Source organism: Eubalaena glacialis, chromosome 13 (assembly GCF_028564815.1).
Source record: "Eubalaena glacialis isolate mEubGla1 chromosome 13, mEubGla1.1.hap2.+ XY, whole genome shotgun sequence".
NCBI classification, from domain to species: Eukaryota; Metazoa; Chordata; class Mammalia; order Artiodactyla; family Balaenidae; genus Eubalaena; species Eubalaena glacialis.
Window position 1 is genome coordinate 44,854,752 of NC_083728.1, and position 72,089 is coordinate 44,926,840.

Sequence of the window (72,089 nt, forward strand, 5' to 3'; positions counted from 1 at the left end):
TAAATATGTATTATGTAAATATAAGTAATATTGATAATATACCTAGCATATTTATTATATTTAAGCATTGTATAACATATAAAATATATAATAAACAAGTTCATATGAATACTTATATATTTATTGTATTTTCATTATAAAATATTTTCCACATCTTTATAATAGATGTTTAATATTCTGTCATGTGGATATACCAGAACCATCCTTTAAATTTGGAATTATACTTTTATTAGTCTCACAGTTTGTTTTATAAAGAATGTTATAATAAATATCTTTGGGCAAACTTTTTGTCAGAATTTTTATTAAATGAGGCAAGGCCTATTTTCAACAAGGCATTCAAATTTCATGTTTTCTAATTTTCTTACCATGACTTTTCCTATAAATTGTTAAATATGCAATTTTTAAAAGGTTTCTCCTAGTCAGAGTAATCAGATAATCTCTGTATGGTAATCATCACATTTTAACAGAATTTTGATTCTGATCAGAGATTTCAAAGCCTATTTAAGGAGCAAACCAAAACGAATTAAACTGTTTCTAAGACACCTGTTAAATGCCCAAAAGTGTCAGGTGCTGAGCACACCAAGATGGCACTAGAGAAATCAAATGAACGAAGCAGGGTCCTTGCCTGTGGAAGTCTCCTGGTTCTTCATCTAATCTGTGTGGTGGACTGACTGCAAAAATGGGCACAGTTCTCCCCTTCCCTGTATTCACAGCAGTGGCAGTAGTATGCCAAAGCATTTTGTGTCTATTCCCTAACCCTTGGGTCTGGGCTGGCCATGTGACTTTGGCCAATGGAATGCACTATAAGTGACTATGTGCTGGTTCCAGTCTGGGACGCAGGGACTTCACATACTTTGCTTGCGCTCTTGGAACCCTACTACTGACATATGAACAAGCCCGGGCTAGCCTGCTGGAGGATGAGAGACCACACGAGGCATAAACGAAGTGGCCTACAGAGGTCACCTTGAACAGCCAGCCCCCTGCCAAGCCAGCAGTTGACCACAAACACATGCCAACTAAGGCCAGAAGAATTGCCCAAATAAGTCCAGAATCCTGAGCTAAATAAATGTGGTTTGGTATGGTGTGTAACAAAGGAGATGCTATTTATACTGCCTGTAAGCCAATCTCAGCAACGTGCCTAGTATCATAATAGAGGAAGAGGCAAGGAGCTGTAAGCAGCTGGCATCTTTCTTCCTCAGCTGCTTTTGATCTTGACACTACAGTTTAAAGTAATGCGTGTTATGTCCTTAAAGAGGTAGCTTTCTACAAAGGAGTGAAAGCACCCTGAAGGAGGAGAAAGATCACTGTGTTTTGTTTTGTTTTGTTTTCCTTAAACAATGTTAACTCCCCATATGTACCTTCCCTGGGCTGGGATGCAAGGTTATCCAAGTGACAGAGGTGACTGCTGTTGGACTGAGCTACAAATCCTCATTTCTGGATCTGATAATAGGTGGTCATTGATGCTGCCAGGAAAGTAACTGCGTAGGCATTATGGCCCTGAGAGGCAATACTCTGTGCATTGCTTGATGTGTCCAAGTTAATAGTGTTATCCAAAGAGCTCTTTTCTGCTCCGAGCAGTAGCTTTAGATTTGCAGCTCTGGTTTAGTGAAGCCAGCACCCTTGTGTCCTCTAAGCTTCCTCTCTTTGGTAAGCCCATAAGTAAAAGTCAGTTTTCTTTCCCACATTCCTCAGTGTTATCATCAAAATCTAGCAGCCAATCCAACCTTTCTCCTAGACTCCTGCTTTTTGCTATATCAGTGCATCTCAGACTTTAAAGTACATAGGAATCACTTGGGGATCTTGCTAATCTGCAGATTCTGATACAGTAGGTCTGGGATGGGGACCAAGAATTAGCTTTTCTAACAAGTTCTGAAGTGAAGCTGCTGCTTCCAGTATAACGTTTTGAATATTAAGCTACTACATGACAAATGAACTAATCCCTACTAACCAAAGTCTGGTTGATGGATAACCAGAGTTAGAGAGTGCCTGATCTCAGCATCTTCCTGCTCTCATTCATTGTCAGGTGAGCAAATCATAGCCTCTGCCCTCCAGGAGACAAAGAATCAGACTAGTCTTGAGAGTCCTGTGTGATAAGCGCTCCAATTAAGGTGTATTCTCAGGTGCAGAATCTTTTATTTTTAAGAACTCATTTACCAGAGGCCACTCATAACAGGGTGTGAAGGTGGTTCCCCATAACTTCTACTTGTCTCTTCCTTATTTCATCCCTGACTGTCCTATTTCTGACCATCTCTTATTCCTTTGCTCCTGCCTTACATAAGCTCGCCAAACTAAAATACCTTTGGACACGTTTCCCACATCTCCCAACTCCTATTTAATTTTGTGAGTTCCAGGAGCCTGTACACCTAGAATACTGTTTGTTGGCAGCTCTATAGGATATGGTTGATTCCTGACACCTCTTTTCCTCAAAGCGGTTGTCCCATTTCAAAGAGCAGTCATTAACTCTCTACCTGACCATGCATTTAATTGTGTAGACCTTTGACATTCCAGATGGGATCCATGGGTCAGCAGCATCACCTGCGAGCTTGTTAGAAATGCAGAACCTCTACTTCCATCCCAAGAAACTGAATTAGAATCAGCATTTTAGCAAGATTCCCAGGTGACTTTTATCAAAATCTGAGACATACTAGTGTAGAAATTTTCAAAACATCTAGTTATTCCTGCAGTACGCATTTCAGGGCAATTCTTATACTCTGAAAGAGAAAAGACTTGGCTCCAGTCACTAGGTGTATATCTGAGGACAGACAATGGGGATTATAGATACTTATAGGGTTGTGACAATGTTATAAGATATACAAAAACATTTTGCTCAGTATCCAGTACACTGGTGGTATGGAATAAATAAATTTTGTTTAATGAAAGATAGATATGAAAAAATTTGAAAGATGCTGATTTGATATTAATGCATTTAAGACTAAAATGTGATAATAAAGTTGGACTTCGGTAAGTAGTACTTTATAAGCACAAAGCAATATATGTATAATTCTTAATAGTTTGCTTATTAGCTTGGAATGAAATGTTTTATTACTCAGAAAGTATATAAATACATATACTCTGAAAATGAATACTACCAAATTTGAATAGCTTTAGAGATGTAAAATCAGAGACACATTTGCTTTACCATTGTCCAAAAATTCACATGGCTACTTTGCGCTCACAAATACAGCATATCATTCCAATACAGAATATAGATGTTTAAAGATCCAAATTACTGTTGACAATGGCAAGATTTTTGAGTGGAAGTTACTTTCTAAACATTCAAATTCAATGGCAAGTTATATTGAATAAAATCACTTGGAGTTTGATACTTCCATAGAACCCCCATTTATGTGGCTACAGAAAGGTCAGTCTCCTTTCAAACTGGGAGGGTACTTGAGCAATATTAACTGCCCACAGAACTGGTTCTGTGTATCTTGAAATCAACAATAACCTGAAAAGCTCAGCACGATTGCCCACTTTAGTGCACAAAAAAACAACACAAGATTTAAACAAACTCTGTATATCTTCAAATCAATACAAAGATTTATAAACAGATATTTTTATATCTTGAAATCAACACTAAGAAGTTCCTCAAATGATCATCCACTTTAATGTATCTCTCTCAAATATTCTGAATGCCAAGAAAAGGAAACACATTGCTTTCAATGGCCACACCTAGAGCTCATTAAACCACTTCACTCACTATCCCTGGATGTCCTTCTCGACACTAACAGGATGTGACAGCTAAATCTGTTTCTTGTTTCTTCTTTTTTATAAGCAAATCCATTTTAATTTCAAAATATTATGCAAGACTCTATGGCAAATCTCAGGCCATCTACCAAAAGTATCCAAGTTGCTCTTTTTAGAATCATTTCAGACTCAAACCTTAAAAACAGTCTAAAAACACATGCCACATCATCTGTTAGGGTGGACCACATGAAATTGCCAATACTTGACAATTCCTGACCCACAATAACAGCAATTTCATATGGTTCGAACTAATAGTTTCCCCTCCAAGCTTTAAAAGGACATCTTCTATTTATTGTAATGTCAGTTAGGAAAATATATTTCTTAAATGACCAAGAACCTAAGTTGCTTTATGGCAATTCCCTGGGTCCCATAAATTAGAAGTCCCTAATTTGCCTATATAAACCACCTGGTGAGTAGACCAGTTCTGCTCTGATTAATTCTTGGTATTGTATCAACAGCCATGAGGTTGGACGCTCCCTTATAATTAGAAGAGGAGAAAAAAAATTAGGAAGGTTTTTCTAAAAGCTTCCTTTGGAAAACTTTAACAATAAAATGGCTTAAAAAAAATGTCCCCTCCGGGTAAATGCTTTGACCAAAAAGCCTTACACACGGATCAGTAATAATAGAAAAGCTTGAATAACCACTCTTGCCCCTAACTCTACAACTGTAGTTTTAATGGTTAACAATGGACAAAATTATCAGAGTTTTGCTCAGTAAATAGCTAGAGTATGTCACAGAATAAAAGAGAATCAGTCTGTGCATCCATTCTTTTATGTTTGCTGCCCAGCATTGTGAGAAGTGTTGTTTTTAATGATTACACAGAGGAATGCGAAAATCCTGACTGCCTTCAAAGCCATTAAGGAGATTTAGTCATGTTCAGCAGAGCATCAGACATTGATGTATTTCATTGCTTCTCAATATCCTGAAAACTTGTAAATTGCTGATTCTCACAGAATGATGGTATACAGAATTAACTTTGATGTGGGCTAAGCAGAAGTCTGTATATGCTAACATTCTGAGTAATAAAAATGCTTTTGAAAAGAGGCTTGTAATAGCCCACCTTTTTCAGATGGTAAATTAAATCCTTGGCCTTCAGAACATGTGTCTGTGATCCAATGTCTCACAAATTAGGATGCACCACCAGAAAGTACAGTGACTCACCTGCCAGCCCCACAGGTAGCCTGTGAAGCTCCTTGCTCTGATTAATTAGACGGCATCTTAGCCTACTCTGCAGTGGGAGGGAGTTTTCTTATATTCAGTGACCACTGTTATCCTAAGCAAAGACTTTCCACTAAGTGTCCCAGAGAGAGGTTCAATTTCCAGGGGAACACACAACCAGGCAAGGCCCAACCAGCTACGGGAAACTAGTCCCAAGCTGGCTACTTCAGCTAAACACAGCGTATTGGTTGGGGGGGGGGGGGAACGGAATTTATCAAAGGTTCATCTGCCCCAAGTCCAACGTATTCAAACTGAACACAAACGCAAGCAATGTACCTATTAGCACCTATTATTCTTTTAGGGAGCAGTAAATCGTATCTCTGAAGCAATAAAGTATTCTTGGAAGAATACCTAAATATGTCAGAGGGGTAAGTGGATCTGACCTGAAAAAACGTTTTACGAATTTATGGACATTTCAAATCTCCATAATGAAGAGGGAAGATATATTATAAAACAATTATTAAGCAACAACCAACTGGAGAAAGTGCAGACTGATGTTAAGTTGGCTTACCTGGTCCGGCTGTATTCTAAGCGGGGTTCATAGAGCAGCATTCCTTTTTTTTCAAAGAGGGCGCAGTTGGACCCCACTGGGTGTGTTCCGGTGTGTGGTCCTGACAGATGGACAGCGAGAGGATGGGCTGGAGCGAGCTGAGCATCAGGGCAGGCGCAGAGCGTGGCGGAGTCAAGCCCAGGCGCTGCAGCCCCGACCACTCTTCCCAGAAGAAGCCCGAGCTCACCGGCTCTCAGCAGTTCTACAGGTGCGGAAGGCGGGTCCTGGGATGAGAACCACCTGGGTACCTGGGGTGTTGTAGGCCCCTCCTCCCAGCCTCCTCGTAAGGAGTCTGGTTCACACCACCCGTCGCGTAAACCCCAATGCTCATGGACTCTTACCTCCCCTGCGACTCCCTAGCCCTTCAGAGTCACAGTGCGAGGGAGCCTCGGCCAAAGGCCGGGCAGGGTCACAGGAATTGCTCTGCTTCAAAGGCCGTGAGGGGAAAGACCTCCACAGGCCAGAACGCGGGAGTGGACTGCGCATGCTCCAGCGACAGAGCTGGACCCACCCCCACCCCCACCCCCACCCCCACCCCCACCCCCACCCCCACCCCCACCCCCACCCCCACCCCCACCCCCACCCCCACCCCCACCCCCATACCCCGATGGGCGGGGCAGCCACGCGGGTGTCTGGTGCACGGAACCCTGGGGCCGTGATCCCAGCTACTTCTCAGGGCTCTGCGCACGGATTAGCACAGAAATTGAAAAGAAATACTTATCAGCTTATATAACAACTGTATATAGAATACTGAATCATTTTATGTCTGTTGAATCTGATGTTAATATATTTGGACCTGAGCTTTATGTCTTTTTTAATTTATTTAGTAACTCATTTATATTGTATTTTACTAAAATACTGGTGCACGATGGATTGGAAATTAAAAAACAAGCCACAAACGAAAACAAGGAAAAACAGCGCCTTCCTCACGGAAGTTCTAGTCAATCTCTAGCTTCCAAATAACTTCTTACTTTTTTTTTTGGGGGGGGGGCACGGCAGTTTAAGTCTCTTTGCCATGTCCATAATAGTTTCTCGCTTTGAGCTCCTGAATCTTTAAAATATACCAATAATTTTCTTTCACTGAATTGTTTTGCGTGAAGTAGAAAATGTAGACTGATTTCTTTTTGCAGTGCGAGATTGAAAGTCAAGTGAGGGGAGAAAGGAGATTTTTCTTTTTCATGTTGCTATCTCATTTTCATTTACTATCTATGTTGTTTACCAAATAAGTTCTTAATAAAGCCAGCCATTGCTAGATGCTTTCATCTTGTTTTAAAAAGATACCAGGGAAAATAATTTTATAACCTACCTTTGAGTTCTTTTCGTGTTTGCATTCTTTCTGGTTCATTCTCCAATATTGAGAAGAATTTTGCCTCTATTCTCTGTGTCCATCTTCCTACCCACCCCATTGCCCCCTTTATACAAGGGGAAAGGTAAGGACCCAGAGAGAGTGGAGTTGATTGATTGTTACCTGAGCTAAATATTAACGTAGTTTAGAATAAGCAGCACCAATACATTTATTTTTCTTTGTTTTTTCTAACTAACATGAGGCTGGAATCAGACTTGCTCTATCCAAAGCTCACAAGGGGTTCCCAAACATGTGGATTAAGACGTGGTCTTCTAAACAGGTCAAACCAAGGGTGTGGCCCCTACGGTGGAGACAGAGTGTGTCTTGAAATTTGGCTTATTGTGATTGCTTTCTCCTTCTGTCTAGACATTAAGGGTTCTCATCACTTTATCACTAGTGGAATCTTTTAAGTCAGCAGCGGCCCTAATTATGCACCAATTAACCTTAATTAAGGCAGTTCTTGTGTAACAGCACACCCAGAGAGTTCACTACACAAACAGCTTGACAAACGCTGTCATTTAAAATCCTTTCCAAACATGTCAGTTTCCTAATTAGGAAATCAGGTTGTGAAGACTCTATATTCACAAACATTATTTGGGAAATTAGAGTAGAGAAGATGGGGGCCAGTTCCTCTTCACGGTCCTTAAATGCATTGGTTACGCAGAACATGCTGCCTTGGATGGACCCATAGGGCAGCACCGTGAAGATCACCACTTTCTGTATGCATTTGCTCCAGGTGGGCAATAAAATGATATCCAATTACTGGTTTCATTTTTCAAGGAAAGATTAGAAAATGAAAGGAGGCATTTCATGGAAATAATAAAAGAACTTAAGATTGATCCTTTTTCGGACTTCCCTGGTGGCACAGTGGTTAAGAATCCACCTGCCAATGCAGGGGACATGGGTTCGAGCCCTGGTCCGGGAAGATCCCACATACCATGGAGCAACTAAGACCGTGTGCTACAACTACTGAGCCTGCACTCTAGAGCCTGTGAGCCACAACTACTGAGCCTGCGTGCCACAAATACTGAAACCCGCGTGCCTAGATCCAGTGCTATGCAGCGAGAAGCTACCACAATGAGAGGCCTGTGCACCGCAATGAAGATTAGCCCCTGCTTGCCGCAACTAGAAAAAGCCCGTGTGCAACAACGAAGACCAAATGCAGCCAAATAAATGAATAAATACATTAAAAAAAAAAAAAGATTGATCCTTTTTCTATTTGTATTAATGTGGAAGATATACAGACACTATAAATTGAGTTAGAAAATGCTGACAAATTTGGTCTTTAAACTATATCTTTAACATCTTTATAATATTGGTTCTTATTTTTTTGTTCGGTTTTTTAAAAATTTTTGAATTTTATTTTACTTATTTTTTTATACAGCAGGTTCTTATTAGTCATCAATTTTATACACATCAGTGTATACATGTCAATCCCAATCACCCAATTCATCACACCACCATCCCCACCCCCCCCACGGCTTTCCCCCATTGGTGTCCATACGTTTGTTCTCTACATCTGTGTCTCAAACACAGGTCTGCCCTGCAAACCGCTTCATCTGTACCATTTTTCTAGGTTCCACATACATGCGTTAATATATGCTATTTGTTTTTCTCTTTCTGACTTACTTCACTCTGTATGACAGTCTCTAGATCCATCCACGTCTCAACAAATGACCCAATTTCGTTCCTTTTTATGGCTGAGTAATATTCCATTGTATATATGTACCACATCTTCTTTATCCATTCGTCTGTTGATGGGCATTTAGGTTGCTTCCATGACCTGGCTATTGTAAATAATGCTGCAATGAACATTGGGGTGCATGCATCTTTTTGAATTATGGCTTTCTCTGGGTATATGCCCAGTAGTGGGATTGCTGGATCATATGGTAATTCTATTTTTAGTTTTTTAAGGAACCTCCATACTGTTCTCCATAGTGGCTGTATCAATTTACATTCCCACCAACAGTGCAAGAGGGTTCCCTTTTCTCCACACCCTCTCTACCATTTGTTGTTTGTAGATTTTCTGATGTGCCCATTCTACCTGGTGTGAGGTGATACCTCATTGTAGTTTTGATTTGCATCTCTCTAATAATTAGTGATGTTGAGCAGCTTTTCATGTACTTCTTGGCCATCTGTATGTCTTCTTTGGAGAAATGTCTATTTAGGTCTTCTGCCCATTTTTGGATTGGGTTGTTTGTTTAATATTGAGCTGCATGAGCTGTTTATATATTTTGGAGATTAATCCTTTGTCCGTTGATTCGTTTGCAAATATTTTCTCCCATTCTGAGGGTTGTCTTTTCGTCTTGTTTATGGTTTCCTTTGCTGTGCAAAAGCTTTGAAGTTTCACTATGTCCCATTTGTTTATTTTTGTTTTTATTTCCATTCCTCTAGGAGGTGGGTCAAAAAAGATCTTGCTGTGATTTATATCAAAGAGTGTTCTTCCTATGTTTTCCTCTAAGAGTTTTATAGAGCCCAGTCTTACATTTAGGTCTCTAATCCATTTTGAGTTTATTTTTGTGAATGGTGTTAGGTAGTGTTCTAATTTCATTCTTCTACATGTAGCTGTCCAGTTTTCCCAGCACCACTTATTGAAGAGACTGTCTTTTCTCCATTGTATATCCTTGCCTCCTTTGTCATAGATTAGTTGACCATAGGTGCGTGGGTTTATCTCTGGGCTTTCTATCTTGTTCCATTGATCTATATATCTGTTTTTGTGCCAGTACCATATTGTCTTGATTACTGTAGCTTTGTAGTATAGTATGAAGTCAGGGAGTCTGATTCCTCCCGCTCCATTTTTTTCCCTCAAGACTGCTTTGACTATTTGGGGTCTTTTGTGTCTCCATACAAATTTTAAGATTTTTTGTTCTAGTTCCGTAAAAAATGCCATTGGTAATTTGATAGGGATTGCATTGAATCTGTAGATTGCTTTGGGTAGTATACTCATTTTCACAATATTGATTCTTCCAATCCAAGAATATGGTATATGTCTCCATCTGTTGGTATCATCTTTAATTTCTTTCATCAGTGTCTTATAGTTTTCTGCATACAGGTCTTTTGTCTCCCTAAGTAGGTTTATTCCTAGGTATTTTTTTCTTTTTGTTGCAGTGGTAAATGGCAGTGTTTCCTTAATTTCTCTTTCATATTTTTCATCATTAGTGTATAGGAATGCAAGAGATTTCTGTGCATTAATTTTGTATCCTGCAACTTTACCAAATTCATTGATTAGCTCTAGTAGTTTTCTGGTGGCATTTTTAGGATTCTCTATGTATAGTATCATGTCATCTGCAAACAGTGACAGTTTTACTTCTTCTTTTCCAATTTGTATTCCTTTTATTTCTTTTTCTTCTCTGACTGCCATGGCTAAGACTTCCAAAACTATGTTGAATAATAGTGGTGAGAGTGGACCTCATTGTCTTGTTCCTGATCTTAGAGGAAATGGTTTCAGTTTTTCACCATTGAGAATGATGTTTGCTGTGGGTTTGTCATATATGGCCTTTATTATGTTGAGGTAGGTTCCCTCTATGCCCACTTTCTGGAGAGTTTTTATCATAAATGGGTGTTGAATTTTGTCAAAAGCTTTTTCTGCATCTATTGAGATGATCGTATGGTTTTTATTCTTCAATTTGTTAATATGGTGTATCACATGGATTGATTTGCATATATTGAAGAATCCTTGCATCCCTGGGATAAATCCCACTTGATCATGGTGTATGATCTTTTTAATATGTTGTTGGATTCTGTTTGCTAGTATTTTGTTGAGGATTTTTGCATCTATATTCATCAGTGATATTGGTCTGTAATTTTCTTTTTTTGTAGTATCTTTGTCTGGTTTTGGCATCAGGGTGATGGTGGCCTCATAGAATGAGTTTGGGAGTGTTCCTTCCTCTGCAATGTTTTGGAAGAGTTTGAGAAGGATGTGTGTTAGCTCTTCTCTAAATGTTTGATAGAATTCACCTGTGAAGCCATCTGGTCCTGGACTTTTATTTGTTGGAAGATTTTTAATCACAGTTTCAATTTCATTACTTGTGATTGGTCTGTTCATATTTTCTGTTTCTTCCTGGTTCAGTCTTGGAAGGTTATACCTTTCTAAGAATTTGTCCATTTCTTCCGGGTTGTCCATTTTATTGGTATAGAGTTGCTTGTAGTAGTCTCTTAGGATGCTTTGTATTTCTGCGGTGTCTGTTGTAACTTCTCCTTTTTCATTTCTAATTTTATTGATTTGAGTCCTCTCCCTCTTTTTCTTGATGAGTCTGGCTAATGGTTTGTCAATGTTGTTTATCTTCTCAAAGAACCAGCTTTTCGTTTTATTGATCTTTGCTATTGTTTTCTTTGTTTCTATTTCATTTATTTCTGCTCTGATATTTATGATTTATTTCCTTCTGCTAACTTTGGGTTTTGTTTGTTCTTCTTTCTCTACTTCCTTTAGGTGTAAGGTTAGATTGTTTATTTGAGATTTTTCTTGTTTCTTGAGGTAGGCTTGTATAGCTATAAACTTCCCTCTTAGAACTGCTTTTGCTGCATCCCACAGGTTTTGGATAGTCGTGTTTTCATTGTCATTTGTCTCTAGGTATTTTTTGATTTCTTCAGTGATCTCTTGGTTATTTAGTAACGTATTGTTTAGCCTCCATGTGTTTGTGTTTTTTACGTTTTTTTCCCTGTAATTCATTTCTAATCTCATAGCGTTGTGGTCAGAAAAGATGTTTGATATGATTTCAATTTTCTTAAATTTACTGAGGCTTGATTTGTGACCCAAGATGTGATCTATCCTGGAGAATGTTCCATGTGCACTTGAGAAGAAAGTGTAATCTGCTGTTTTTGGATGGAATGTCCTATAAGTATCAATTAAATATATCTGGTCTAGGTGTATGTGAGGTGTTATAACACTATTATTGTGTTACCATCGATTTCCTGTTTTATAGCTGTTAGCAGTTGCCTTATGTATTGAGGTGCTGCCATGTTGGGTGCATATATATTTATAATTGTTATATCTTCTTCTTGGATTGATCCCTTGATCATTATGTAGTGTCCTTCCTTGCCTCTTGTAACATTCTCTATTTTAAAGCCTATTTCATCTGATATGAGTATTGCTACTCCAGCTTTATTTGATTTCCATTTGCATGGAATATCTTTTTCCATCCCCTCACTTTCAGTCTGTATGTGTCCCTAGGTCTGAAGTGGGTCTCTTGTAGACAGCATATATATGGGTCTTGTTTTTGTATCCATTCAGCAAGCCTGTGTCTTTTGATTGGAGCATTTAATCCATTCACGTTTAAGGTAATTATCGATATGTATGTTCCTATAACCATTTTCTTTATTGTTTTGGGCTTGTTTTTGTAGGTCCTTTTCTTCTCTTGTGTTTCCCACTTAGAGAAGTTTCTTTAGCATTTGTTGTAGAGCTGGTTTGGTGGTGCTGAATTCTCTTAGCTTTTGCTTGTCTGTAAAGCTTTTGATTTCTCCATCAAACATGAATGAGATCCTTGCCGGGTAATCCTGGTTGTAGGTTCTTCCCTTTCATTACTTTAAGTATATCATGCCACTTCCTTCTGGCTTGTAGAGTTTCTGCTGAGAAATCAGCTGTTAACCTTATGGGAGTTCCCTTGTATGTTATTTGTCATTTTTCCCTTGCTGCTTTCAATAATTTTTCTTTGTCTTTAATTTTTGCCAATTTGATTACTATGTGTCTTGGCGTGTTTCTCCTTGGGTTTATCCTGTATGGGACTCGCTGTGCTTCCTGGACTTGGGTGGCTATTTCCTTTCCCATGTTAGGGAAGTTTTTGACTATAATCTCTTCAAAGATTTTCTCGGGTCCTTTCTCTCTCTCTTCTCCTTCTGGGACCCCTATAATGTGAATGTTGTTGCGTTTAATGTTGTCCCAGAGGTCTCTTAGGCTGTCTTCATTTCTTTTCATTCTTTTTTCTTTATTCTGTTCTGCAGCAGTGAATTCCACCATTCTGTCTTCCAGGTCACTTATCCGTTCTTCTGCCTCAGTTATTCTACTATTGATTCCTTCTAGTGTAGTTTTCATTTCAGTTATGGTATTGTTCATCTCTGTTTGTTTGTTCTTTAATTCTTCTAGGTCTTTGTTAAACATTTCTTGCATCTTCTCGATCTTTGCCTCCATTCTTTTTCCGAGGTCCTGGATCATCTTCACTATCATTATTCTGAATTCTTTTTCTGGAAGGTTGCCTATCTCCACTTCATTTTGTTGTTTTTCTGGGGTTTTACCTTGTTCCTTCATCTGGTACATAGCCCTCTGCCTTTTCATCTTGTCTATCTTTCTGTGAATGTGGTTTTTGTTCCACAGGCTGCAGGATTGTAGTTTTTCTTGCTTCTGCTGTCTGCCCTCTGGATCTTATTTTTTTAAAGACATATTTCTATTCAAGTCAAGACATGCTATGCAACAGATTTTTTATACTAAACTTGCACATTTCCTATTATGTATTTCATACTTCTGTTGCTTTTGTAAATGGAATCTTTCAACATATTTAATTTTATCTTAAAATATTTTAGTGTGCAATCTACCTTACAAAAAAGTACAGATCATGTGTATGTAGTGTTTTAAGAAAACTTATAATAGTTACCAGCTTAAGAAATAGAACATTAATAGTAGTTTTAAATCCTTGTGTTCCCCTCCCTAATTATACTCCCTTCCTCCCCCCACTCCAGAAATATCTTCTCCTAAATTTGTGCTAACAAATTCCTTTATTATGTTTAGAGTTCCACCACCTATGTATAGTATAAACCTAAACTGTGTGTAATTTTGCACATTTTTAGCAGTTATATAAGTGGAATCATACTATGATATTCTATGATTTAATTTTTTCTATGACATATGTTTGACATTTATTCAAGTATAAGTGTGTAATTCTCAACTTCATTTGTTTTCACTGTTGTAAGTTATTCTGTCATATGACTCTATCATTAAAAAAAAAAACAGTGACATACTCTAGTGATGTTTTTGTGAAGAGGTTTTCTTTTTCTTTTTGTCTGATTTTGTCATGAATGGTAAAATTTTATCAAAATTTTTCTTGATCTATTACAATTATAAAGTTGTTATATTTTTCTGTTTTCAATGTCCTAATATGGAGAGTTATATGACATAATAATTTTAAATATGAGTAATAAGTCCAACTTGGTCATGATGTATTGATATGTATTGTGTTTTGTTTTACAGTGCTGAATGAATTTTCTTATTGATTTTGAGAGGGACTTTGAAGAAATCAAAGCCATGTCAATGACTGATTGAATTATAATTTCCATTTATCTTATTGTCCTACACTGATTTTGGTATCAAGATTTTATTAGCTTTAGGACATACATTTCAAAGTACCCTCTCTTTCCAGTCTCTGAAAGAATTTTCTTAAATTTGGAATGATCTATTCTTTGGATATTTAGTATAATTTTTCTTTAAATGTAAGTAGGATGAGAGTAAGACAGCTGAAATTTTCTATTTTCTGGAATTATTCACATTCCTAGGAATTTTCCTCAATTTCACTAAATTTTCCAATATGTTGGTGCACATTTCTCCATAGTTATCTCTATTATCATTTTATTATCTACTCTACATATGCCCTTTATTCTTCATATATCCTGTTAGAGGCTTAGTGGTTGTTAGAGGATTATTTATAAGGTGTTGTCTACAGTACATTTATTTTCTTTTTAAGAATTCCTGTGTTTTATTACTTACCTCCTATTTTTTTAGGTTTATAATGCTTTATTTTAGTTTAATTAGTTTTATTTTTTTGTTGTTGTTGTTTTTGCTTTTTCTTAAGTTGAAATCTTAGCTCATTAATTTTCAGTCTTCTTTTCTGGCATAGGCCTTTGAATATTCTTTGTCCTTTAAGAACTATACTTGTGTCACACAAATTTTACTGAGTGGTAGTTTTATTATTATTTAATATTACTAATAAATTGTTAAATAAAAATAAACTCTTTTGCTTCTTCTTTTGGTCTGTGTAAACACACGAACTCACAAAATGGGGATTATCCTGTGTTCTAGTTTTTTTTTTTATGCTGTGCTTTACTTCTGTTTCAAGACTTTGCCTCCGTACACAACTAATGATGAGTCTCAAGGCTCCCAGTTCCCTAAAGACATCTCTGATTTGTCTTTTGGCCACACAAGCAAGATTTATCTTTTTTTCATATTCCTTTCTAGCGGAATGATTACTTGAACTTCGGTAGATACACTTCACAGCTACCAATTACTGGACTAAGAAAGTGCTGATCTTACCTTAACCATTCTATATCACTTTATTCTACTCTCAGTATGCTTTGATCTGAAAGTCTTTGGATTATGTCTCCACACAATAAAGAAAACATTTATTTTATTCCTGAACTTCTGATAAAAAGTCGTGTCTTCTGGACCAAGTGGAAATGACCATTGCTTTGGGAAACAACAAACCTCCTCCTGCTTTGCTCTGTCTGCCTGACAGGGATTTAACAGGCTTCATGAACATCAAAGGCAATAAGGAGCTGAAGGAAAGTCTCCTAATGCCTTTTAAATCGGTTATCTTTCTTTTTCAAACCCACAATGTGTAAGTATTCATTATATGCAACTGGCATTCAAATTTCTGCTGTTCAAGCAGAAAAATGTCTTTCATCAATTTTAAATTCTTTAAATATTTCCTAATCCTCTACATGTAGGTTAGAGTGAGCAGCTATTCAGAGGACTGAAATAATTCCTCCTGATACCTGGACTTAGGCAAACTATTTTGACCGCAAGTTACAAAAACACAATTGTACAAATGTAAACATAAAAAGAGAATTTAATAGTAAGATACAGGTGATTTTGTGGACTCTGTGACCTGTTAGGTCTGAGAAGGGTCTAGAACCAAAAGTTGGAAACTATCTATAGGATGTTTAAACCCAAATATCATTCTAAATCCCAGTTATAAATTCTCAAGAGAAAGAAAACTCTATTGAGCCTGGCTTGGACAGATGCCCATTCATTGTCTAGTCCATCATGACCATAGGGTTAAGGACAGGATGAAAAGGAGTCTGGAGATCATTGCTCTATGTGGGGCCAACAATTCTTGGAGGGAAAATGGTAGCTATTCCATAAAGAGGAGAATTGATCCTGCATTAAACACTTGGGAATTTCTGCCAGCATTTCGAGGAAAAGGAGTCAAAGCTAAAAACAGTTGGAGAGAATATAGTGTAATTTTATAGCAGCAAATGGAGAGTGAAAATGTGAAAAATCAGTGTTTTTTTTAAAAAGAAGAAAGGAGAAAATAGTTGATATCAAGGCAAATTAATCAAACACAATGAAAAAATATCCTGAGATAAATGAATATCTGACCCAGGAAACAGTAATTAAAGATACGATTCTAACACACAGTGAAAATATTAAATGCAAAGAAACAATATATGGATACTAGAAGTACTCAACAGAAACAATATAAAGGCAAAAAAAATGATATGTAAACAAGAAAATTTGGCTGACCTTTGATTTCTTTTATAAAATCTAGATGCCAGAAACATTCTAAAGGTTTTGAGTAGCAAATTTGGGACTCCCATAATTTCAAATAAACCAAGTTTTCTTCCATGTGTATAAACTAAAAAAAGATATTCTCCTCCCTTCCTGTTGGGGAAAAAGTGCTCTGCTAACACCTCAGCCTGTAAAGCTCGCACACTTCTCCTTACCTGGCAACTCCTTTTTTGCTCATCAACCTTCAGAATCAGCTCCATGGCTGTTCCTTCCCTGGGCCCTCAAATCAAACCTGTTGCCATGCTATTCTCTCTTTTACAGAATAAAATCCTTTCCTTTTATAACACATTCCAGAATTCGCATTTACATATTCAGCTGTGTTCATTATTAACTATCAATCTTCCACATCAGGTTATAAGACTCATGAGGGCAGGCCCAGTCTCTATTTTGTTCACCACTGTACACACAGTGCATAGCAGTGTTGGGTAGGACATAGTAAATGTGGAGGGAAGGGCAGGGAAGGAGGAGAAGGTGGTTGTATACCTTACTTGAACTGGGAAGAGGGAAGGCATCAGGGGGCAACAGGAAAAGAGGAAAAAAGTCGGGGAGAGTCTTAGTCAGCTCAGGCTACTCTAACAACATGCTCAGAAACTAGGTGTCCTATAAACAACACATATTCATTTCTCACGGCTCTGGAGGTTGGAAGTCCGAGATGAGGGTGCCAGGGGGGTCGGGTTCTGGTGACAATCCTCTTCTGGGTTGCAGGCTGAGACTTCTCCCTGTTATCCTCACATGGTGGAGAATAGAGCAGTGGAAGCAAGCTCTCCAGTGACTCTCACAAAGGCACTAATTCCACTCAGGAGGGCCCCACCCCCACAAGCTCATCTAACCCTAATTACCTCCCAAAGGCCCTGCCTCCTAATACCGTGACATCGTGGGTAGAGTTTCAACACATAAATTTTGCAGGGATGCAACCTTTCAGTCCCTAAAAGGTAGGCAGCTGGGTACAGGGTATGAAGAGGGGTGTCAAAAGCTGCTAGAGAAGGCCTCATTCACATCTGAGTATGTGAGCTCAGTAGTTACATATGGCTGCGCAGAGTAGAGGGAGAGACAGATGAAGGAGTCTGTGAAAACATGGAGAGAGAATGGATGAAAGAGGAGACAAAAATATCTTTTCCTAGTTCTCAGTGAAAACCCCTCTCTTTTAGATGAATTTTTATTAAATAAGTAGTCATTGGTTGTGTGTCCCAAAAAAGACAGATTTCAGTTGATAACATCTCTCTAGGTAGGGTGTTCTCTTCAAAGAGTTGACAATGAAAGCTATTTTTTCTCTGAAAAAAAATTCTCCATATTGTCTGTTCCATTTACTTCAGCCTTAGGAGGAAAACTGTAACCAGTAAACAGTAGCATCTGAAAGTAGTAAATTCTCTTCAGTATCCTTTGTAATGGAGGAGTTTCCACTGCGCAAGTGACCAGTTCTGGGCTGTGCCCTTCAAGCCACAATTCCTCTGGCCATTAAGGATTCCATTGTTTGTTGAGGTCATAGGGTAGTGTGTCTGTGCTTACAGGTGTCACAGAATATTGGCACAGGGTATTGTGCACACCAGGCAATTCAAATAGGGTTAAGCAAAGTCCCAAAGCACAAGTGGCATTCCACTACTAGGATGTCTATGGGTGCTGTGCTGATGATCGCTGATGGAAGTTCCAATATCCATAGTGAGAGACGAGCAACTATTATAGCTCTTCCACCTGGGAGACACAGCATTAATACAAGATGGTGGCTTGAGTTAGCTCTCAGGGCTGGACACTAGCCGGGCATGGATCTCTCCTGGTGCTGATTCCAAGTATTTCCTGTGGTTCCCTTGGGAACTCTTACACCACACCTCCCACCCCAGGCAATGTTCCTCTAGCTTGGCTTTTCCTAAGTTTTTGTTCCTTCAGATCTTAAAAATCACCTCTCCCTTGCAGATTCCACCATATCATGATAATAAATTCAGTGTTTATAATTCTCATGAAAGTTTTTAACATTTCAGTACATGTTTTTTTTTTATCCAAAAACATGTGTAGAATGTGAAACAAAGAAAAATAGAACAAGGAAAACAGGCATATGTCAGAAGTCACATTACTAATCAGTGAGTAAACAATACTATATAATAGATCAATGTTATAAATTTTGTGGTTTAAATGTGTTATATGCATCTTATTTTTGTCATCTTAATTTATCCATTTTTGATAGAGTTTTGTTAAAATCTCCAATGTTACTGTGTTTGTTCATTTCTCCTAGTAATTCTGCAAGTTTTACTTTTATTAAGCTTAAAGGTTATGTTGTTGAGTGCCTACAAATTCATAATCAGCATAGATTCCTATTGGCTTTTTTTTTCATAATTATATGGTATCTTTTTTTATCCTAATAACGTCTTAAATTTTATTTTGTCAGGTATTACTTTTCTTACACTGGCTTTTTTTTACTAAGAATTTGTTTTGTTTTTCATGACTTTATTTTGAATCTTTCTATGTGGAATTGTTTTAGATTTTTTTTTTGTCTTATGGAAGCAGCCTATTTCAAATTCAATTTTACAAACTGTGATTTTTAATATGAAAGTCTAATCTATTTACATCTTCTGTGAATCTAGTGGGGTTTATTTCTGTCACCTTATTTTTGGTTTGAGATAACCATGCTTTTCCTTTATTGCTGTTTTCTCTTCCTCTGCCTTCTGTTGGTTTGGCAAAATGTTCTATTTTCCCTTTTTTATTTGCTTTACAATGAATTATTTTGCTTGTCTGTTTGTTTTGGGGCCCATCTGGGCCCTAATCTGAAGCTAGGTTCTATTACCAGCAGTCACACTGGGGGCATGGCAGATCCTGGCTCAGATCAATGACCTAGTTTTCACAGCTCCTGGTCGTGCAGATGTGACTATGTCCCCACCTTTCTCAGGCTTCAGCTCGCTAGGAACCCTATTCTCAAGAAAAGACATTCCTAAGTGGAGGTGTCCATCCAAGCATCATCATCTTCTGTGGAACTCTTCCGGTCCTCTTGACCTGGAAGTAACAAAAAACCCTTGTGACTACTGCTTATTTCACATTCAAAGTACAACAAAGTCTTACCTTCTGCTCTGCTCACCATTTCGCTTTTCTATTCATTTCCTTGATTAGGGAAATGCTTGTCTTTTATTTGAGTCCAGCCATGTCTCTTTAAGTACATATTTTTTCTCTCTTGCTGTAGGCCTTGAGCAAAGATGCCATCTTGACCTGAAGACTAGCTATTCTCTTTCTAATTCTATGATTATGGCCAAAACGTCACCCCATCTCACTCAAGACATCCCTTCTGATTCTCAAAAGACTGTTTTGGAAGTCAGAAAGCTGAACATTGACTGTTTCTTCTTTTCATTTTCTCTCTAATGATCTACTTATCCTCAAGGCAATGGAGATGCCTCTTACTGAGAAGATGAAAGATCATGATAAAAATGAAATGATAAAAAGTGAAAGCTCAAAAATTACTACTATGAGATGTTTTCTATATATGTCCTTAATAAGGCATGTGCTTCAAAGCCTAGCTTAAGCCATTCATGTGTGCGTGGAATTAAACATAGACCACTCTAGAAACAATTCAGCTGAGACTGAATTAGTGTGTCTTATTGACTTCCTCTAGCACTTTCTATTCCTGCTGGTGTGTCAGCTACAGGAACCTGAGAAAAATGAGAAGGAGAATGCAGCATTCTTTAGGCTCTGGGGAGTGAGGAGCAGAGAGGAAGAAGAGATGCTAGAAGTGGATTTATCCCCTGGGGACTTTGAACACAAGACCAATTCTTGGCTTTCATGGGTGTGGGTAAAGAGATAACACCTGAGTAGCAAGATAGGAAACCCTCAGATAGGGGAGGGGAGTAAGAGAGAGTGAGAACAAATGTCCCAACGTTTTGAAATACACACTTATGAACCTGTCACTGTGCTTACATCCAAGATCCGTTCCCTCTCCATTCTCTTCTGGTTGACCTTTTGTGACCCTGTGCTCTTCCAGGGCATGCTGAGTGCTCATGTGAACCAGATCCCATGTGGACTTTAATGCCTGTGAAACAAGACACACACAAGGTGGTACCCATGGCTGATGTGAACACATCAATAGCAATCAGTGACTGTGGACTCAGCTTAAAAATTCTATCTCAGTATATATTTTTTAACGTCAGTACACTGGAAATAGGGATAACAAAAACTGAAGCAAAACATGAACAGAATTTTACTTTTAAAAATCATCTTTGGTGGATAGTATGATGACCAGTTTTTTTGTTTTTGTTTTTAATTAATTTATTTAGTTGCATTGAGTCTTAGTTGTGGCAGGCGAGCTCCTTAGTTGCAGCAGGCTGTCTCCTTGGTTGCAGCTTGAGGGTTCCTTAGTTGTGGCTCACTCGCTCCTTAGTTGTAGCATGCAAACTCTTAGTTGCGGAATGCATGTGGGATCTAGTTCCCTGACCAGGGATTGAACCCGGGCCCCCTGCATTGAGAGTGCAGATTCCCAATCACTCTGCCACCAAGGAAGTCCCATGACCAGTTTTATGTAAGCTTGGCTAGGCTACACTCCCCAGTCATTCAATCAAACACTAAAGGTGTTGCCATGATGGTCTATTATAGATGTACTAACTTCTACAACCAGTAGATTTTAAGTGAAGGCGATTATATTCAATAATCTGAATAGGCCACCCCTGATCAGTTGAAAGGCCTTAAAAGCATAACTGATGTTTCCCTGAGGACGAAGAAATTCTGCCTGTGGACTGTAGCTTCAGCTTGTGCCCAGGAATTTCTGGACATCTCTTTCTGATGGGACATTCTATGAATTTTAGAGTTGCCTTGCCAGCCCTCATGATTGCAAAGGCTAATTCCTTATGATAGATCTCTTGATATAGAAGTACGTGTGTTTGTGTATATGTGTGTGTGCCTGTCTGTCTGTCTGTGTGTCCTACTGGATCTTTTTCTCTTGTGGAACCCTGACTGATACAGATTTTTATAGTAGAAGTGTTTTGAGAGGGATAGAATCTTAAGAACGAGGTTTCTAAATTGATTCTGAGTTTTCTGGAATAAATTCTCTAGTTTGATTAGACAAGGACACTAATGAATATTTCTAGTGGTAAAGAGGGTACTGATAATCCACAGTATGATGTGGCAGTAGAGATAGGCAAAATATCACTATTGGATACTATCAAATACCTATAAAAGGTAGGGTTCTGGGTAGCCATGTGTTTGATATTGTATAACATTTTGGACAACCTAAGGAATATAATGGATTTGGCTGGTTGCTCCTACTTGCACTGGAGAAAGTAGGGAAAGGGCAAATGACTTGAAAGGTTCTACACCTTCCCTGAAAGAAAACTTTATCTCCTGTAGCTGCAGTGCTGAGATTTCTAAAAACCAAATCCACAGTCTCATCCTGAGAGTGGCTGAATTATAATGCAGATTGAATTCTCAACCTTATGGATGTCCTCTGTTAAGGTGAGGTCATTGATTAAGAAGGAAAGAGATCCTGAAAATTAGAATCAGGACATATAGAAGATCCCAGTGAACCTGGGTGCATTGAACCCCTAAATTCTGCTGAATCTTCTTTGGCAATAGAAGAGGCCATTTTACTTCTGTTTGAGGAGGTTCAACCTGCTTTGCCTGAAGAAGCTGTAATGAGCTCGCCTGAGGTAGTTGCCTTGAAAGACACTCTTGATTCCTCTCAGGAACTATCCCCGCCATTCATTTTTGCTTCTAGACCTATAACGAGACTCAATTTCCAACTGGTTCCAGAGAATGAGATGCAAAGTGTGACCTGCAATGAAGTACACTACACACCCAAAAAACAGCATGATTTTCTAATTTATACAGACAGATATTTGGGTAATATGTGTCAGGATGGATATTAAGGATGTGGGATAACAGTGTAAGGAATATATAGTTTTATCAGACCTTATTTATTGATATGGGCCCACTAAGCAGAGTTTCTTCATTTAATGTTGCAGCTAAGGGGTTAGAAAATCTCTATCAGTTTGTTTGCTGGTTTGCTGAAACGTGGACCAAAAGGTAACTTATATTAAATGAGGTGAAAATGCCAGGACTGCCTTTTTATGCTGTAGAGGAAGGTATCCAAAGTCCTAGGGAAATTGAAATGTCAGAATGGATTCATCATTTAAGAACTACTCACCCACCTTGGGACCATCCTTTCACCAAATGTGAGAAATATATTTGTGAGGGGAACCCCGCATCCTTGAAGAGCTCTGTTATTGCTCTTCTCTGCAGGTCAGAAATTACCTTGGGAGCTGCTGCCTGCTGCCAAACTCTGATCCCTAAATGAAATGGGGATAATTAGACCCCAGGGTGGCAGGGTCCAAGTGCCACAACTTAATTACCAAATCAAAGTGGGCATGGTTACCATAATGGACAGTGGAATCAAGGCAGTAATAAGAATAATCTGACTGTCTGATGCCTATGATGTTGGCTAATTGATCATGGTGTCCCTAAAAAAGAAATAGATAGGCAGTCTATTAAATTCTTACTTGATTTGTATAAGTGGAGGGTTCTAGGTGAAGTGAATAGAAATCTAATTTATATCACCAAAACAGAGATTCATGTCTCCTCAATCAATTCCCAGATTTGAGTCAATTTTAAGACTCAGAACCCCTTGAATAAAGAGGAGGGCCTGTCTCCTTGAGGAATGACTTCACCTCACTGCCAAAAATTTATACATTTTACTGCAACAGACACTTATGCCAGATATGATTTGCTTTTCCTGAACACAATGGTTCTGCCCAAACTGTGGATGTACAGAATGCCTTATTCACTGTCACTGTATTCCACACAGTGTATCTTCCAGTCAGTCAAGGAACTCACTTCACAGCAAATGAAGTGCAGCCCTAGGCCCAGGATTCTGAAATCCATCATGTTTCCCAGTATACTGAAGCAGATACTTCAAAGAACACTGGGTTGGCCTTTTGAAGATTCAGTGACAGTCCCAGTGAGATGGAAATACCTTGCAAAGCTGTGGTTAATATCTAAATCAGCATCCAATATATGGTGCTGATTTTCTCATAGCCAGGATTGACAGGTCCAGGAATCAAGAGATGGAAATGGGAGAGGTATCACTCACTGTTACTGCAAATGACCCAGTAGCAAAATCTTTGCCTTCTATCTCCATGACCTTATGCTATGATGGTCTAGAAGTCTTAGTTCCAAAGGAAGAAATTCTTCTACTAGGAAACATAAAAAGGATTCCATTGAAACAGAAGTTCAGACTGCCACCTGGCCACTTGGGGCTCCTCTTGCCTCTGAATCAACAGGCAAAGACAATATTACTCTACTGATTGGGGTGATTGATCTTGATTACCAAGTAGAAATTGGGCTGTAATTGGAAGTGAAAAGGAGAATATCTGGAATACAGGAGATCCCTTAGGTTGTCTCTTGGAGCTACCATGCCCTGTGATTCAAGTCAATGGAAAACTACAAAAATCCAATGAAGGTAGGACTGCTAATGGTCCAGACCCTTCAGGAATGCAGGAATGATGGTCTGAGTCACCCCACCAGGCAAAGAATCATGACTAGCTGAGGTGCATGCTGAGGGTAGAGGGAATACAGAATGGGTTGTGGAAGAAGGTACTTTAGCTATGTGGCTAAAACCATGTGACCAATTGCAGAAATTAAGACTTTAACAGTTATAATATGCCTTTTTATTTTGTTATGCACATGTTTATGTGTGTATGAATAGCAAACATTTTTGTCTTTTCTCTCTTACCCCCTTATCTTAAAAGATGTATTAATAATAGTTAACTTTGCACCATTGTATTTAATTTACAGGATACCAAGGAGAAGAGTGAACATCGCCCAAGGACTTTGGATTCTCTTCTGGGGAAAGATTAGAGCACTTTCAGTTGTACACAGGATAGTTAGTTACATCATTTTAGATGGAAGTGTGTCTCTGTTATTGTCTTTATTTGGTTATTAAATATGGTTTAAGGAGATGTGTATGGGCACCAAGTCCATAAGGGGTAGACTGTGATGTTTCATATGTCAAAACTTTGCTAGGCTCCAGTCCCTAATTATTCAACCAAACAGTAATCTGTATGCACCTGACTGTTACAGACAGGCAGAGAAAAAATAAAACCCAACCCCCCAACTTTTCATGTTCCCTTCTAAAATGCATTCGTCTTCCAAAATAAGGGTTATATATACTACTGATTAGTAATAGTTAGATGCTTTATATATAGTGTCTCATTTAATCCTCACCATGGCCTGTGAGAATGAATAATTGGAACACAGAGTGAATAACTAGCTTGAAATCTTTCAGCTACTGAATTCAAGATCAGGATTTAAATTCAAATTGTCTGACTCCAAAACTCAACATTTTCCACTGAGGCACATAGACACTACTATAACTACAAATTTCATAAACACTAAGAAACAGCGTATGCTTCTATGCAAACTGCTCGACCTTGAATTCCATACTTCTTTTTCATGAACCCTTATCTTACTCACAGAGAATGGGAATTTTTTTGTGAACCAAGTGATAGCCTTTAACAGCCTTAAAACTTTTTTGAAAAAAACTTCTGTTTGTTTTGTATTTGAACACTTGCGGAAAGGAAACTGCCTAATTTAAAGAAAACAGGGAGTCAAAGCCACAGCCCAGCCATCTCCCCATTCCTTGTTTGTGTACTTGGGCAAATCACTTAAATCTGCTGAACCTCATTTTTATTCCTCAATAATTAAGAAATAATAATAATAATGAAGAGGTAATAATCCTTATCTAAAATTTTCACAAAATTGTTCTGAAGACTCTTTGAGACACCATAAGCGAAGCTACTGTATACATTTAAGAATTGAATTCAATATTTATCTTTTCTACTGACTTAGACTGCTTGATAATAGTTCTATATCTTGCTCACTTTTGCACACAACCTTATGCAAAATAGTTGCACAATAAATACAGGTTGGATTAGGTGAATAGTAGGCACTAAATAAATAACAGGTGATAAACTCCATAAAGGCACTGGTTATGCGTGTTGTTTTCATTGCTGTATCTCCAGTATCCAATATTATACCAGCATACAATAAAAATAAATGAACAACAATTAAAATAGCATATTGATCAATAGGTCAATTTCCAGGGTCTTTCACTGATGGATGTTGGGAAAGAAACTCTCCAAGCCCATTTACAACTTCCCTTTCCTCACTGTCCCTTTCAAGCTGCCATTATTTATGTTCATCCTTAAATGACCAAACTTCTTAAACGTATAGCCTGAACCACAGCAATCGTTTTTTTACTACCCTTTCTTCACTATCTCCTCCTCCTGAAAATGTGCCCTAAAAGTCAGCAGTGGTCACTGGCAGATGCATTATGAAAGTGTGAGATCCCATTTGACTCTTTTTGGTTTTTTTTTTGCTCTATTTTCCCACTTCAAATGACTTAGATATTTAGATGAATCAGTTTTCCTTCATCTAGGGGATGTGCTGATAACTTGCTAAGAAAAGAATAAACATTTGGAATTACTGTTGTGACAATCAAGTAACAAAAACCTATTAAATATTTGCAAAATGAGTGCCTAAAAGCTTTTAATTTTTTAAGGCTCAATTATCTTCCCTACCAAATTAAGCTTTAGTGAGAAATACTCAGAAAGGTCTAAAACATAGCAAATTTAAATTGCATTATCAGACAGTTTGCTGGTAGCATTCTTGTAAGAAAGAGGGACTTAGATGTTTTTCCTCTAGTAGTTTACAGTCTCTGATTTCCCATTGCTCTTTTTCAGTGCTTTCCACCTCATGGGTTGGTCTCTTGGTCAGCAGGGGGATTGAGATAGAGCTACTTGGTGCATGGTAACCGTGTTATCTTCCCCAGAGCTCAGCGCTGCCACCCCACGTACTGTGGCCAAGATGAAGTTAGAACTCTAATGAACCCAACAGTATCCTTTGAAGGAAGGAAGGAAGGAAGGAAGGAGGGGGCGGGGGGGAGGGAGAAAAGCTGAAAGAGGAAATATTTAATTTCCATGAAGATGTTCATACAATATTTAATAGCAGAAGAGATTCTCACAAAATTCTAAAATACCAAGACGTAAATTACTCATCCTAATATTTAAGACTTATGCTTCCATGTTAAACTAATAATTTTCAGGGTGAAGAAGCAGGAAATAATGGAAACTTCTATCAGGTCAATAAGGTGTTTTTTTTCCTTTCCTTCTTGTTTAATATAAACAGCCCATGACTCCTGGGATAGTTAAGTAAGACCCCCTCCTCCCCAATGATTGCCTAATGAGCCACAGAGCTCTCTCTGTCAAGAGCTCTTGGAAGAACATGTAGGGTTGAGAAGCGCTATCCTGGGCCTGGCAGCTCAGCTCCCGAGACGTGAGTTCTGATGGCAGAGGCACCCGTGGGGCCGGAGAGAACCCAACGTGAGCCTGAGCAGGTTAGCCTTCACTTTGGAGAAAATGCAGAAGTTCCAGGAGAATTTTCACCAAACTCAGGCTCTAGATACGGGGTTCCCTTCTCCTGTGCTAGACCCCATGTGAAACTGCTGCGGTGGAACAAAAGAGATCTCCAAACTTACTCTTTTCAAAATCCATATCTCTGATGGCTGGAGGAGCCAATGCTAGGAGCCGCATCTTCCACCTTAGACTGTAGGTGCTCGTCACTGGAAGTTACAATGCCTGCAGCACTGCTGTCCCCGTCACTCAAACACAAGAAAGAGGCTCAAGTTTCTGAACTTGAGCTTTCTCATCTATAAGAAGGTGAGTGGGAACAGACAGGTGAATTGTAAGATCACTATTATGTGACAGCTCTATTTTTGACCAAAGACAAGCCTGCTGAGTTATTATTTTCCAGCACGTTCACTCCTGGGAGTCCAGTGGTTTGGGAGGGAGAGTAGGAATACGTGGATTTTCCTTTGTCTGAGTCCAGGGGGCAGCAGCGTCTCAGGTAAAGAGAGGCCAGTGAGGATAAATGGCATATAGGAAATACTGTATCTTCCAACCTCTTAAACCCTGAGGTGAGGAGACGTGTCCACCAAAATGAATTTTTTTAAAGAAACAAAATCTTCTGAAATCATGTGCTAGTTCTAAAGAAACTCTGGCTCCCAGGAGATCCTCAGAAAATAAAACTCACTGGTGCAATGATAATATTTCTCCTGAAGGGTTTCCCTTCGATTTTCTTGGGTGGGTTTTTGGTGAGAGCAGAAACCTCTTTCTTGGCATCCTCTTTCTTGATGACAAGGACTTTTTATTTTTCCAAGATGTGCCTGGCAAGCCCCAAAGCCAGGGAAACAAGATTGGGAGGCCTGATGTTACACAATGCGTTACAAGTGAGACCCAAAGCTGTTCTGGTTTCCTGGTTCCTCCTGACCCAACACAATGCGTCGTCAGCACTCAGGAGTTTCCCACCTAGTAGCAAATCTGCATCTTGACTCTATTTTTCCATTTTCATTAGTGGGAAGGAAGGAAGGTAACTCAGTAGCTGAAGACTCAGAGGATTCTAAAGGAATTGCCAACATTTTTTTCCCCCGTGTGGCTTTAAGCCCAGTGCTTGCAGCAGAAGCCTTTGAAATCCTTGCAGCTTAGGAAGCTGAGGTTTCTGAAGGAATGAATATGCATGGTGCGCGTAATCTACAATTTATTAGCCTGCTTCGCTGGTCATTATTGAGATTTGACTGTAATGCTCAGTGGCACTAACGTCCTCTCCACATCTCCCTAATAACATTTACGGTCAGTAATAATATTAGCTCAGTCCTTGAGCTGTGCTCTGCGGAATGAATCTGCCCAGGCTTATCTTGTCTCGTTACTCCTAACAGGGGTCCCGGAGTCATATCACACTCCAGTGACACGCCATACAGAGCGACATCTTTTAAATGTTTTCTCTGACAGATTTCACTTGAGATGCTAGCCTTTTCATTAGTGCGACACACCAGGAAGTGACAGATTATAGAGGAAGCGCTGCTTCTCCAGGCGAGCATGGTAGTAGTAGGACGTCCCAACAGTACTGAGGGACTCGAGAAGACATCCATGAGTATGTCCAGGAAAGGCTCTTTGAAGATGTTCCCTCAGCCCAGGTGGGCACTGTGGGTGCCCCTTCCAGATGCTCTCCTATGACTCTTATCAGCATTGTGCACCCATTCTCCAGCTCTGCATGCTTTGCTAGTCATGGTTGTCTCCTGTCTCGGTGGGCAGCGCAGCTGCGCAGACCTGCCTCGAAAAGGAGCCCAAGCTGATGACTGACAGGTACAGAAGCAAAAAAGCCCAACCTCCTTGCCTTGAGTTGACATTTATGCTCCAGAGCCCCTTGCAGGACCCAGCTGTGGCTAGGGTTTCACTTGCAATCACACCCATGCTTGGCTTCCTCCCTCTCCCTTTCCTGTTTCCCATTACTGACCGGCCTCTCTAGGGAGCCCTTCCTTGATAAATCACTTTCACAGGAACGTTTGGCTCAGAGTCTGCTTCTGGGAGAACCTGATCTCAGATGCATCAGGCAGGCCCCTGACTCTCCAGCTGTGCGCAAGCCTCGTGGCCATTCTGCTTCTGAATGCGTCTCTCTACAGCAAGAAAATCTCCTGGCAGCCCAAACGGTGTGTCCTCCCAAACCTCTCCGCCTCCACTCAAGGCCCAGGGCCTGCCAGCCTTCTGTCCAGAACAGCCTAAAGGAATCTGCATTTTTTGGATTGCTTACCACTGTCATTTATGTAAATACTTCCATTTTTCTCTTTGCACCAACCATTTCAAGTACATATTAGTAGAACCATTTTGTAGTTTTAGGAAACTGAAGTTCAGAAAGGTTATAAAAACCGAACAAATTCCCACACTCAAAAGATGCGAGGCCTTTAACCCAAGCTTTTAACTCCAAGTCCAGTGAATTTTTCACATCCTACAATGGCCCCGCTACAGCCAGGACATGATGTTCCCAACTGAGAGTATCAGTAATGTTGACATGACCACATCATGACCGTGGTCATCCATATCCCCTCTGTTGACTAACATGAGTGACTTGTTTTTTACCAATGACAATCCTAGCTTCACTTTGGTCCTCCTGCCTTCTAGACAAAATTTACCCGAATTTCTTGGCAGTATCTAATCTAGAACCAGCCCCTGCTTCCTAAATTTCTCCTTAGATTCATCATAAGCCCAAACTGTATCAAGAGCCTTCTCCCCACCCCTGCTTACTGCAATGCTCCCAGGCTTTCTCTGAATTCTATTCTCCTTTGCTGCAGCTGCCTAACCAAACCTAACTTTGTTTACTTTAGGTATGTTCCTTATGGTATCATCATCCAGATTTCATCACCCATCAAGTTATTTTCCAAAATAATTTCTTGTGAATAATTATGCTGTTGACTAGCACGATGTTTCATGAAAGTTTACGCGTTATTAATTGCAAAATGCACATGTAACACTAAAAGGAAGAAAACGGCTGCCAGTTAAATTATGACACCATGCCTTTATGATAGTCTTGTACAACACATGAATCAGTCACATCAGCTTCCTGTGGCTTTATTTTTTCACGTATTCCAAGAGATGTGACCATTTCCCCGACTTTAGTTGCATTGGTTGGCGTGGGATAGGTCACATTTTTTTTCCCTTGTACCTCAATAACAAATCTTCACTACTTTACTTGTGAAAATCTTCCTTTCTTTATTCACATAAAGCAATTGGTGTGGCTTTGCAAGAAAATATGGAATTGCGTTCATTCTTCTAACATCAAATATTTGCTTCATTAATATATAATTTATACCCCAAAGCTCTAGTGTGCATTTCTGCCTTCAGAATATTTCACTTCAAGATCAAGTTATTGAAGACAATTAAACAGAACACAGATAGTACCAACATGACACATAAAGTAAATGAATGGATGACCAAGTTTTTGTAGGCACATGCAATGCTGCTAGGTCCCAACTTTGACCTAACCCCCAGGGATTATAAGAAGTGAGATGCATCATGACTCTGGCAATATCAGAATGTGGAAAAGCATGCACCTTAGTATCGATGAAATATATGAAGGTAGCTGCAGTTAATTTTTATTTTGAATAGAATTTCCATCCTACTAATTTACAATTAAGTATAAAATAGAAAAAGACCATTTTTAAAAGGAGCAGAAGTAAATAAGAATGGTGTTAAACTTTCTCTCAACTAAAGGAAACATGTGAAGGCACATAGTTTTTCTTCTTTTAGAAAAGGAAAACACATTTACATCGATAGAGACTAAATATTCCTAGGACCTACACCTAAGTAGTGATGTTAGTAATATTGCCTTTCAATACATATTCAATTATGGTTTTGAAGAAAAATGATCAACTCCCAATAAATGATGTAATGAATGTAATGAATATTAATATACATAGACAGGGGCTTCCCTGGTGGTGCAGTGGTTAAGAATCTGCCTGCAATGCAGGGGACACGGGTTCGAGCCCTGGTCTGGGAAGATCCCACATGCCGCGGAGCCGCTGGGCCCGTGAGCCACAGTTACTGAGCCTGCGCGTCTGAAGCCTGTGTTCCGCAACAAGAGAGGCCGCGATAGTGAGAGGCCCGCGCACCGCGATGAAGAGTGGCCCCCACTTGCCACAACTGGAGAAAGCCCTCGCACAGAAACAAAGACCCAACACAGCCATAAATAAATAAATAAAAATTAAGTGAAACTGTTTATTAAAAAAAAAAAAAAAGGAAGGCATTTCTTTAAAAAAAAATATATATATATATACATAGACGGGTGAGAAAGGGAGATGTCTGGGTTAGATGGAAAAGGATTTGCCTAGATTCCAGCCCTTGCCAGAAGTCAACTGCTTACAAAACATCCCAACCCTAGTGACCCACTCCATCGCACTCAATACTGGGTGACCTACTTATTCCTTGTAAGAGGTCAACCCTTAGCATATATAGTAGGTACTATTGGTGCCTCACCCAAACCTCATTTTATGGCCTGTTTAACCCCTCCCCCAGATGCTGTGAGTACTGGATGCTAATGGCTCAGAGCAGCCCTCTACTTTAATTGGCTTTTGACAACTGAAATCACTTCACCTGTATGTAGGTAGACTGAGAGGTAAGTAGGGAGGTTGGTCATTCCCCCATGCCCCGAAATGGCCAGCAGCCAATGTTTTCAGCCAAGGACAGTAGGGGGCAAGTACAAATCGACTCTCCTTGCCTCAAGGTGGAAATTACTCTGTGGTGCAATTCATGCTCTAGAACTCCCCAGACAATGAGGCTTAAAGCTAGAATCATATTCTTACTTGACCCCATCCCCTGCCTTAACTTGCTGCCTTTATTCCCCTCACCCATGTCTCCCTTGAGAGACCACCTCTCAATAAATTGCCTCCACAAGAATCCCCATCTCTAGCTCTAGACCCAACGGAACCTAAGACAAAAGTAAACCCCATCCCAAGGGTCTCTGCATTTTCATATTGAACTTATTCTTTCCCTCTTTCTCTCCCTCCCTCTCTCTCTCTCTCTCTCTCCATGTGCACTTAATTCTGCTCACAGACCCTAAATCAGGAAGAAAAGCCTGGCTTCACCTTAGCTACACTAACTCTGCATCTGCTCTTACCCCGTCTCATGAACAGGAAGAGAAACTTCAAGTTACAGTCTCCGTCCATCCACCCTGGAGTAAGGAAATAAAGAGATGGAGACTTCTCAGGCACTGACTAGAGATCATTCCAGAGCTAATGGAGATATTCTTTTGGAAAAGTCAGTTTTGAAACACTAGGCTTTGCTGACATTCATCCACCCCTTTAGTAAGTTTCATCCTCATGTGTTGTTTTAAAAGGAGGCTCTTTTGAGTCCGGTCATCTCTCTCTCCACTTCCCCTTCCCTTAGGCCAGTTATGCTGTCATTGGCAGACTTACCTGTGCAAGCTCGGTTCCCCCTGGGCCTCCTCCCCTCCTCAGTGTGCTTGTTTTTCATAAGTCCTTTCTTTTTCCACATTCAGCGACGATATGTAGGTTGCTTTTGCTATGGACAGTTCTGAAAACAAAGCCCCAAAGAATTTGATTCAAACTGTCACTGTGTTGGAGAAAAAAAAAAATATCTTTTTGAATCAGAGACCTAGAAATTTCTTTGAGGCAATGTTTAAGCTTATTTATCCTCCTTTCCTAATACCTTATTTCCATCAAAAAAATACTTTCTGCTGTTGATTTAATTATCATTGTCTCACAGTCACTTAATAGATAGATGTTCAGCTTACAGTACTCTATATTCAATTCCTTAAGATTTTTCAACTCTTTAAATTCCACTCTGTTCCTTCCACATCATTTATGCTGAAAGGTTTATCTTTTTCTTATATTTGGTCCCTGATTTATAGTGCCCAAACTCTCTTAGGAGATTTATAGAAATATAGATTTTATATTTAAAAAAAGCTTAGAAGAAATAAATTCTCTGAAACCCACTGGGTTGGGAGTTCTTTTTCATCCAGCTAGTTTCTCTTCTTTTTGATTTTATAAAGGGTAGAGATTTTGGTAATATCTTAAACTCCTAAATAAGCAGAAGGGAGCCCAGTTGCTCAGTCAATGATGAAATCATGGACCTTGGACCCAGATCAGCTCAACTAGGGGATCACAGCCTCTGACCAGCCTCTCCGTCCTGTCTCCAGGCCATTTGAATCTTCTTGCCTTCTCCCATATCCTCAAAGTGTTAAGGAGAGACTAGAAGTGGGTTTAAATCAGGAGTCAAAGACTTTCTGTAAAGGGCCTCTGGATAGAAGAAAAAGTGGGGGGAGGGCATCAAGGGAGAACATCAATCATTAAGAAGCTAGATCAGGGGAGGGGAAGGGAACTAACATTTGTTTGACCACTGGGTGCCAATCACATCATTTTTTCATTCTTCTCAAGAGCCCTGTAAGGTACAAGATATTATTATTGTTTTTATCATTTTCAAAATGTGGAACTGAAGCTTAGAGTAACTGAGTAACCCACTCAGGGATGATTAGTTGATAAGCAGCAGAGCTGAAACTCAATCCTACATCTCTCTTTTCCCAAGTCTGTTCCGTACCCTCCAGTGGCCATTCTTCCTTTTACCATAGCTCCAAAGGGGTCTGAGATCCCAGACCTCTTTGAGATTCTGTTGCAAGCTATGGATCCCAGGGGAAAAAAATACTCCTGTGTAATTTTGTACACAATTTCAGGAGCTTCACATTAATTTGCATGAAAAGTCAGGGCCTTCACAAATCCCTCCAGGTCCTATTAGCCAGAGATATATTCCTTCAGAGAGAGTTGCTTTAGAAGCCTGAAATTATGTCAGGTACCAGCTGCCTACTGACCCTGAGACCCAGCACATTAATTCTGGGTGGCCCCCAAGATACAAGCCAGCCCTGCAGTTGTGTTGGATGGAGAAAAGGAGGATGAGAGAGGGTAAACCTTTTCTGGAAATTTGCTTTTATGATTTTTTAGATTTTATTATACAATTGCCATGTGCTAGACAGTGGGCTTCATATCTTAGATGCACTATGTCACTCATCACGACTCCAGGAGGTAGATTGATTACTACAGCAGTGTATGAAGGAGGATATTATGGTCCATGAAAGAGGCAAAATGACTTAAGTCACACCCGTAGCAGAGAAAGGATTCAAACAAAGGAAGTTTATTCTCTAGGGTATGTGCTCTTAATCACTTACACTTCCAGAAAGCTTTCCATAGACCTGTAGGTAGAGATAGGCAGAATTCTCTGTGACCTACATAAAAACACCTGCAACCTCTGTGATGAAAATTTATAATTTAAAGTGCCTGGTATTTTTGCTGTAGACATTGTCATTATTAAAAATGTGAAAGTAAATATTTATAAACAGCTGGTAGGGAAACTAGACTTCTGGAGAGGAATTTTGAGCTCAAATTGCTGCTCTGAGGTTTTCTTTTAAAAATGGAAATATGGAGACTGACACTAAATAGAAACCTTCCTCCTATTCAAATGCTTGCCTCTCACCACCCAGCTAAGGCTCCTCTAGAATTCAGCACTGGGTCCTCAGGAAGACAACAGCTTTGAAAAAGTTTAGCCACAATGAAATTCTACTGCTCACCCACTGCAATAGTAAAGCAATCAAGACTAGTAATACCAAGCATTGGAAAGGATGTGGAGCAACTGGAACTCTCAAACACTGCTATAGGAAGTGGAGAATGGTATAGCTCCTTGGCAAAATTGATGAGTAGCTCCTAATAATGTTAAATTCGTACACCTGCCCTATGACCCAGCAATTTCGCTTCTAGGTACTTCCTGAGACAAATGATAACATAGAGCCATACAAAGAAATGTGTAAGAAGATTCATTGCAGCTTTATTCATAAGAGCCACAAATCGGACACAACCCAAACGTCTATCAACTGATGAATGCTTAAACAAACTGTGGTATAGCCACACAATGGCATGCTGCTCTATAAACGGAATGAACTGCTATTACTACTGATAATATACTACTACATGGATGGACATCAAAAACATTGTTCTGAGCAAACGCAGCCAGACAAAAAAGACTGTATCATTTCATTTATGTGACACTCTAGAAAATGCAAACTAATCTATAGTGGCAGAAAGTAAATCAGTGGTTTCCTTTGATGGATGAGAGATGGAAACAAAAGGGCATGAGGGGATTTGTTGAAGTGATAAGTGTATCTGCCCCTGGTTCTGTATCCTGACGGGTGGTGGATGGGTACCATGGAAGTATGTACTTGTCAAAGCTCATTGATCCATATACTTAAAAACTGTGCATTTTATTGTCTGTAAATTATACCTTAATAAAATAGGAGTACTGGAAGGAAAACAAACAGTATGGATGATGTAGGTCCATCCTTGTTGGGCTCAGCTGATGACCCAGCGTCCTAAGGCACAGGCCTACACAGAAGTTTACCTCCGACACTTAGGAGAATCCAGGCAGGAAACAGACGTACCACCCCACTTTTCAAGCTCACCGAATGAAGCTACCAAAAGGGGCAATCTTTACATGCTTCCAAATTCCAAAAAGCAGTGAGGATGGAAATAATCTGTCTTGACTTTCTCTGTGTTTAGTTCCTGGAGTCCCAGACCTGAGGAATGACTGTGAAATTCTTACTGTGGCACTTTGTTCTTACTGTTTGGATTGAATTTCCTTCCTGGTTGATCTGGTACTGGTTTGGACTACATTTGGGGATTCGACATACCTGGGGCTGCAGTGGAAAGGCGCATGCCGTTACAAGAAAGTACATATTTTCGGTGGGACCTCTCCCTCGGGGATTCTGATAAGCCCCCTCCTCAGTAGCAGCACCGCCCCTCCCCCAACCAGGGAAATGTATTGAGCAGAAGAGCAGGGGTCCAAGTAAAGGTCAAGCCCCATTGGCCTTCTCTGCCAATTTTGATGCGCCTTCCAAGGTGACTAACCCTCTAACACACCTAATGAATTTAGAGACACATTAGCTTGATTTGCATAATAATATTTTTTTAAACACAGGGTTGCTTTGAAGAGTTAATTGCCTTCCCTGTTTTCCTTCCTGGAACTGAACTGCGGCAGCGCTACCAATGCGCTCCAAATACCCTCCCAGAGAGCCCCGCGGAGGCAAACTTGGCGGAGGAGAGAACACAGAACAATCCACACCTTGCAAATGCTAAGAGGAAGAGCAATCTGGAATTTGCTGGCAAGTCAATCCGTAAAGCATGATTGGGGAACAGGGCAAGAATCTTAAAAAACATTTTGCCTGGGTGAAAATACATTCCCCTCTCCTGGAAAACAATGCCGTGTGTGGTTTTTCTCGCCCTTCTGCAGGCCGCCTCGTCCTTCGGAGAGCAGAGTTGCCAGGGGACAGAAGGCCTCGAGGTGGTGGTTGACAGGCGGCCAGCGGGCCCGCGCGGCTCTGCAGCGTGGCAGGCGGCCAGGACCCGGAGCAGCGCAGCCTTCCTCAGAGCACCTGTCATCCTTCCCTCTGCATCGGGAACGCGCCACCTTCCCCCACCCCACGCTGCTTTTCCCTGCGGGGCTCCATGTTGTCTTTCCGGATGGCAGATGCCCGCTGCCTCCCTCCCAGCAGCTGTGGGCGCTGGGGGAGGGGAGGGCCTTGTCAAGCGCATCCTTCGCCCTGGCACGCCCCTGCGTCCCAGGTATCAGTCAGCAGCAGGTGCTGTGACATGATGACAAACACTCAGGTCCTCGGTGACTGGATGCGTCACGCGCTGTGTCTGAGAGTCGCCGACACCTCATCAATCATGGCCTTGATTAGGCCGCTCAGGGTCTCCGGCCTCAACTTTGGGCTCGGAACAGAATTTACTGCGAGCTGAACAGCCTTATTTCCAACGTGGGCGTAGGCGCCTTGTTTACAAGAATCTCATCATCCAGCCAGAAGATCACATTTGCACTCAAACGGGCCAACCTTTTCTCTTGTCAATACTGCAGTTAGGTGTGCGTCAGGTGCAAGAATTTGCTGGGGAGTTTTGCTTTTCTCGGTCCCCCTACCATTTTCTACAAAGATGCATTTTGTTGGCGCTCCAGTGCTGTATTTAGGGAAGGCTGTGACTGTCCATGTATGATCACTAATGAACAGTAGATCTTCTCATGGAAAGGGAAGAGAGGAAAGGATTCAAAGTTTCTCTGGTGATGATTAAAAGCTTCGTCCTAACTAGCTGCCTCATCAAAGAGGCTGCTTATCCAATACCATTGATTAAGCTGGTAGTCTGTGTCCAGCCTTGTGTCCAGCCTCTTTGAGGGCCCACAAGTAAGAAAAATATGATTGTTGCCCAGGAGAACTTCAAAATCTAGGGAGATAATTATACAAATATTTATGTAGCAAAATGCTGAACAGACTTCTTTGCCTGCTACTGAAGGCATTCTAGGGCCTGACCACAGTAGACAGGTCCTCACATGACTATCCTGTGCATTCCGAGAACATCCCTTATGCTTTCTTCCTCTAGACTTGAGCTCATGGCACTGTACTCATCTGGGGTCCCATTTTTCACATATTTCTCTAAATCAGAGGTCAGCAAAGCTTCTTCTGTAAAAGGTGAGATCATAAACATTTTAGGCCTCGTGAACCAAGAGGCAAAATCCAGCAACTATTCTTGCTGAAAGGTTAACAGTCTTGTTTACATTTTACATTTAAGAGTGTAAAAACCATTTTTAGCTAATAGACCATACAGAAATAAGCGGTGGGCTGGATTGCTGACCCCAATCTACATCTCGTTTGTCTTTGAAGACCCAGCTCAAACGCCAGTTGCTGTGTGAAATATATTTGATCCGCCTCATCTGAAATTCTCCTCTCTCTCAGGAATGTCTAATTTACACAATTTGTCAAGATGTATTCTTAAATTTATGAATGCATCTACCAGGAGTATGGTTAGAAGAGAAAATAGAAATTGTAAAATCAGACAGAGTAACATTCAAATTCTGATTTCTCAACTTATAGTTGATTGGCACTGTGAAAGCGACTTAAATTCTCTAAGAAGTTTATTTAAAAAAAAAATCAGAATATGTTTATATCTGTGTAGGAGTCGCTTTTTTCCATTTCCTTACCTAAATTTTCTAAAATTATTTACATCAAATATGTATCCCTTTTATAGTACAAATATGCCAATTACCTAATCCATAGGGTTACAGTATTTGTATTTAAAAAATGATTATCTCTGAAATGTTATAAATGCTCAGTAAATATTTTCTTCCATCTCTTCATGAATTCTTTCTATATTCTTATCAAGGGTCTATGTCTTACGTTCAATACTAAATTGCATTTTGTTTAGGACAAAGATGCCACCTTGAACTTTAAGCCCTCCACAATACTTGAGATCTTGCACTTGGCTGGTGGTCGGAATCATTTGCTATTAATTTAAATGGTACCCCCCAAACTGTTTTACACTAAATCCCTTCAAAATAATTGTCTCTATTCATTTCTTTTTGCTTGCCCTACTACTCAATCTAATTCAATCTGTCTTCTCTCTCCATCACTCAATCCACCTCCATGTCTCTAAATCCAGTGAACATATTTCAGGGCTCATCTTATTTGACTTTTCATTAGCATTGGATTCAAACACATCCTTCTTTTTGATACTTCCATCTCTTTGAACTCCACAATGTCAGGATTTCCTGGGTTTTCTCCTTACTCCCCTCTCTCTCCATTTCTGTCTCATCTGCAGGATCTTTGTCATTCAGAGAGCATTAACCATTGGCATTTCTGAAGATATAGCCCTTGCTATTATCTCTCTGCATTTCCACCCATGTCCCTGGTTTCAAATGACATCTATATACAGATGTGTCACTAAATTTAATCTCTCCCCTAGATCTCTAAGTTCAAGCTCAATCATCTCACTCAGAGACCCCTCAAGGTCAACATGACCAGGACTAAATCCATGATCCATGCTAATCCCTCAAGCTTGCCACCCAGTTGCAAAGGGGAGAAGAAGAGATGAATAGTCAGATCCCAGATTATCTTTAGGGCAGTGAAACTATTCTGTATGATACTACAAAGATGGGTACCTGTCATTATACATTTGTCAAAACCCAGAGAATGTAAAAGAGTGAATGTTAATGTAAACTATGGACTATGAGTGATAATGATGTGTCAATGTAAGTTCCAAGATTTTAATAAGAGGACCACTGTGGCACAGGCTGTTGATAGTGGGAGAGGTTGTATGTATTTGGGTGTAGGGATTATACAGTAACTCTCTGTACTTTCTGCTCAATTTGGGTGTGAACCTAAAATGGTTTTAAAAAAATAAAGTCTATTAATTAAAACCAAAACCAAAACCAAAACTCTAGTGTCATTTATTCTGGGCAGAATCAAGCCAAAGTTAGACTTCACATAAATCCACATCTTTTGCTTACTTTCTTCTCCTGCCCTATCCCACCCCCTGTTTTCTTCTGAGATCATTCCCTCAATAAATCACTAAGGCAAAAATCCCTCTCTCAGGCTCTGCTTCCAGAGAACCAACCTTAGGCAGAGCTGTAGGCGTGGCATGCATTTTCACTGACCTGTCCAGACTTTTTCGTCTGCTTAGAAGAGCGGGACATGGCAGAGTGATTTTTGATGGAAGATGAAGAGACTTAACAGATGTCTGAAATGTAGGTGCTGACAGGAAAATACGGGCCTGAAGAGAGTTGAAAAGAAATCTCATCCACATTACCACCACCACACCTAGAAGATGGTAATGTGCCAAAGACAAATCTCACCTGCTTTAAAGACTTGTCTGGGTGCCTGCTCCTAACTCTATGGGAAGGAAGCAAATGCTGTCAATTCCTTTCACTCACTGTGTTTGCTTTCTGTGGCTGCTATGATAAATTACCACAAACTGGCTGGCTTAAAACAACAGAAACGTATTCTTTCGTAGTTCTGGAGACCTGAAGTCCAAAATCAAAGTGTTGACAAAGCCATACTCTCTCTGGAGGCTCTAAGGGAGAACCCTTCCTTGTCTCTTCCAGTGTTGTGTGGTCACAGGCAATCCTTGGCCTCCTTGGCTTGCGGCCATATCACTCTACTCTCTGCCTCTGTCTTCATGTCACTTTCTCTGTGTCCATCATCTCCTCTGTGTGTCTCTTACAAAGACACATTTCACTGAATTCACCCAGATAATCCAGGATGATCTCAAGGTCCTTAAGTTAATTACGTCTGCAAAGATCCTTGTTCCAAATAAGGAAACATGCACAGATTCCAGAAATTAGGAAGTGGACATATCTTTTGTGAGGGCACCATCAGTCCACTCTACTCACTAATTTTTCCCCTAATTCTATATAATAATATTTCCTATGCTTATATATCTGTTTACAGTCTGCCCAGTTCTTTCAATTAAACAGCCTATCAATTACCATAACAAATAAGCATAAGAATAAGAATACCTATTATTTAACACATTTTTCTTATGTCCCAGACACACCCTGTGTTGGGTTATTATTCTTATTTTATCGTTAAGGAAACTGAGGCTGGTGTGGGCTTTAATTTTTCACCTTTAGTATTTCAAACTTGGTATCGCCACTGGGTGTCTCCTGCAGGAGCTAGAACGAGAAGGGTCTCCAACAAGAACGCATTCACCTTGCTCCCTGGGTTAGTGTTCTGAGTGTAATGCGAATAGCAATATTCTTAGATGCAAAGTAGATCACGAAGCATTTGGCTGGCACCTGTACTGTGGAGTGGTGCAGGAGAAAGAACCAGGGCTCTGGGTCTCACACAGGTAGCTGGAGTCCCCACTGTGATCTCTGACTAGCTTCCTGAATTGGGGCAAGTCGCAACATTCCTCTAAGGCTAATTCCTAACACATTAAATTAGGATGCTCCCACATTGCTCATGTGGCTGTTGAAGGAACAACTGAGTTAAAAGCAAAATCACCTTTACCAGATTAATTATATGTTAACATATAATTATATTAATGTTACACCAATTCCCATATCCTTCCTTATGTATTTGCAGACCACAAGAAAGAAGGCACCCAGGATAGCTTCGCATTCTCTATTTATTAATTCTCGACAAAGATCTCCCACTCCTGCGAGCTGGCTCCCTCCTGCACCGCACGGCTGGGAGAGAAAACTTGGAAATTTTGAGAATAGAAATGTTCCCGTCTCATCTCAATCAATGCTTTTATATGAGTTTATATAAGTGCCTACTTTTATATAAGTCCTTTGCTTCAGTCACCCACAAAACACCCATTTCTTTTCTTTTTTTTAACTTTTATATTGGAGTATAGTTGATTAACCATGTGATAGTTTCAGATTACAGTAAAGTGATTCAGCTGTACAATACATAGACATGTATCTATTCTTTTTCAAATTCTTTTCCCATTTAGGTTGTTACATAATATTGAGCAGAGTTCCCTGTGCTGTACAGTAGGTCCTTGCTGACAAAACACCCATTCCTGAAGGATCACGGGTCTACATCTACCTATAATGAATTATGGAGCAGAGACTATTTTCTGTCTTGGTACCTCTCCCCCACACCACCTTCACCACCCAAATGGTCAAGATTTAATACGTGAACCCCCTAACAGAAAAGACAGTAAGCTCACTGTTTGGCAGGAAAAGGAAGTCATTCAGCAAATCAGGGCCACCGTCAGGAGGCTTCAGTGGCCTCTTCAGCCTCACTCCTCCAGGTGTGCAGCCCAGGCCAGCAGCACCAGCATCAGCATCAGCTGGGGAGGCAGGCACATCTCCGCTGCACCCCCGGCCAGCTGAATCAGAACCTCCACACCGGGGCCCATGAGGTTGCTATTACCAAGCCTCCAGGTGGTTCTGATGTGCCTGGAAGTTTCGGGAACCCTTTGCTACAGAAGTGGTTCTCAAACTTCCGCAGCACCAGAGCCACCTGGAGGCTTGGTTAGAGCAGCCCTGTGGGCTCCACTCCAGAGGTTCTGACTCACGAGTTGGGGCTGCACGAGAGAATCTGCATTTCCCATAAACTTCCAGGTGATACTGGTGCTCCTGTCCCAGGGGCCACAATTTGAGAACTGCTGTGCTACCACACTTCCAGAGGTAAATGCATCAGTTTCCTTTTTCTCTCTGGATATGAAAACTTGAGTAGGGAGTATTGCCAAAAAGGAAGAGAAAGATTGCTTTTATGCCTGGTTTTCCCACTACATGTTGGGTTCCTGTGGGCTTCCTGGAGTCGGTTACTCCATTCTCTATAAACAGGAAGTCATCACGCCTTTTTATGTCACCCTCAAAATATCTCAGACCCATCCTTGGCCTCCTGAGGCTGTTTATTGCTCCAAGCTGGTCCTTTCTGCCTCCAAATCCATTCCGTTTCTGTTTTCATATGATCACCAGATACACCTTCCCTAAGCCCCACTTTGGTTGCAAAGTATAATGTTTGTAAAGCTGTCAAGGACTCTTTAGTTCCCACGATATCAAATCTAAACTCTTCCTCCTGGTTTTCAAGACCCCCTGTCATCTAATCTCTCTTTATAATCCCTCCTGTAACTCACTAACTCACTCTCTGCTCTGATCAAATTGGTCCCTCTCCTGAGCCACACACATGGAAATTCATTTTTCATCCTTGCTACTATCTTCACTTATTGTAGAATGTTCTTCTTTCCCCATTTACACCCAACACATCCTTCAAGGCCCAGATGAAGTGCCATTTCAAACCCAGGTTTGCACACCAGCCACCACTTCTCCCTGCCCACAGCACATAGTGTTGGTCAATCATGAAACTCAAGCTGAGATACCAGACACCACTTCTGAGTCCTACTTAATACAATGCTCCAGGCCACTGCCACTAGTCAAAGTGTACACAAAGGATGAAACCTCAGTATTCTAACCCTTTGTGGCTTTTGTTATTCCAACTATGCCAAAATCCACAATCAAGTATCTATTCATTATTATTCACTACATTGTAATCTCACTCAGAAGAGGGATAAGGCTTAAAATACTTCTGTACTCCTCCAGAATTTCAGTCCTGAGTATAAGGGAAGACCTGAGGAATACCAGTTTGTTTTTAGATTAAACAGAAAGTATTGCAACAGATATGCAGCGATGCTTACACTTAATCTGGCCATCTTCACTCTATGGAGACCCAAGTTCACCTGAGCTCTTCATCCACCTCCTCAAAGAACAATAGTAGAAATATTTGCTTAATTAATTCCTTAGGTTTCCACAGAGTAAAATGGAAGTTATCCTCGTCTCTTCAGTAAGATAGAAGCAGAGAGATATGCAATTTCAATCAGCTTAAAAGAAAACTAGCATCAAATAAGGCTATAACGTGATAGCATTGTGTTCCAGGCATTGTGTCTAACGTAAGAGTAATGGTATAAGATAATGGCAAATTTTGACAGTGGCACCATGTAAATACTGAGCCTTATCTTGGCTTGAATTAACATTTACAAGAGGTAATTTTTTTAATCTGAAATAAAATCTTGACTTCAACTCTGTTTTTTTCTTCTTCATATCTCGACATGCAAAATACTAAGGGAGATGGGGGGGAGGCACCCAGGCTGTGATTAAATCTGCTTCTCACATCTATTATCTTCTCACTTTTCACGAGCTCTAATTTAAACATCTTATTTATAGTGTCATGTTCTTAAGAGGTTTCTGGATGTATTTAAATGGGGATAACTAATTGGGGCCGTTCTAGCAGAAGTTGGCTCCAAGCTCATCTTCCTAGGTGGCATCTCCTCTCTGCTCCCAAAAAATAATGTAATTTCCTCCTTTTCAGTCTAATTTTCATGTTCGTTGTTACTGCTCTGAATATTGTGACCTAAGGATGCATGGGTTTAATAATGTTTTAGTTTCAATATTATCACTAATACTTGCAGTCTTCACATCATGAATTTGGTATCTTCCTCCAGAACTTCCCACTGTTCTTGACATAAAAAATAAGTAAAGTCTAAAGCAAGGAACAACTTAAAAATAGTCTGAATTAGGAATTTTTTTTAAAAAGTGAAAACTATATGCTATGTTTTAAATATATGTTATTAAATGAGCTTAGAAAATGAACTGAAACTATTTTCCAGTTCTACAAAAAGTTGTTTTACTAACTTACTCTTGTTCCATGATAATAAATGCCTTAGGTAACAAGTATATTTCTATTATTTATGGCTTAGTGGAATAATCTGATGCCAGTACCTGGGGCCACATGCAAAGTTAGATTAATTTATACACAGCTTCTCTCATTCTCCCCAAATCACCTGGCCTAGGTTGAGTTCCCCAGAAGCAGATCCTGAGACCAGGTTGAGTTGTTGATTAGGGACGTGAAACAGGAGGAAATGGTAAGAGGTGGGAGAATAGGACAGGGAAGGGAATAAAACCATAAGGGGGAGATTTCAGGTGAGATCTCAACCTCTGCCTGATCTGTGGGGGAGCTCCAAGTATAAATGACAGAGTTTATCCCTCCTTGGAACAAGGGAGCTGGACTCTCACATTCAGCAGTCACTGGCTACTGGTAACTCCCGGGAACATGACCTTCCAGGCACTTCTGCTCATCAGCGTGTCTGGGCAAAACATCTCCAGTAACCCAAGAGTAGATCAATGAAGAAGACTGCAGGTGCTGGGCGTTTGCATGGATCAGCCTGCCCACTGGATCAGCTACAAGGGTCCTCCATTGCTTCTTCTAAGGATGGGTTTTTGGTGAACAGTCTCCAGCCATACTCTTTCCAGCCCATCAGACCTCCACAACTGCTATTTGCCCACACTTCCAAATGCAGGGACAACGTCTTTCTTCATCAGCTGTCCCCTCTCTTCAACCCTGCTACTGCTACGTAACAAGTCATTAAAAAAACTAAAGTGCCTTAAAACAATAACCATTTATTCTGTGTAGCAGTCTATGTGTTGGCAGGTAAGACTGAGCTCAGCTGGGTGGTTCTTCTGATCTTGCTGGGTTCCCTTATGTGCCTGAGGTCAGCTACAGGTCAGGTTGAAGGTTTTGCTGATCCTGCATGCATATCCTCTCCTTGTGGCCTCAGTTGGGACAACTGGAATGATTTCTATCTCCTCCTCTTGGAATGTGTTCTCTCATCCTTTAACAGGTTATCCCAAGTGTATTCATATGACAGTGACAGGGACACCAATAGAACATTGGTGCCATTGTGCAAAGTCTCTTGAGGTCCAGACTCAGTACTAACTCACTGCCACTTCTGCCACATTCTATTACTCACAGCAAGTCACACAACCAGGCCAGATTCAAGTGGAAATTAGATGCAGAGTCAGAAAAGGCCATGGATACAGATGTAAACAATCATGCATGTTGTTTTGCAACATTACACAGCCTCTCAATGCACAACTCTCCTACTCCCAGAAGCATCAACTTAACTCCAGGGTGAGCCCAATATTCCCAACATAATTCCAGGTAGAGGTTTTCTTTATCTTGTCTCTTGATGCCCAAAGATGCTATCTACTCACCAGTGCAAGATCTTCCCTGTTCTAAGGCAATGTATTAGTCAAGTTCTCTAGAGAAACAGAGCCAATAGGATGTATAGAGATATACAGAAAGAGATTTATTATGAGGGACTGGCTCTTCCAGAAGCACCTCACAGAGGCACTCAGAAATAATGTTCACCAGCTATTTGGGCATCCCTTAGCCCAGTCAAGTTGACACACAAAATTAACCATCATAGGTGTGTAGAGTAGGGAGGGGGGATTAGTTCATTTCCTCTTTCCTCTAGCAGCTCAGATAAGGCAGAAATTACTCTCAGTAGATTATCCCTCTAGGTATATTCAACAGTGCTTCTTTTTTGTTCATTTTATGTATGTGTATGTGTGTGTGTGTGATGTATCTTATCTTCATGTGACATCTGGTGACTGAGAATCACAAAAGGGAGTGAAGAACATAATTCTATTTTCAGCTGCTGGGCATGTTTAGCTCTTTTGCCAGGCGGTCATTCCCAGTAGCTCTAACTTGTGAATTGGATAATGATAAAGGTTCTTCATAGGCCCTCCTATTCAGGGGTCCATTTTAAATAAGAGAATTCATAAATGAAGGCTGTCCACTGAGTGTGAAGCTGAGGAAAGAGCCATACAACTTCAAATGATCAAATGCTGTCCCCAAAGAATTTCTTCCCAAGGTATAAAAGATATTACATATTTCATCAGTTCGAAGATGATCATTTTTCACATTTTAACCTCTGTGAAATTGGGATGCATCTTAAAATTGATGGTCTCTTAAAATTATTTGGCAGCATTTTCTTAATGGCCTACAAAACAGTGGTGAATCTTACAACCGATGTTGTTTTAGATTTGATGATACATGATGACCAGAAGAAGTAGTTGTTTCCTCATATAAAACATTGGCCTGCAAAACACTCATGGACTCATGAGTGTTTGATATGAGCACTCAGATCAAAAGGCAAGGCTTTTGATCTGAGTGCTCAATAATTTAACAGCCTTCACTTTTGAAATAATGAGTCAATAAACTCTAGGTTCAGCCAACTTGAGCATATATATGGGTAGGATGACCAAGTTAGCAGCATGAGAGGAATCCTACAGAATCATCCTCAAAATATCCTGGAGTTAAAGGAAAAATTTTTTTTCTGGCTGCCTTAATAATCAGCTTAAATTAGATATACTGTATAAAAGAGTGTCACTGAGTCACCAACAAAATGTAGTGTTAGATGCATAAAATTATGGCAATTCTCTTGTCTTACATATCTGAGAAAACGAAATTTCAGAGGAAACAACTGACATCTGGCATTTCCAACCTCACCCTCTGGGTTCATGCCTCATAGACTGTTTGAAAATATTTTTCCTCATTACCATGACTGATTCCCAGTCTACAGCCCACCCAAATATGCTTACCTATTTAGATAAAAATGTACATGTTAGAGAATTAAGGGTATTTTTAAAATCTCTTTACTGCAGTTTTCCACATCTTTCCAGTTTTCCCCAGTACATATATTATCTTGAAAATCAGAAAATTTGTTTAAGTGAAAGAAAAATTATCTGCAGAAGAGCAAAACAGATCACTACAGACACAAAAAGTGAACAAGATAATAATAAAAGCCAACTCAATTGTTGCACTCACTTGGCCACTTACTTGGCCACTGACCAATGGGACCCCCACACCCTTGTGTGGTCAGTGCTACTTTCATCTCCCTTTACAGATGTGGAAGCAATGACACAGGAGGATTTCAGAGCTTTACTAAGACCACATGTCTGTTAGTGGGGAAGCAGGATTGAAGGTGAGCAATCAGGCTCCAGAATCCATGTTATCTGCAGCCTGATGAATAAACAGGAAGTGAACATGAAGAAACAGGTCAGAGCCTCAAGAAGTCATTCTATTTTTTCACCTCTTTGTAGCTTCATGGTGAATGGATACTTCTCTCTCTCTAAACATCAGTTTCCTTGTTTGTAACGTGGGGATACTGGCATTAACAACTGACCTTTTATAAGGATCAAATGAAACAATGAATATGAATATGCCTGCTAAACTGTCAAGTGAGGTATAAATATGTCATTGGTAACACCAACCTCTTTCCTCTCTCAGGACTTGGGTAAGAAAACAGGAAGTGGCTATCTCCCCAGAACCTGCTCCGCCATCATACTGCTGTCTCCTATCCTGGCAATAAAATACTAAACTTTTTCCTTCTGTATCTCAGAACTTCCCTCAGTAGCTACGATTCTCACTCGGCCATCAGTGTCTTGCCCAGGATCCCACTTCCGAAACAGTAAATGCAGGGCACACGTGTCATAGCTTTCCCCTTCCTTGTCCATGACAGACATTGATAATCAAGCCTGGACCTCATGCCGGCTTAGCCAAAGCTCAAATGCTGCATCAGAATCCTTCTTAACAAGCTAACTAAGCAGCCACTTGCTACTACCAATCAAATGTAATGAACAGCTGAAATTAAATCCATTTGTCATTCCTGTTGCAACGCAGTCTAAAATGCAACTACAAGCAGAGATTAGAATTAAAAATAGGGAGCTCTTTGAAATATGAAGTTGATAATAGTAGCTGGGCTACTTTAGTTCTGTTGTGCTGGTCACTTGCTCTTTTACATCTACATTTCCTCATTGTTCTAATGAGAGAGTCAGATTCTGGTCTCTCACAAAATCAGTTTTGATTCTGGCCTTTAGATCCCTTTTCTAACTCTTAACATCTTCCAAATTAGTTTTTGATTTTTCCTCTTACCCACATGAATTGCCACCCCTACTTCTTTCTCTCCATCCATGTAAGCTGTGCTTTGATACCTTCAAATTCCATGTTTCCCACAAGGCTATTTCTTGGCTACTCCAGTTGATAGGGACCTCAACTTCCACTGACTGACTTTAACATTAATTGTCAATGGATACAATTGGCATCACATGTTCTGGTGAACTAGACTGCAAGCTCCCTGGGGGAACAGGCCCAGGGACTACATTTCTTTCAATTTCAGTGAATTGCACAGAGTTTTATATGCTCAATGATAAAAACCTGAGTTTACATCGTTTTACAATTTTCAAAGAACTTTCAAATTTGTTTGTTCTGAATTGTTCTACTCAATTTCTCTGGAAATTTTAACATTAGAAATGTTGGTTAATACTAAAATTTGGGAAATGAACTAAAACTTGTCTCCCAAGTTATCCTTTAAAAGCATTTCTTTTTCTCCATAAAGACTATATTCTAGCTCATTATACCATTAGTATAAACTGGGAAAAAAGAAAAGATAAAAAAAAAAAGTCTCAAATAATAAACTCAGGATCACTTCTTAAGACTCAACTTTAACATGCATTGTTCTATGGCTGATTTTAAGTACTTCTTTTAGTTATTTTATTTAATATTATTGTATGTACTTAAATACATTTATAATTGATATATAATTGACTGATATAAAATACAGTAATATAAGTATTATAATTAGTTTATAATATAAACATTTAATAATTTGAATATAGATATTTTATGCTTGATAGTCAGATTTTATAATATTTAATGTTTTGTATAATAATTATTATTATTTATATCATGTTTCTTTTGCAAAAAAAAAATTTTGAGATAGATTTTCTAGAATATAGGTGAAGTAATGGGATGTACTATAAAAAAGGCTTTATTGTTTTTCCTCCCCACCCAACTCTACCCCACATGTTTCTGTTCATTTCTATTTTGATGCGAAACATTTTGCTTTGCTTTGCTCTTTCCAATTCTGGCTTTCGCTGTGTGGGCCTCTCCAGTTAGGGCTTCAGGCCTACATTACAGGGTATAAAGAAAGTAGGAAGGATTAAGACACAGTTGGATTATCTGATGAAGAATCTGACTGTAAAAGAAATTCCATTATCACCACCCGGGGAAGTTGAACTTCTTTCCTCACATCAAAGGGTGGAGGGAGGGAGGGAAAAAAGTCTGCAAACTGGATTTCCTTTCATTTCCACTTCAATTCACTGCACTTGGGTGTTCAGTACATTCCATCCTCTCAGACCCTGAAAGAACTTGAATTTGACTTTAACACATCGGGAATTTCAGCTCAAGCAGATCTGATGGGAGAAGACAGAACGCCTGAACAGATGCAGCTTGTATAGACAGAGATGATTTTTTTTTAACCAAAAGTTGCTGATTTTTTTCTTCTATAAAAACCTTTTTCCTGATGAGATAAGTTTTAAAGTGTGAAAATTTTGACATTTTTCTTTGCACATCACAGGTTAACTGTGTTTATTTAGTGTGTGTGTTTGTGTGTGTGTGTGAGTGTGTGTGTGTAACATAATCATCCTATGGTGGACTGAGAAGGCACTATTCAGATTCTGTCAAAACCCTTGGGCTGTTGCCATGTTTTTGAAACTTCGAGCTTCACTGAGCTTACTGGGGGCCTGGTTTCCCTGATGTGTGAATTGCTACAGAAATTAAAATGTGGCCAATCCTGGAATCTCCACAGACAAGCTGATGAGATCCATGTCCCTGGAGCTCCTCTCAACTCTCACTGATTCTGTCAGAGATAACACTACATCTGCTCCAAATTGCTACCTGAGGAGAAGAGTAGGACTTTAGAGGCATCTGAAAAACACTGTGAAAGAGAAGTGAGGATTCTGAGCAAAACAAAGAGGAATTTCACGTGGCTGAGCGTGAACTGAGCTGGTGGGAAATGCATAAATGTCCTCATGTCTGTATCTACATGGAAAGAGATCTGAGAATAGACACAGTTATAGAGACAGTGAAGGGAAATGTGTGGAATGACTACTTGCCCTATTTGTTTCTAGGGTTTCTATAACCACACGACAAAACATTCCACTTACGTTGGTTGATTGACCAACATTGATTGACCAATATCGACTCTCAATGTTCCTGAGACAGTAAAACCAAGAGAAAAAGAATCCACATTTTCTGCATCTAAGCTCTTCTATTCTTCTCAATGACCATGTTCCCTCCTTTCTCTAGAGCTGCAGCCCTCGGAGTACTGTCACTAGACCAGTTGTATCATCACCATGTGGGAACCTGTTAGAGATGCAAATTCTAGGGCCACATCTCAGACCCTCTGGGGTGAATCAGAAACTCTGGGCTGGGGCTCAGTGATGTGTATCTTCACAAGCTGACAGTATGTTCCCAATGTACATGAAAGTTTGAAAACCTTATGTCTAGTGTAGAGCATCATCAGTCTCTTGATCGCAACTGATTTATTCTCATCAGCATGCAATATGATCTAGTACCTGCTACATTTTAAAAAATTCTCTCTTGTCTTCATAACTTCCAGCTATCTTCCCTCTCTCTCTACTCTCACAGCATTATTTCTTTTAAACTTTTGTCTATAAAGACGACAAACTAGGAAGCCCAAGACCTTGTTCTCCCACAGAGACGCCGACTTAACAACAGTCCAAAAGCCTTTATGAGAACGTGAGAAACCGGTTAAGAAGTTGCAGCACCCGAGGCATGCTCAAAGCCAAGAACATTGAAACGGGTTAGAAAACCCATTACCTCTTACCCATGTAGAGCCTCCCCCAAGCCAGCACAGCTCAGCACAATTAGAAGTAAAGCCAATTCATGGCTTTTCAATTGGCGGGGGAGGTGGAGGGTGGAAGGAGAGGAGTGAAATGTATGTCCAACATTCTGGCTTTTCAGGGGGCTGCCTAAGGGACTGATTCCTATCTTGTCTGACACTGAGCATGGATGGAGATCTTGGATGTTTGGGAACTGCTGAGAAAAAAAGAGAGCCCCTTGGCTTGCTGCAAAACCAGGGAAGCTTCAGTACTGAAGACAGGCACCAGAGGGAGAAAGAAATTACAAGCTGTAAAAAAGAAACAGAAGACACATTATAATTTCTTTTTTTACATCTTTATTGGAGTATAATTGCTTTAAAATGTTGTGTTAGTTTCTGCTGTATAACAAAGTGAATCAGCTATATGTATATATAACACACATTATAATTAAAATGTCAAAAGTTAAAGACAAAGGAGAGAATCTTAAAAGCGACAAGAGAAAAATCACTTGTTATATACAAGGAAATCCTCATAAGACGATTATCAGATTTTTCAGCAGAAACTTTGCAGGCCAGAACAGAGTGGCACGATATAGTCAATGTTGAAAGAAAACACTTCCAACCAAGGATACTCTACCTGGGAAAGTGATCATTCAGAATTGAAGGAGAGAGAAAGAGTTTTCCAGATTAGCAAAAGCTAAAGGAGTTCCTCACCACTAAGTCTTATAAGAAATGTTATAGAGATTTCTTTAAGCTGAGAAGAAAGAGCACTAATTACTAACAAGAACACTTGTGAAAGTATAAATCTTACTCGAAAGGTAAATATATAGTAAAGGTAGTGGATTAGTTACCTACAAAGCAAATATGAAGGCAAAAAGTAGTAAAAAATGGCTGTAACTATAATAATTAAAGGTTATACAGGATAAAAAGGAGTAAATTGTGACATCAAAAACATAAAATGTGGGGGAGAGTAAAAATGTTGAGATTTAGAATGGAATCAAACTGAAGTTGTTATGAACTTAAAACAGACTATTATAGACATAAGTTGTTATATGTAAGCCTCATAGTAACCACAAAGCAAAAACCTATAGTAAACACACAAAAGATAAAGAGACAGGAATACAAATATATCACAAAAGAAAGTACCCAAACCACAAGTGAAGACAGCAATCTTGAGAAAGAAGAACAAAGCTGGAGGCATCATGCTCCCTGATTTCAAACTATATTACAAAGCTCTAGTAATTAAAACAGCATGTATGTTACTGGCATAAAAACAGACACATAAATCAATGGAACAAAATAGAGAACCAAGAAATAAACCCATAACTTACAACAAAGGAGCCAAAAATATACAATAGGGAAAGGACAGTCTCTTCAATAAATGGTGTTGGGAAAATTGGACAGCCACATGCAAAAGAATAAAACTGGACCACTATCTTAAACCATACACAAAAATTAATTCAAAATGAATTGAAGACTTGAACATAAGACCTGAAACCATAAAACTCCTAAAAGAAAACTTAGGCAGTAAGCTCCTTGACATAGATCTTGGTGATGATTTTTTGAATAACAGAAAAAGCAAAAACAAAAATAAACACCTGTAACGACTCAAGGTAAAAAGCTTTTGAACAGCAAAGGAAACCATCAACAAAATGAAAAGGCAAACTACTGAATGAGAGAAAAATTTGCAAATCATATATCTGATAAGGAGTTAATATCCAAAATGTATAAAGAACTCATGCAACTGGAGAGCAAACAATCCGATTAAAAAATGGGCAAAAGATCTGAATACACAATTTCCCAAAGAAGACATACAGATGGCCTACAAGTACATGAGAAGATGCTCAATATAATTAATCATCAGGGAAATGCAAATCAAAGCCACAATGAAATATCATCTCACACCTGTTAGAGTATCTATTATCAAAAAGACAAGAAATAACAAGTGCTGCAAGAATGTAGAGAAAAGGGAACCCTTCTGCACTGTTGGTGGGAATGTAAATTGGTGCAGTCACTGTGGAAACCAGCACGTAGATTCCTCAAAAAATTAAAAGTAGAACTACTATATGATCCAGCAATTCCACCTCTGGTCATTTATCTAAAGAAAATAAAAACAGTAATTAAAAAAGGATATATGCACTCTCGTGTTCATTGTAGCATTATTTACAATTGCCAAGATATGGAAACTACCTAAGAGTCTATCAAGGGATGAATGGATAAAGAAATTGTGTATATATTCAATGCAATATTATTTGGCCATAAGACAGAATGAAATCTTGCCTTTGCAACAACATGGATGACCCTTGAGGGCATTATGCTAAGTGAAATAAGTCAGAGAAAGACAAATACCACATGATCTCTCTTACATCTGGAATCTAAACACACACACACAAACGAAGCACATAGATACAGAGAACTGATTGGTGGTAGCCAGAGGCAGAAGACTGAAGGTGGAAAAAATGGGTACGCTGTTTTGTTTGTTTTAGTAAAATAAAGAGAAACCAGCAAGCCAAGCCTCTCTAATTGGAAAATTATACTCACAAGCCTGGGGAAGATGATGTATTGCTAGAAAAGATTTTGGAGATACCCAGAATCTCTAGCTGGGTTGATTAGTGAAGAAGGTCTTTTCCTGTACAAAGTCAGTCCATAAAGACTGGAAGAAGTGGTTGTTTTTTTCAAATATACAAGTCACAGCAAAACATAACAAGACATAAGGAGAAACAGGGAAACATGGCCCAATCAAAGGAAAAAAATAAATCTCCAGAAACTGATCCTGAAGAAATGGAAATGCAAGATGAAAGAGCTCTAGAGCTCTATTACACAACAATGTGCATATAGATAAGACTACTGTACTGTACAGGTAAAAATGCTTAAGATGGTAAATTTTGTTACATATTTTTTACCACAATAAAAAATTTTTTTAATTAAATGCTATCTATAGTCCTAGGGAGGGTGACACCTCCAGGCATCATTTTGTCACCAACACTCCACTGAAACAGATCTTTCCAATGTTGAGGATGATTTTCTATTGCCAATTCCAGGGGTCACCATTTGGGTAACATCTTACTTGATGTCTCAGTAGCTTTCAAGACAGTTCAACCTCCTTCCTTCTTGAAACACTCCCATTTTTTTGATTCATTAAAACAGGATCCTGCTTTCTCTTTTGCCCCCTGAGATGCAAGTGTTGAGATAATCTGACCTAGCAAAAATATGGATGTCATTCTTGATTTCACTCCTTTCTGCCACATCCAGTTGGTTCTACCTTCAAAATATATCACAGTTTATCCAGTTCTTTCTGTCTTCCATGCCACCACCCTAGTCCAAGCCCCCATGGCCCCTTGCCTCCCAACAGGTCTGTTGGGTTCTACTCTTTGCCCCCACTGCCCATCCTCTCAAAGCAAAGTCAACTTTGAAAACTCAGATTTCACGTGGCCACTTCCTTACTGAAGCTCTTCATGATGTCACAATGCACTTGGAGTACACTCCAAAATCCTCAGCATTGCATGACTGATCGCCCTCTCTCCCTTCTGACCTGTTTTCCTTCCACTCTGCTCTTTACTCTAAATGTCTAAATGTTTACATGACTCGTCTTTCAGGTCCTCAAACTCACCATGTTTATTCCCACCCCAGGCATTTGCATTGGCTGTTCTTGTTGCCTGGACTGTTCTGCATCAGGATGCTCCCGGCCCTTCTTTGTAGGTCTGTCCCAGGTCAAATGCCACTCTCTCTGGTATACTTTTTCCTGACAACACAGTGACTCTCCATCATGTGACCTTATTTTATGTTCTTTCTGGCAATTGGCATTATATGACATTATATCAGTTACTTCTATTTTATTACCTGTTGACTATGTCCACATACAGACTCCAGAATAGGAATTCAATGAGAAAAGGGAACTCATCTGTCATATTCTGTGATATACCCTGGGTCCTAAAACACTGCCATTGGATAAAATCAATAAATTAAAAACCTATGGATAAAATAAATGACAGGGTGCATCTTCCAGTCTCTGATGCCCACCTGCTTTCAACTTACACTGGGCCTTTGCATATGCTGTTGCTGCAGATGGGAACGGACCTTCCTGCCTCTTTTACCTGGTTATATCTTTTTCTGTCCTTTGGATTTCAGTGGGGCACAAGTACTGCTTCTTCTGGGAAGTGCTCCCTGATTTTGTCAAATCCCCTTCATGGAAACCAACTTCTCTTTCATAGCATTCATCACAGTTGCTGTTTTTCCTTGTTTACATGATTATATTTGATTCATGCCTATTTCACCAAAGGAAGAAACTGTACATTTTGTTATACATCTTAATGCCAGCTTAATGTATACAATAAGTGCTCGATAGATGTTTACTGAAAACTACCTCTAGTGGCTTTTTGTAGCATGAATATGCATGCTGGTTTTTCAGGACGGCCTGGTGACTGCCTGTTGTCCTGGTGTAAGTGTAAATAAGGGGTCCCAATTCAGATGCTCAATTATGTGGTCACTCTTGTTGTGTGACACTGGAAGTGTCACTAAAAATATATCAGGATAAAAAATCTAATTAAATCACTTTAAAATGATTGGCTTTTAAAGAGTACCTACACATATATCAATGTTTTTCAAACTGTAGGTCACCACCTAACAGTGGGCCATGACTGCCAATTTTTTAATGAATTAGGATAGACTAGAAAAAAATAGAAATTATTCACATTGAACCACAAGTGGATAAATAAGCATTACTTGGGAATACTTTCTTTTTTATTATATAGCACTGTATGTGCAGGTCACAAAGTAAAGTGCTTAGCTGTATGCTACGGGTTGTGTTGGTGCTATGGGTCCCCACCCAGACCCCACTGGTCAGCCTGGTGGACTATCTCCCAGCTGCTTTGAATGTTGGCTGCTGACAGTTTTCAGGATGTTTGCCTTCTGGAGAGACCCCTAGAAACGCTCAGGGGCAGATGATGACCGACAAATATGTAGGTAGAAAAGACCAGCCCCTGACCTCCAGGGAAGCAACTAGGTGGTACGCTTTATGTTCCAGAACTTTCTAGTGAGACCAAGCTAAAGCCAGATTCCATCAGAGTATACATCCATGCCTGACTTCCCTGTCCATCCTGCTTCCTTTGCTCCCGTACAGGTTCCTCCTGAGAACCCTCCACCATTACATCACCTGTACCAAAATCCCTAGCTCAGGTTCTGTTTATAAGGACCCAACCTAAGACAGTTGTCATTTAAAAAGCATGAAAAATGGTAATATAAATATATTGCTTTAAATTACAGTAATTTATGTTTCCAGGAGTTCGTTTTATCTTTCAGCATTTTCTCTAGGAAAGGTGCAAAATCTGACACAGAAATCCTGTACAAGTGAAACGCTGAATTGGTTTTTGAACTGAGACTCAGGAAAGCAGGTGTGCCAGCCATCTGCTGGTGTGTGGGAGATGGTCTTCCCCAAACTGTGTCAGTCCAGACATAGATTCACATAAGACTCCAGAGCTACAAAGCGCTGAGGGAAATGGGATGGAAGGAGTAGCCTCCTTTCCCTCTGTAAACTAAGGCAGGTAAATGTGGTCAAATGCCAAGGCTGCTTTAGAAAATGCCACTTTGGAGCCAGCTGTGCTTTTTCATTGAAGCGTCCTCTCACTTTATCCCCAGACAGGAGATGATGCAGGCAGTCAGAGCAGATACCCAAGCTCCCGAAGTCATAAGAGCCACTCCACAGCCACCATCCAGAGCTTCCTGGGCTCCTGCGGGATGCCTACCCCTGTCACCTCAACCTGCTCATTGTTCGACAAATGCCAAGGCTTCTGTGAGGACGCCTCTCTCCTGTGGTTCACAGAACAGTGTCCAGAATAGAGAAAATATACGCCAGGCTCTGAACAAGAAGAACAAATGGCTGATTTCTGTACTGGTCAAATACAGACCCTGGGAAACATAAAGCAGGGAAACAAACACACCTTAGCTAAACATTTAGGGTCTTTCGTTTGGAGGGTTATTTATTTATTTATGGAGAACTCACTGTTAGGAGGCATTTTGGACTGTTTTGTTTTGTTTTTAACAATACTACCACACAGAAATCACCTGAATTTGTTGAAGGTTTTGTAGATAAAAGGGAGCGGAAGAGCAAGGGAGTGGGAAGAGGTTGTGGCCAACCTAAAACAGAATTCCCAGAAACTCACAAAATCGCCCCCAAGTGACCAAAGAGTAATTAACCTGAAACTCTGTATACAACAAAGACCACCTCTTTCTCCCACAGCATCCGTTGCTAATTGGAAACTAGTTATCAGGATTTGTTAAATAAATTCTGGTTCATTTAAGTAATGGAAAGTGACACGGCCATTTATGGAAAAGGAGACATTATATTTTTTGATATAAAATGTTCTCCAAGATAAAGTGTTTAATGAAAAAAACAAGAAGATCCAAAGCAATGTGCAAAATATTGGGGCAAAACAATGAAGATTCACTTTATATATGTGCATGTGTATAAATGTGTATATGTATAGGTGTGTAAAATAATATAAAATAGGGGGCTTCCCTGGTGGCGCAGTGGTTGAGAATCTGCCTGCCAATGCAGGGGACACGGGTTCGAGCCCTGGTCTGGGAAGATCCCACATGCCGCGGAGCAACTAGGCCCGTGAGCCACAACTACTGAGCCTGCGCGTCTGGAGCCTGTGCTCCACAACAAGAGAGGCCGCGATAGTGAGAGGCCCTCGCACCGCGATGAAGAGTGGCCCCCGCTTGACACAACTAGAGAAAGCCCTCGCACAGAAATGAAGACCCAACACAGCTAAAAATAAATAAATAAATAAATAAAATATTAAATACGAAGATGTTTTAAAAAGAAGAATAATAATAATATGAAATATATAACATAATATTGAATATATACAAACACACATACGTGTATATTTGGAAGGAGATTGGGAAAAGGAGGTGCAAGGTAGACTCTTTTCCCTGCTTACCCTTTCGCTTAGGATTTTTTTTTTCCACGTGCATCTAAACCTATTCAAGAACATTTCAAAAGACTACAACCCGCAAACCAAAACAGGTGATAACGTGCTAAACAATACAGTTTTTGTTGTGAAGAGTCGGTAGTTGAGCACTGATACTCATATTTGCTAAGTCAAACTCTTATCATGTAAACATTATTCGTTGAAATTCCCAAAGATGCTTTGAAAATACTGTGCTGATTGTGGCTTCCTGGGGTACCATGCTGCGCTCTTAAGCCATAATTGCTATGTCCCAGCACTGTAGTCTTACTGAGGCATCTTTGTTTACTGATTTCAGATTTGAACACTTAGGGAAAATGTATGCAGTGGGAGAGAGCAGACTTCCCCCTCCTAATGTAGTTCCCAAGGCTGCCTTGGAGAGAGACCAGCGGGAATGATGGGTCAAAGTGACTGCTGACTCACACGAGGAAAAGACCAAGGAAATTTTTAGAGTATTTAGCCCCTTGTAAGAAAGAGGGATTCCAAGGTAGACAAAGGATTCAAAGTTGAGATTAATTCTTTAGGCACCTGTATTAGGCAGCAGCATCCTTCACCTTCTGAAAAATATTAGGAATGAAAACCAGAATCTCTAAAATGTTTACTTTAGAAGCAAAGTGTAGCATCCACCTAGTAATTCTCAAGGATGTAGCAGCTAACAGCTAAAAATATCTTCCAGGGGAGGGCTGTGCAGATGGGGCGTTGAGAGCAGGGGGCGGGGGTACAAAGAACCCAGAAGAGCAGCCATCTGAGCAGATTTCACACAATTAATAGGGAGTTTGTTGGCTTTAAAAATAGAACCTCATTTCTGAGGGGTGGGTGCCCTGCTCCAGAGCCCTAGAAGGAGCCTGCTGAGAGGGATGATTAAAATGAAAGATTGTGCAGCTTTAAGGAAATGTTGGCATAGAGAAATGGCAGCGATTACTGATGCTCCAGCCACCATCTAAAAGGTTTCTGCAAATTGCTTTCCTTGGATGAAATACCAAATATCTGTTCCCAAATGTTATGAAGCAAAATAAATCACATTCCATTGACACATCCAATATGTCGTATCAGAGACCCTGAATCCAAACAAAGCAAAGTTGCTGTTACCTCAGTGCTATTACATTTCTTTCTCTTGCTTTTGTATTAAGGCTGCAAGATGAAAACTTGTCCCTTGTAAACAAAAAAAATTACCTCTGCCTCCTCGTTGCTTGAAATGAGAAATCAAATCAGCCACTGACAAATTTTTAGAGTTCAAGAGTAACTCAGAAATCATGTACTCTGACCCCTGACTTTGATAAATGACGAAGGTGCAGCCCAGAGAGGGTACATCACTTTTGCAAGGTCACATCGCTGGGGGTCCACACAGGCAGAACACAGGGAATCTCAATCCCTCAGCTAGCTATCAGTAACTAGCCCTTCTGCTCAGTAGGGTGTATCCAGTGCTCAAGGTAGGATTCCTTTGCGAGACCTTGCATTTTCACTAGAATCAAAGTTTTAAGAGAAAGGTGATTTCTCAAGCAGTAACCAGTACATGAAGAAGGCATGTTTTGAGGTATGCAAAGAAAGAAATATCTTGTCCTACAAAATAATTCAGTATTAAAGTTATATGGACTATGGGACTATTTATTGCATTTCACAAATGTAAATACTGAGGCACAGTGCCACTAACCATATTCATCCAGGTATAGAAGCTGCTACTGGATCACCTTGGCCAGCAGGTGCCCCCACCTCCCAGCTACTGTGAGCGTCGGCTGCTAAGAACTCCCTGCTCCAGAGGATTTACCTGCTGTCCTGGAAATGCCGGAGGGAATTACCAATGACTAGTTGATATGGGGGTTCAAAAGGCCAGTCCCCCGAGCCTCAACTCAGTGGTTTAATTCACATTCCGGAGCTCCCCATGAGATCAGGCTGAGGCCAGGCTCCAGCTGTGACTACATGGTCGTTTAGCTCCTTCCCCTGCCCCGTTCTGCTTCCCTTACCTCCCTATAGGTTGTCCTGAGAGCCTGCCTTCAGTAAATCAAGTGCTTCCAGGGACTTTGATCTACAAGTGCATGTGCATGTGCAGGAGAGATAATAAGTGTCAGATAGCAACTTGTAATATCCTATGTCTTCTTCAACCATCTCCACTTTGGTCTCCATGCAAATGTGTATTTGAGACAGAGAGTTCTGCTGGAAGCAGATGCCTGTGCTCTCCTTGTCTGGTACTATGGAAGGTTTCCCAATTTTTCTGCTTAGTCATATGCTTTCTGACTTGTCCATCAAATTATGCAATGCCCTTTCTCTACATTTTTCCTAAAATCAAGTAAACAAAAACCGGATTTCTGGTGTGGTCATGATTGATGGAGCAAGGAAACAGACCTGAAGGTACAAATGTGAATTTTAAGTCACTAACCTTTAATAGGAGCTTGGGTGGTTCTCCTGCCTTCTGTTTTCAGTTTTCCTGATGTGTGGGAAGGAGCACGATACCAGGTGTTGAGGCAGCGATCAGCACGGCAGATTGAGGATCTTCGGCAGATGTACAGAGTGATGAAAAGCTCGTGGATTCTCTTGCTTAAGATTCTTTGGCTGTCAGCAACAGAAAATGACTCTGCCCTGCTTAAGCAAAGGGGGTTTTTAACTGATAAGGAAGGGAGTGCGCAAAGGATTGGATGACAGATGTGGCAAGAACACAGAGCAGAGGATGCTGCCTGGCCTGGTGTGGGTGCGCCGCAGAATACTTATTCCATCTGCTATCAAGATTCAGGGTTCTGGGAGAGAGTATAGCTGGCCAAACTGAGGTCATGGTCCCACTGCTTAGCTGTGCTGGGTCAATGAGAGTGATCTTGGGAAAGGGTTGTCTGACCTTAGCTGCACATTAAAATCACGTGTGCAGAGCTTATAAAAATCTGATACTTAGGTCATGGCACAGACCAATTACATCAGAATATCTGGAGGTGGGACCAAGGCATTTTATATTTTTGAAATTCCCCAAGAGATTTCATTGTGTGGCCAAGATTGTAAAACATTAATCTAGAGGAAAACAGGTAAGTTAACCTTCAACGAGTTAATATATACTATACTTGATCGGTCAAGCCTAGGAGAAATGGTTACCAGAGAGGCAGTAAAAAGATTGCAACATCTTTTAAGGGCAAGAAAAAAAAGAAGGGGAGGAGAATGGAAGTAGGTTTGTAAAATCTCATTTTATTGGAATGGAGTAAAGTAGGAAGAAAACAATGATTTTTCTTCCCAAGAGGGAGAGGGACTTTCTTTTTTAAAGAGTAGTAGACATTGTTATCTAGATCATTTAGATCAAGAGAATAGATATGAATCATCAATGACAAGGAAGAATACAGTAGGCTTTTCAAATTAGCAAAGAGGCAAAGAGAATAAGCAGGAAAAAATAAGACAAAGGAAAAAAAGAAACAACATTCTGTCCAATAGTAAACATAAAATAAGATCAAAGCAATACACCCAGTATATCAGTCACTGTATAAAATGTAAAAGAAGAGGAATCTATCATGAAAAGACAGAGGCAACACATTTCTTTATAAAATAAACCACAGCCAGATGTTATATATAAGGAACATTCTCAAAATAATTTTAAAATAATATAAAGATAAATGGAGTGAGCAAAGAGGTACCAGAAAAACTGAAACAAAATGGAAGTAAAAGTGGCAATATTAATATCAGCAAAATGTAATTTAAGGGTAAAAGAACCAAATAGGATCAAAAGAGACAACAGAGAATGATAAATGGCAAATTGTAGAAGCAGCAGCAGTCATAACTGAGATGAGCCAATCACTGTAGCAGCTCAATACTTAAATTTATTTTAAAAGAAAGAAAAACTTGCTAGAAATATAATAATGGTAGAAACATCAATATACTTCTCTCACAACTGAAAGATCTAGCTAAAAAATGAAGGACACAAACTAAAAAATACAAATAATAAGCAAGTTGATATGTCACCTTATCATTGAATGTACTTTTAAAAATAGTCATGGAACATTTTTAAAGGTTGGTCATATATATGGCCACTAAGGAAAAAAAAATAGAGAAATGTGTAAGTAGACAGCTTTTATAAACTACATTCTCTGATCAGAAGTGAAGAAAATTAGAAAGAAATAAGTAAATGGTAACCAATAAAATCTTAATGACTTGACAATGAAGCAGCCTACTTCTAGATAATCTTTGATCAAAAAGGAAATTAAAAAGAAAATTAAAACCTGCCTAGAAAGCAATGAAAAAGAACACTCCATAACAAAACCTACAGAACACATCAAAAGCTATATCCAGAGGAAAATTTATAGCCTTAATTACCTTCATTATTAAAAAAGAAAGCTGGCAAAAAAAGTAATTTTTCACCTAAAAATTGAAATACAAAGAGCAAAATTAAGCAACAGTTAAGAAAAGGAAATTTTATACTATTTTAAAATGGAAAAAATAGAAAAAGAACAAATTAAAATATCTTATGATATTCTGATAAAGGAGAAGAGCAAAAGCAAAAATAAACTGAACAAAGGAAAGAGTGAAAAAGAAAAAGGAGTGAGACACAGCCATGGCAGAAAAGAGAGTAACATCTTCATAAAAAATACTATATGCAACTTTATGGCTATGATGAAAATGAATAGTTTTTAAGCAAAATATCTCTAGCCCACCAACTTTTCATAATTTCTACCCTATTTTGCTTTACTGTCCTTTTTATATAGTATCTCATTTTGATCAACCATCTTCTCTTTCCTGCCCAAATCCCCACCCTTGATGGACTTTTTCTTTCAGTCAAAGGTCATTTTAGTTTTATTGGCCGAGTGTGGGTCTGGGGGGAGACTTTTTTATTCCAGCTCAAATTCAATATGGGTAGATTTTGCACTTTCACTTTCATATCTTACTTCCAAGTTCTTGGAGCATTTCTCTCTTGTACCCCATTTAGCCCATACGTGGCATCACTCTCTTTTAATATTTCAAAGTTCTTTCACATTCAATATAGTAGTAATTTTTAAAATTTTAGATTGTGAAGAAAATATTACTACTCCAGGCAATAGTGTTATATGAAAAGTAAAACAAATAGTTTTAATAAACTGAGAGGAAGTTTTCCACTAGTTTTTAATTATCGAAGGTATTTCACAGGTACACTCAGGCACACACATACATACATAATATAGATAATAGCTATATTATCTCACCAGGAAAATAGATCAGCCATGATTCTCAGCCTCAAGAGACTTACAATCAAGTAAAAGTGCTTAGAACTCAGTAAAATTCTAGAAATTGCATAACAGTTTATAACTGGTAGGGATATAAATGAAGGGGTGAGAGTCTAGCACTGAGGTGCCCTTTTCCCTCCAACCTGGACACTCTCTTAGGCAAATCACATACTTTACAACTTACTCTTAGAAAGTTAAAAATAGTCTCATTTTCCAGATAGAAAAAATTCAATATGATCCATATTAAATAAGTGTTCCCTCTCTGCATCAGTAAGAATTTGCTGTGTAACAAACCACCCCCAAATTAGTAACTTATAACAACAGCTAATTATTTAGCCCACAGCTCTGTGGATCAGCAATCTGGGCTCAGTTTGGCTTGGTTAGGTGGCTCTGCTGCTCTCACTGGGCTCCCTCCATACCTATGGTCAGCTGATGGTCAGCTCTGCTCTCTGTCTAGGGATTTGGCTTAGGCAACTGGGTTGACTCAACTCTGGTCCATGTGGTCACCAATCTTCTAGCAGGCTAACTTATTTTCATTCACGTGGCCCATTGGTCAGGTTTCCATGAGAAAGTCAAAGTATTGGCAGCCCCTTGGGAGGCATAGACTTGGGATTAGTGCAATGTCATTCCCACTAAATTCTATCGGCTGAAGGAAGTTACAGGTCCTGCTCAGATGCAAGGGGTGGGGAAATCGACCTTACTTCTAATTCTCAACAGGAGAAGCTGTCCAGGCACACTGAAAGGGTGTGGATACAAAGAGGGAAGGATCATAGCCACTTGGCAACATCAGTACATAAATCTTGTTTCCTTCCTGTGAGTGCATGGCTGGCCCACAGCAAACACCCACCTGTGTCTATTGCCCCCACTTAGCCCAGTTCCATTTAATTGCTCTCCCTCTTGCTTCTCTAGCCAGGAGTCACACAGCAATCCCTGTGCCCCCCACCTTTAAATTCCATGGGCCCAGGTCAGGTTTTCCAAGTGGTGTCCCCCTCCTCACCTAACTTCACTCTTACCTCCCCCATGAGGTGGGGGGAGATGCACGCTCTCCAAGCAATTCTCTCCATGTAAATCCACAGTCTCAGCCTTTCTCATTTCTCTTCATCTCCTTTTCTCCATATATGAGTGATGTGCTAAGGGGCTGAAAAACTAGTTTCTTGTTTTTCTTAATTCAGGTTCCCTCAGAAGCATCTGGAGACATGAGTGCAAGAAGATTAATTAGGAAGGTGATCCCAAGAAACACAGACTGAGGAGCAGGGGAGACAGACAGGTAGGAGGAGGAAGCCAGTATGGGGTGTGTTTTTCAATCGACTTATTGCTATGGGTAAAAACTCTGAGAGTTAGTGTACAACACAGGCTTCCGAGTTATCCCACCTGGGATGAGGGAGCTGGGGCATGTATGCACCACTCTATCTGCGTACAAATACACCATTTATATAATCACTCTATCGTTGATTGGAAGTGCTCTACCTGAGCAGCGGTTAATTCCCTGACACTTCCAACATGCTATGAATATGTGCAGGGAGAGCGGGCACCAGCAGCCGGAGGAAACCATCAGACAAGGAAGGCAGGTGCTGGAAAGAGTCAGGGACACAGCAATAGCTCCTGGCTGTCATGCTTGTCCTATGTAGATGGTGTGGCAACTCCATCAGACTCCAAAACAACAGGAAATGTTGACTTTAGCATTCTATTACAGATGCTATACACTCAACATGTCATTCTCTTAGCCTCATCCTCTCTCAAAAATATTTTTCCCTCTTGCCAGTCTCTATTATTTTTACCAGTTGTACATGTTTCCATCCCTGTTGTTCAGAAAGCCTTTAATACTAAAGTTAAGATTCATTGTCTCCTCCCTTTCTTCCACCTGCCTTCTCTCTTACCATCCATTCTCTCCTGCCAATATCTTCTTCTCTAGTATATGTCCTGCATATACTACAGGGTCTGGCCAGTAGTAGAAGTTCAAGTATTTCTGGAATAAAAGAATTAATAGGTGAGCTTCATTATTCTTTGCAACCAGGCATTAGGGTATTTTCCATGACAATACCAGCTACAAAATATTCTTGGGTTTCCTCTTCTCAGCTCCCTGGAGAGGTGCAGCCTCTCATTACCTGAAAGTTTGTGTTAGTTTTAACCAGTGGTTTATCATGGAAGAAATTCAACCTGACACCTCCCATTTGTCATAGTCATTCTATTTCCTGCAACTTTAAAAATGTTTTTTCTGCAGGTCTATGCCTATCACTTTCCATATTGTAAGCACATATTTCCAAGCACCTTATGCCTTATGCTCTAGGAATAAAGAACCGCATTTCTCTCTCCTTCCCTCTTTCCTTCTCTTTTTCCTTCTCTCCCTTTCTCTCAAGCACACATAGACACATAGCGGTTGAATCATGCTTTTGATGCTGTTCTCTCCACCAAGAATTTCATTTCTCTCTCATCATCGCCTATACACTTCAATTGTTTTTTAGCAAACTTTCTATTGAGGTAAAACACCCACGTGGAAAAGTGAATAAATCACAAAGCACAGCTGGGTGAATTTTCACAAGGGATCACCGTGTGCGGCCAGGACTCCTTCCTCAGGTGCACCTCCAGCCTCTTTCTGTTGAGGGCTCCTCGTCCCTCCTGCAGGACTTGTGACAACCTCACTAAGGCTCGCTCTCCCCCCTGGTCCTCATCCAGGTGTGGAAGTCCCCAAGCACCCCCTGCCTGTGGAAGGCAGATAAGAGACAAAGCTCTACACTGCTTAGCTTTCCAGCTAAGCTGTTATTTCCATTTTCAGTTTTTGAGTGCTACCTGCTTACTTTCCAGCTCCTTCTTTGGTCTTATCATCTATTGTCTGATTTATTATTATATGAGTTCGCCTGGTCTCTGTAGTTTCTTTGAGTGTGTAGCATGTGTGGTAATTCACTCAGAGGGGCCTCTGATTCAGAGGAAGTTTCCCAGGAGAATCTTCACCTGTCCTTTGCATATGACATTCATTTCACCCTTTTGGAGTGTAAGTGCCATGACCTCTCTCTCTGCTTCATTCTCTATCTCCATCTATCTATTCTGAGCCTAGAACAGAACTTGGCACATTGCCTGTGCTCAAATATTTGCTCAGTGCATATGGAATGAAGCTTTGCCTGCTTTCCACGTGGAGAACTTTGGCTTCTTCCTGATCTTTGAATGGGGGCAACTCTCTTCCAACATTCAATTACTGACAAACATCCAGATAGCTTTTTAGGGTCGGAGTGTGCAGGGAATGATTAGGTGAATACATAGAGAATTGGGAGGGTGAAAATCGCTATGCGGTTTTGTAATAGTTTTCTACTCATTTTCTAGTTTCTGCCCGAGGAACCTTGTATCAGCTTTAAATACCTACACCCCCTCTCCAACACACACACATATACAGCTACCCTCACACTCAGCGTCATTCTTTACAGTCAACACCGATGAATCCTCATGATGCTGTTAGTCACTTCCTTTCATGAATCTTCGCTGCCTTACCCTTAGGCCAGTTCTCTAGAATAAGCATGCAGGCCATGAGAAAGAACAACAATAAAGGTAGTATGTTTCCTTTAGTCCTTGTCTCCACTGCTGCACCAAGCCAAACAGCACATTTCAGGGGTCTACCCTCTTCCCCCTTTCTGACTCCCACCATGTTCCTTTTCTTTGTCATTCCCACAGAATCCTCCAAGGTATTTTCAGAGAATACCATATCCCACTTTAAATCTGTTTCTGTATTTATTTGTGACATCGTCCCTTGAATTTATCTAAATGTATCCATATTTAGCTAATACTCTTTATTGTCTGTGGCCATGGGCTTCAGCAATCATCAGTGTATCTAGTTGGGGTCTCTAAATTTTCCATCCTATCCTTCCTATCCTCATGTCAGCAGGTTTCAGGGGGGAAAAGGGAAAAAAGCCATTATTTCACCATCTTGTCCTGGAAGTTTTTATTCAATATTTTAAAATATCTTTTTAATTACTAAGATGCTCTGATTCAAAGGCTCTCATGTCACAACTGAGTTCTACTTCCCTTGCTGAAGAATAGGAAGACCTAATCAGTAAATAAAAGCATTTCACAGGCTATGTTCAAAGGAAGTTTTGGAGTGAACAGTCTCTGATCCTCAGCCATGCTTTTAGGACAACTCAAACCAGTGTCCCAGAAGGGGCTGAGTGGTAAATTCTGAGCTTCAAAATTCTGTGAAGTTACTTCTTAGCTTTGGTTACCACTTTTCTCTGTCCATATTTATATCCTCTTAGGGTACAATTACTCATTCACTAACAACAAATCAGATTGTTGAGAGGAGGAACTGAGTCAGCCATCAATCATAGACCCATTCTAGAATCTAGCAGGGAAGTCAGAAAATCATACTGCTGGATTTTGGAAATGACATTCCTCATGTTCCTTCTTGGAGCCAACTTTTCCATAGATGGTTCTGTACCCTGAGAAAAATCCTTTGTCTGATGAGGACCAAATATATAAATGGGTCCAATATGGCATACACATATACCAACCGCCTGCCATAGAAGTAAGCAATGGTCACGGCTCTCTGTAGGCACACTTCCTCTGCCCTCTCTGCCTCCACTCCCATATCACAGCTGGATGTTCACTGCTGCCCCTAAATCACTGCCACTAGGATCTTTTAAAGCAATGGGTTCAGGTATACAAGTTGTTTCTCAAACTGGATTCCACAGAATGCTGAGGTCCCATGAAGATGTTGCATAGAAATTGAGGGGCACTTTAGGGAAAAGCTGAGGGTGTGAGCCTCCAGGCCACATCAGGTCAAACAATATAACTCTGCTTTATCTGTCCTACATATGGAATTCTTTACATTATTCTGATTAAAAAAAAAAAAGTTCACCTGATAAAAAGAAGTTTAGAAATTTCTGCAACCCAGATGATGCTGACAATGCATCAACTGTCCACAGCACAAAACTCTTAACCTGGGGATCTCTATTTTTATTAAGTTTTCTGTAGCTAATAATGGTTGGGATTTTCAAATAGAGCAATCTCATTTTCTCTTCCTTCTGTCCTTTCCATCAAACCACGGTCTTTTCTCCTCCCCTGAGGATTTGGCTGCCCATGTTCTAAAGCCTCTTTCAGGCATATAATTGGATGAAAGGGGACTGGGAATGGGAGGGGGTATTTTCCAGCTACAGTCATAACGCCGGATGGGCCCCCCCACTCACTGAGTATATTGGCAGCAGTTGGACAAAGTCATAATTAAAATCAGCTTTGTTCTGGCTTTAGCATAAGGCTCAAAGGTGGCTGTAATAGTCAATGGTTCTGAGAATATTCAGGCTGGTGGGGAAGACCTCTTTGGCCAGAGTGTCTCAAAACTCATCACAAAGACAAGAACCCAAACACCTAAATATCCGACCTTGCTTTAATTGACTCTGTAGGATATGTGGCATTTTTGCCACCTTCACACACACACTACACTAAAGATTATTGAACATCACTAGATACTCTCCTCTGAATACAAATATCAGCAACATTTACAGGCTGTAGATAAAGCATTACAATGTCCCTTGAAAACATGCTCCAAATCCTACAGTTTAATAATAATCAAATGGCCTAAAATAGTTTCATGGTGTTAAAAAAAAGAGCTGAAACCAAGTGTTTATTATTAGCCAGAATGTGATAAATCTTTTTTAATTGGGGGTGGAGAGGTATGTGTGCATGTGTGTGTTTATCATGGCTATTAAACTTAATTTGGTGCTCACTGAATTGTAAAATAAATGAAGAATCACACTATACTCTTTATGTCTACCAAATGCTGGGAGACTGAAAATCATTGGAGATCTATTTGAACAGGTGTACGTGGGGTTTTTCTGCCAAGGGGATGGATCTGCTAGCAACAAAATTCTGTTTTTCTCCTCCCAGTTCCAGCTGGAGGGAGAGGACTGTGTTTTTTGGGCTCTGACTTCAGCTCAAAAGTAAGTGGGTATTTTGAGGGCTGAGCTGGGGAGCTGACTGAGTGAAAAGGCTGATTCACGTAGACATACACCCACACACATCCACATACGTAGAGGCATCTAGGGATAAATCAGGTGTCACCTCATAGGACCTCGGTTCTCTTTCCATATTTTTAGTCGTAGAAGAGGGGGATAAGAGAGAAAAAGAGCATGGTTTCCTATAATTTGCTTCCAAATAGAGCAGTACATTCTTAACCACAGTGGAAGGGCATCCATAAATAAAGCTTTCATGAGTGGTTTGTGGCTTCCTTAACTATACATACACAAAAATAGAATACATAGTTTTGTTTTTTTTTTAAATTGTTGTGTACCTACAAAAATATTTTAAAATTCTAGCATATGTATATTTGCAGCAAGAAATGGAATATCCCTCTGGCTTTCAAATTCTGCCCAGTGGTGTCAAGTTGTGAAAGAGAAGACGGAAGCTTCAGATCTTAGTTCAGCCCAGAAGAACCGGCACGCGTCTCAGTTATCTTGGGGAAACTCCGGGTCCAGGTCCGGGCTGCTCTAAGGAGCTTCTCCCACCAGAGTTAGGAGGCCCCAAGTAGAACCAGAATCAATGGCGTTATTAAAGGCACTGAAAATGGCACCCATGTCGCATGCTTTGAAGGCCACCCAAATATTCTAGTCAACATTGCTATAATTCTCTGACTTAATCTCTTTAAACAGGTATGCTTCTCCCCTAAAATCCTCTTTTGAAATGCAGATGTCCATAGGGCAACACGACACACCATGGAACAAATTAGGTGTACAGACCCACTTTCTCTGCCCCTGAGGTCAAGATGGAAGACTGAAATTAAACGGAGAAGGTGAAGGTTTTGACAGAGAAAGATGATAACAAAGGATGCCGGGCCACCAGTAACTATATCTCCATTTCATTTTTGCTTAAGTATGGCCCAAGGCTATCCAAGCTAGCATTCTGCATCCCAGCAACATTGTCCAGTCTTAAAATTCATCAGTAAACATAGAAGCCATAAAGAGGCAAACCATCCAGCAAAAGCGCTAAACAGATAAATAACGAAGTCTAGTTTATAACCAAGTCTGATTAAATTCACCTCCTAAATGTCTCTACTTCTTCTTCTTCTTCCCACTTCTACCTCCATCATCCACCTCGAAGGCATTATCATTCTACAGCAGCCCCCAAAAGGCCTCCCCAAATTTATTTCCCCCCTGCAACCTCAACCCATTTTCACAGTGTGGCCAGAGTGGTTTTTTTTTAAGATGTAAATCTGACCAGGTCGGTTCAGACACTGAAACTCTTCATTGGCTTTGCATTGCCATAGGAGAGAATTTAGACTCCTAAATGGCCCACAGGCTCTGAAAGTTAGGGGTTTCCAGCCTCATGCTGCCTCTAGCATTGCGTTTCCTTGTCCCACCCGTTCACCATGAGCAATTCTCCCCAGGCCTTTGCAATCTTCCCTCCTTTCTTCACCTTCCCATCCTTGAGATCCATATCTCACTCCCTCAGAGAAGACTTACCCCTTTCTCTATTTAGGTCAAAGCCAGCTCTAAATAATAGGCTGTCTTTGCATCATATTCCTCTCCTTAAAAATAACCAACACAGTTAAAATTGCCCATTAGCTTTACATGTTATCTAGTTAATGTCCACCTCCCCAATTATATTATCGTGCGTGGCAAATGAACAGGAAGAAAGTATGTTTTACTCATTCGTTGGGTACGTAGATGGCCCACGTTTCCCAGCCAGATGCGTGTGGCCGTACTTGAGTTCTAGCCAATGGAATGTGCATAGAAGTGATGGGGACCATTTCCAGAACAGGTCCATTTAAATTCTCACGTGCAATGCTCTGTACTCTTTTTCCTTAAAATTGACTGGAACAGAGAAAAGGACAAAGATTTTGGAAGCCATGTTTTGAAGATGGGGAAACCTGAGTCACAAACAGGGGGAAATCTACCCAACCCAGAACATCAATATTGGGCTTCTCATTGTGCTAAGTCACGGCGATTTGGGAGCTTATTTGTTGTAGTAGCTAAAATTGCCCTAGTAAAACACGATCCTATTCCCCATTCATAGCACAGTATCTAACACATAGTACATATTCAATAAGTATTTATTGATTAAATTATAGTGTTGTTTCTTGGTATATGAGACATCCTTTAGAATTAATTGAGAGGATTGGGAATCTGCATTTGATCAAAACTCTTGAAAATAATATCATCTTTCTAAGATTATCTGATGAGGAAAGCAAGATGCACAGATACCAAGTAGAAACTGAGTTTTCACATAATGAAAATTATTCATTCTTAATTTTTTTGATACACTTGAACAAGGTAATTGCCTGTCTACCCAAATTTAATGACAGCCAAGGAGGTTTTAAAACAGTTTTATTCTCTAGGGTTTCCATCTGGCCCAACTGGAAACTTCTATGAGATAGCACTGCAGAAATGAAGAAGTAGATGCTGTAGGGGTGAACAGAACTGGGTGTGTCACTGTCTATTCCAAATATAGGCCGTTTCACCCTGAGTAAGACCTATAACCACGCCAAGCTTCAGTTCATCCTCTAAAACAGGGATCATGATGTTCTGTCTGGATGATCTGTCCATTGGTGTAACGGGGTATTAAAGTCTCCTACTATTATTGTACTGCTGTCAATTTCTTCCTCCATGTCTGCTAATATTTGCTCTATAGATTTAGATTTGGTTAACAAATGTTACATGCTCTTTTTCTATTGATTCCCTTATATAATGTCCTTCTTTGCCTTTTGTCAGACCTTGTTTTAAAGTCTTCTTTGTCTAATATGAGTATTATCACCCCAGCTTTTTTGTCATTTCCATTTGCATGAAATATCTTTTTCCATCCCCTCACTTTCAGTCTGTGTGTGTATTTAGGTCTGAAGTGAGTCTCTTGTAAGCAACATATAGATGGGTCTTGTTTTTTAATCTAATCAGCCACCCTATGTCTTTTGATTGGAACATTTAACCCATTGACATTTAAAGTGATTATTGATAGGTATGTACTTATTGCCACTTTTGTTACTTATTTTATGATTGTTTTTGTTGTTCTTCTCTGTTCTTCTCTTCTTTAAGTTTATTGCCTTGTGGTTTAATGATTTTCTTTAGTGGTATGTTTTTGTTCCTTTATTTCCAGTTTTTGTGTATCTATGGTAGGTTTTTGAATTGTGGTTACTATGAGGTTCATATATATTGACCTGTAACTGTATCTACTCGTTTTAAACTGATAAAGTCATTTAATTTCAAACACATTCCAAAAGATCTACATTTTTTTACTCCCCTCTCTCATGTTTTGTGTTTTTGATGTCATATTTTACATCTTCATGTTTATCTCTTAACTGTTTATTGTAGTTATAATTGATTTTATAAGTTTTGTCTTTTAATCTTTGTACTAGCTTATTTAAGTGGTTGATCCACAGCCTTTATTACATATTTGCCATTACTAGTGTGGTTTTTCCTTTCCTATAAATTCTTACTTCCTGTAGGCTTTTCTTTTCCACTTAAAGAAGGGTTTTTGTAGGGTTGGTTTAGTATTGAT

General features: G+C 39.9%; 1 long non-coding RNA gene across 1 annotated transcript; it reads right to left on the minus strand.

Moving 5' to 3' along the window:
- Positions 1-19,071: 19,071 nt before the first annotated feature.
- Positions 19,072-60,226, minus strand: LOC133104010 (uncharacterized). The gene is made up of 4 exons (XR_009703451.1): positions 59,837-60,226; positions 32,111-32,228; positions 20,242-20,353; positions 19,072-19,329 (listed from the first exon to the last, which is right to left on the minus strand). It is a non-coding gene; the product is annotated as an uncharacterized LOC133104010 (long non-coding RNA).
- Positions 60,227-72,089: the final 11,863 nt, after the last annotated feature.